Here is a 72,089-nt window from a genome sequence, read left to right as displayed (position 1 = left end):
ATCGTTTGATAGTTAGAGCTAGAAACACCGATTAATGTATGTGCCCACCACTAAGTACAAGGACGTCAATTCGACATCTTAATTGAAATATAAATATAAACAATTAATGCATTTGAATCACTTTTACAAGAGATTTCTAACTTTTTTTCTTTTTTTAAAGTTCATTGCAACAACAAAAATTTGAGTAAATATAATTTTCCATAAAAATACACTTTACACTTCACCAGAAGGTCTTGCAGGAGTTAATGAAAAACACCTCATACAAATTGTTACCCGCAACTGCTATGGTGGCATTTTAGTGAGTCCACATTTGGGTTTGGAGTTTTGTCTGTTTCCCACACTGTTGTCCCCCACACAGCTAAGCCCAGCAGGTCAAATATGCGAGGAAGGGCCCACATCTCTTTACCTTTTGAGCATCCTGGCCTTCACGAGCTCCTTCAAAAGGTGGCATGGGATCCTCGAGAATAAAAATAATCCCAGGTAGTCCTTCTTGGCCCTCTTGATGGTCCTAGCAGATACGAAGAAGTCGTTGGCGAGGCTATTCATAGATTTGATGGTGCCCTCTTGATCTTCTTCTCCAAGGTGGACAGGAACTCTGGATTCCTCTTTAAATTAAGTTTTACACTTCCTACTTTCTTGGAGAGGTCTTTTCCATCATTCTTCATCTTGGCCACATTGAAAAAGAGGCTCCTAGAGCACTTCACAAGATCCAAAATCTTCAACATCTCAACTTCAGCATCTTGGAGATTTAAGATGCGCTGCCTCCTAGCTTTTTGTTCAGACATGATGACAAAATATTTATTAAACTTTGTTTATGGACAAAGAATAGCTTAATCAGAATGAGAAAAAATAATCACTTAACCTCCTATATTAATGAGAAAATTAACTTCAATTAAGAGTCCACGTTTTGCTGCCCAACCTTGTATATTATTTTTATCATTTTGATAAAATAGTATCGTTACATCACTTGCTAATTTGTAAAGTAATTTAGGTAGTACAAATCAATGTGTTACTACACAATATTATTTATATCATATATAACTAAGATCAATTTGCCTTTAAAATACCAGAACATTGACTGTTTGTATAATACGGCCTGGGTCTATAGACCCATATTTACTCTTTGGTATGTTTATATGTCTTCATCGGAAAATACGAACTTTGTTGAGAGATATTTTCCTTGGCATAGCATAATCCATAATAAGACCGATTAATTCTATATGGATTAACCTATTCATATACAAAACAAGAAAAAAATTGCGTTAAATTTGAATTTATTTTTCTTTTGTTAGAAGCTTATTTGGGGAGAAGCAACATTGAAATTAACTTCAGTAGCTTAATTTGACAAAAGTTTAAATTATTTTATTTTTAGTCATTATAGTCCATAATATGGGAATTATTATTAATTTACTTATTCTATAATATAATATATTTTAAGTTTGGTATATAATTACATAAGCATTGAATTGGCCAATTGGACCCATACAATGTTTTTGTATTCGTAAGTACACTGGCAAGAAAGAGTTTAGAAAAAAAAATACTTATTCCTCATTTTCATGAATGTTTATGACTTTATTAATATTTTTTACTTTAACTCGATAAAAATTATTATGAAAAAAATAGATCCATAAAATATTTTTGAACTATTTTTCTGTAAAAATCCAGCTGCTTTGTCCAGGCTTAATTTCATGTGCAATATTTTTCTCTGGCAAGTATGAGAGATTGGTAGTTCATTCCTACAGAAAAGTTATCATTCTATCATGAAGATGCAAGCCATTCCTTCCGAACAGAGACTAATTGAACGGAAGTTTGTTTTTCAACAAGACATCGGCCCAAAGTATACATCCAAGATCTGCAAAAACCTCTTAGAAAGGAAAGAAACCTCTCACATCTTATTTATTATGTAATGGCCAGCTCAATCTCCTTATTTGAACCCAATAGAGCTATTGTGGGACCACATAGACAGAAAAGTTTCAGAAAAGTACTGCACAAGTAAGTAGAACACTTTGAAGGATACTTAGAATGATATGCGATGATTTTTTATTAAGCTTAAATTTAAACAACAATACATTGATTTTTTACAATAAATGTTTATACCCATTTATATTTGTCTATTTATCCATGCAATCTTTCCCGTATTCAATTGAACTTGATATTTCCAATTATCCGTCATAGCAATCATTCGTCTGTCATCCAAACATTGATTTTAATTCTTAAAATTTTGCTTTTCACCTTTATTTCTATCTTCTCCCTTTGTTCATCCACTCTCATCAAGCAGTTTTTTCTCTGAAAGATGGAACTCTTTTGAATTCCTCGACGTAAGGATATCCAATAAGTCGATCTACTTTTACCAAGTAATGATTTACACTATACTCAAACAGATTTACTGTAGTGTTTTCAAATGGATTAATTGGGATCATCGTTTCTTCTAGTACATTAGGGAATATTTCTATGCATTTTCTACATATACTAATCATCTCTTCAATATATGAATTTGTTGCAGGCAATACATTATAAAGCGGGCCTTTTTTTTTTGTCTTCTCTGTACCTTGATATAAACTGTCCCAATCCCTGAAGAACATGAGCTTGTTTGCTTTTTAGAATTACCAATCTATTATCATATAATACGAGACCATTTTCTTTTTTAATCCAATTAGTATAGTGTTATCTAAATTATTGGTATAATTATTGAGAATAAGAAGAAGAGGTATATGATCTGTAATTACACATAATGTATGTAAGCTTGTTAAATATTTATCACATGTCTTATAGTCCACACTACACCCAACCATTTTAATTATAGCATGGAGTATCTTGTTTCAGAACTTCATAAAAAATTGGGACCCACATTGAATTAATTTCCATTCTCCTTCATGCGTTTGACGTAAAACTTCTCATGGATTTGCCAACTACTGCATTATCAGCAGATTTGCAGAACAAGCTATTATAAAAGAGAGGTTAAAAGAAGGTACGGGCTTTCGCAGTTGTTACCTGAATCAGGGAGAGTGCTCCCTGCCTTAATATATGTTTTTATTTATTAAAGCTGTCATCATTATTCTTTTATTCCTTTTTATCCTCACTGCACCATCACATAGTGAATGGAGTCCCAAAGTAAATTAGCGTTGTAAAATTGAGGAATAACTTGTGGTTAAAGATATCTTACCTTATACGTAAAGTTGAACATCCTGTAGAGAAAAACACGTGCAAGGAGAAGGGGGGAGAGAAAATCTTATGGTGTCATTGTTTAAAATGCTGATGTGACTATCAGCTGCTTAGCTTATTATGATTTTTGAGGGTATAACGAAAATGTTTAATGAAGATATACTATGTATAATTGGCTTATAGGTTTTTATCCGTTACAGTAGATTTGAAAACGTCACACTCCACTTATTGTGAACCATATTCTCAGAATAATAACAAATGAAACGACAAAGTAGAGTATTTCGAAATATATTTGAAATTCCAAGTTTAAAAAAGAAGGCTTAAATTAAATATATTCTACATACTAAAAATTTAAACCATTATAAATTTATGCTAAATATACAAAATTTAATCATTAGAATCATATAACTAATTATAACAATAAATTATAAATACAGAATATTGAAATAATCCAAATAATATTTTCTTGTTCTACATCGGAATCCAGTTAAATATGTCATAACTTTAGGTTGCAAAACACAAGCCAGACGTGGAGTTTAATCAAAAACAGCATCACCCCTTTTTCTTCATGTGGAAGTTGCTATATACAATTATGCACAGGATAGATATATCTCTACCGATGAGATCTAAATAATTATTAATGATAAAGCAAATGTCAAAATCATAAAATTAGACAATAAATATACTAATAAAAAAAATGTTACATTCAAATCCATCGTAAAAATTTAGTGTAAAACCTAATTATGTAGTAATGTCCGGCGATATTACTCCTTATCAAGGGCATCAAAAAAGATCCCCCCCCCCCGTTATTTATGCTTGTATAACAGCATACTATTATTATGAAGGATACGCTCAATTGCTAATTATAATGCTTAATGCTACACCCAATGCTACTACCCCCGTTATTGTTACCATTTAAGCACTTGCTTTTGCCTTTTATGAGTTTTCACCATTTCTTGGATCTTATGAACCATAGCTAATCCTTAAGTGATATTTATTGACTATATAATATTGGAAAACCTAATGATCATACCCAAGTCTTTAAGTAAAGAAACTAGTGTCAGACAAACTAGTTGACAACCATCCGAAGCTACTACCCCCGTTGTTGTGACCATTTAAGCACTTGTTTTTGCCATTTAATGAGTTAAGTATCATAATTCTTGATAATTTTAGCTAAAATAGAATCATATTTTATGATTACATTAAAAAAAATGAATACTTACTGTAGATGGTACAAAATTCAGCGTTCCATTTCGTAATTTGGTTTGGATGACTCTAATATGCTGAAAATTATCTTAACTTCACAATTTACAATGGGGGTACTTCTATAAATGACATCATTACCAACATCCTCCATTAGATTAATGATGGTTCCACAGTAAGGGACGGATTTACCCGTGTATTTCTCTATAAATTTTTGAACGTAGGATGATTAGCAATGGATAAGGGTACATTACATGCAATAAGCATATTTGTTAGATCAACGTTAAAGTCTGACTTGATGCATTCATCATTAACTTGATCTCTTGATATGAGATGAGGATAATGAGTGTTGTTTAATTCTAGACAGGGGATTAAAGGCACATTTATATCGACAAATTCGACAAACTATCTCTTTCTCGTCCGGTAAGTATTTTCCAAATTTCTGGGCCTCCATTTCCAGATATCCACACAGTATACGACGTTATTTTAGGCATTTTGTCATTTCCCTATCGACTATCAGTATCTAAAATTTTATTAATATTGAATAATAAAGGCTGGAATTGATAACGTTCTTGATAGAGGAAGATGTATATTATTTAATCAATGATGTCATAAGTATTTCTTCCCTTCTCCTCGCACGCTTTTGTATCCTTACCAAAAATTATCAATCTTACTTATACGATACTACAGACCTTTCTTATTTTTTCATGGACCCGGAGTATGGTGACTTGTACTCGTGATTTGTAATGGTGTACACATTAAAGTAGTTAAGATTCCATTTGCTCTATGATGGGGTAGCAAGAAGGAATGGCTTTGATATTATAAGGTTCCATGACTTTTAGAAGATTGGTATGACTATTATTATGGAGTGGGGCATTGGAGGATCCATGCATCTTGTCCATATCCGATATAAAATTAATATTTATATATATGACAATTATAAAAAGAAATATAATTGTTACACTTCTTTATGTTTATTACATGTATTATATTTTATTTAAAACAGGTTAGAATTATTCCTAAGAAAAATTAGCAATAATGAAATTGAATAAACACATTTTAAAAAAACAAGAACTACGTACCTATAATATACGCATTATATTTTAAACAAAATAAAAATATTTTATTATTTCAATAAGGAAAACTATAAGCAATAAAATTAGTTAAGTTTTTATTTTTAAATTGGACATCATTTTTATTTAATTTTTAAACATACTTCTGTATTATTTATTCGATATTTAGAGTACAGGGTAGTTTAATATTGTATTATCAATATTTTCTACTCTTCCCATGTCTTTATAGAGAGCTTTACCATTTTAAGACACAAACGATCCAAGACGATTTCATAGTTTTTTCCTTTTTTATGAATAAAATAAGTAATCAGTTGATCTATCCTTATGCTTTGTTTCTAAAAGTACAGGAATAAAATTTTTATTTTGATCTCTTATTGTATTAATATATAAATATATCGTTCATCTTATTATTTCTATAAAGAAAATTTCGCTAATATATACAAATAAAAATGTATTGCTATGATTTTAATATAATATAATTATACTAGTAATACAGTATGGAATAAAATACATACTATGAAGGATTTTAATATTTTAAATATTTATATATAATTCATTTTAAAAATTATGAATAAATAATAACAGTGATAGTCTGAAAGTACTTAAGAGATAAATAGTAGTTGGTATGATTGACTTTTTTTAGCTAACTACAAGAAGATTCAGGGATTTCCCCCTTTTTTTTTTAAATGAAAGGATGCGTATATAAAATATAAGTAACGACGTTGAGTGTTGGCTGTGCACTTTTCATTTTTATTCCGCAATTTATCATTTTTAAAAGATACCAAAATTTTTATCATTAGATTAAAAAATGTATCCCCCATTTCGGGAATAAAGGAAGAGTGGTAAAGAATATTTCACATGAACTACGACAAAACATTACAATTTCTACTACACATATATTAAAACTTTTTGAGAGAATGGATTTGATGAAAAAAAGATATCAAAACGGTATCGTTTCAAAATATCATTTTGAAGCTTTAAGTTGCTCAAGCAGACAAAATTTACAAATCGGAAAGGGAAGGTGAGTCCTCCTATGGTTACAAAATCAAAACTTATCTCAATTTTTTTTTATCTTTTAGCTCTTTAAAAATTCATTCTGGACTAATTTTGATCGAATTAACACAGTCATTACGTTTTTTGATAGAGATCGTGAAATAAATCAGGCAATACAGAAAATGACTCTTTGCAGGCATTGCATATCATGAAGGGATTATTCAATATTTGGGAAGAGTTTAACTATAATATCTGTAAAAACAAAATTTTTGGGAATAAAAAGTTCCATTACATTTCTTCAATACACATTATCTCATAGAAAGATCTGAACTGGCAAACTAATCAAGCTCCAACATCAATTCTAATTTAAGATAAGTTAATCATGTTCCAATTTCTTATTGCTTTTTAGAAGTCCATGAAGAGTCTAAGAAGCCCTTGGAAGGAATTAATTGTACCCTTATATAACTACTAACCCCATTCAATTAATTTGACGAAATATCATTTATACAATATTTTATTGAATAAAATGTTTTAGATCTAAAAGATCAAAAGTTTAATCTTATATATTGGTTATATTTATAATTCAATAATGAATGAATTCATTTTACTAATGGATTTTGCAGGTAGATTATCTTTGTGGGAAATTATTTATCAATATTTTCAAAAATAATAATTGATAATTATCTTTAACACTCTTTAGTAATTTTTTTTTTACAGAAAGGTTAAGGGTTGACTTGCAACTGCAAAATATACATAGTGTATATTTATGACTCTTTAAATTTTAAATATTTAACTGAGAGTGTCTTGCCAGTGTTTTGTCATTGTTTTAATTGACTTGTGATACGGTGTATTATCCTGGTGAAGCAACACTTTCTTCTTCTTTAAATGAGACCATTTTCACAAAACTTTGTACTTCAAAAGCTCTTATAAGGCTAATTAATATTCGCTGTTGGTAGTATTTCACTTCTCAAGGTAGTCTATGAATATTATGCCAGACCAATCCAAAATATTGAGCCCACTTAGAATCTTTCCAGTTGATTGTTGTGCTTTCGGGCGCTTTGGATGAGGTTCATCGGTTGCTGTCCATTAAGCTGATCATTGTTTGATTCCGGAGTGAAGTTGTGGATATATGTTTATCTATTGTCACATACCGACAGAATTCCGTTTTGTTACGCTTAAACTTGGCCAAATACTCCTCAGAATCATCAGCACGCTTTTATTTTTGGTCAACAGATAGCAAACACGTCACTCACTTTTCAAAAGTAGCAATAAATTCTTTTGATATTTTTAAGATGCCAGCTAGCATACACAACTTCACCTTCCGATCATTCAAAACTATTTTATGGATTTTCTGATTTTTTCTACTGTTACCACTTCATTTGGACGTCCACTGTGTTCTGCAACATTGATGTTTCTACGACCACGCTTGAAGTCAGCAAACCTAAGTTTAATTGGTGTTAAGTGGAGTCCTCCCCCCATCAAGAAGCAGTATAAAATTAAAACACGAAATTTTTTTGATCTATGGTTTTGGAAATAACAAAAGTAGCATCACAATTAGCTCAATAACTCACGAACTCAAGAGTTTTGAAAGTTGGTAAGGAAATAGTGGCATCTATGTGGAAAGCCCGTAACTTTTCAGCACATGTTAGATGGAGAGTAGAGTTTGTGTTTATTTCCTTAAGGTCATACTTGATCGCAGCTAATTTTATGAAAAATCACGATAGCTATATTGTTCTTCTCCCAAAAATTTTCAAATTGCCAAGGTGAGAGCATTAATTTTCGGGTACTTTTTTTTACAGACTGGCAGATTATATTATTTTCAATTAGGGTGATCGATATAAAAACGATTGTGTTTGTTGGTCGCTAATACGTTTGAACTGCAAAATTGCCTCGTTATAATCAAAATTGAAAATAGATATTTCTATTACTTATACATCAGGTTTCTCAGAGTTTGAAGGGTTACACGGCTTATAAAATAAAAATAGAGTGTGCTACATAAATTCCCAATCACTATGATTCTTGCTATAATGTTTAATGAAATGGCTTCCATTAATATTATGAAAAATTATAACCTTACGGATGTTTAATGTTGATACGTAGTCTCATGAATATTTTACATTTGTTATTTTAGTGTTTATAAGGATTGTAAATATCAGATGAAATGACTGCCCCTTTGATATAACTTATACATGTATGTTATATTTACATATTTACCAACAATATTGTTCATGGCTGTTGATAGGTTATTTAAAAATAAAACTCGTGACTTCATTTGAAATATTTCAATTTCAATAATTATTTTTGTGTATGAGGATAGGAATATAAATTTATTCTTTGTAAAGTTCTTGTAATTTAGATCAAAACGTTTTACTTCATACAGAATCAAGATAAATTAATGTTGTTTCTTCTTTTGCATGTAAATATTTTTAATTAAATAAATTCTTCATTACTCCAACTTGAAGAAGAAATTGTAATATAATAAGAAAGTATATTTCCTAGCGAGAGTACAATACTATTTTTAGAATAAGTACCTATTTACATGCCATAAGTCCATTCTACTAAATTGAGACATTTTCCTTGTCAAAGAAATAATTAGAGGAGAGTGAGGATACTTGTTACAGAGGAGACATGTTAAACTGACAATACCTTTTAAGTGCAAATATATCTAACCACTTTTTCTATACAATTGAATGTCTTCCTTTTTTCATCAAATCAACATAAAATACGTGTTGCATAATGTTTACAGTTATAGAGAAATTCGACATTGAAATTTTTGATACAAAAAGTAATTATTTTAGATAAGTGATAATTGAGATATATATCTATTATAAAATATGAGATTTTAATTTTATTTTATAAAATGTCATAGTCTGGCAAGTTGTTCATTTAATATATTATTTATTGTAATATATTTTTTAGTTTCAATTTCAGTTCACATCATTTACACTGTGGAGTAGACTTTTTATTTTATATATATAATATTATGTTTAGTTTTTATGTATAATTTCATATTGAATTTTAATTATCAATCATATTCACTAGTAAAAAAAGTATTTTTTTAATTTTATTATTGACTATTAATGATCTATTTCTGTAAATGTTTTATTTGTTTATCTTATAGTATATGTAATTTACTTTATGCTGACAAACAATAAAAAGAAAAATAAATGCTTCAAATGACAGTTTTTAAGTGTTTTCTTGTCTAATTCTACCCTGTACCATGTCCTCTCCTACGCTATATCATGTCTCCTCCTAGTGTGTCAAGTGCCCTACTTTGGGTTAGTTTCGAAAACACGAACGAATGGCTATTTATTATTGCACTACATCCAAAATACTTTGGAATTATTTGTCTTAGGTAATTACCTATATCATGGTGGCCAGGTGCCATCAAAATAACTAATATCTTACTTCCAGCGTTCCAGACAACAGGCGGTATTTGAACCATTTTTCTGAAGATGGGAGCATTCAGTTTTTTATTTTGGACACTTCATGATGCATCTTTTGTGGTGATTCCTCTTCATAGCAGGTAAATACTAAAGGGGTCTAGCGATTAGTCTGGAACGCCCTCATAATTTGCAACGTAGAGGTCATCTATGCTCTCATTCTGAACGGAACTATTCTTCTTTCGGCCAAAGAAAGACTCCCAAGTATGTTCTTAAAGGAAATTTGAGCCATTTGGTTTATCAGTGAGTTTGACCAATGAGCCTCTGCAGCGATATCGGAGAAACTGTATTTTTACAAATTTTTAAATTTTTTCTGTAAGTACTAGATCAGACTATGAATTTAGAGTTGTAATAATAAAAAAAGTATTTCATTTTATCACTCATGCTTATGTAACCACAAAGTTATATATAATACTAAACAATCTTAATTTAATGTTGGGATGGCTTATCACCCCATAGAGTACTCGTTTCAAATATATAGAAAATAAGCGAGCGTTCAAGACATAGACAAAACATCTACTACATATATTTGTATGTGTTAGTAAATCTTGACAATTCTACTACGAGTACTAAAACAAAAATGAAAAGGTATTCTAATAATCCACAATCACTGCAATACACAAAAAAGAACCATAGTGTTTTATATAACCAATAGATAAACATTCATTAGTATATAAATATATGTTAGCCTCCAGATGCATTTTATTTTATTAGAAAAACTAAAGCAAAAAAAAAAACAAAAAAAAAACCTGATATGAATAGTAATTATCCACTTTGAATAATGGTTTACAACCACGAATAGAAATGGATCTTTGTTACGCAATGCTTTCATCGAATTAGTTTATAGCTTGATATTTAATATTATCCATCCATCCACTAATCAAGACTTCCAAAAAATATATATTAAGTGATGTCATTTATAATTATTATGGCTGTTGGTGAGTCATTTTAAAAAAAATCTGAGTTAAGTTTTTAAGATGCTAGATTTTAAGTTGAGTCGAATTTTTTTCACTTACAGGTTAATCATGCCTCTTAAGTGTAACAAAGAGTTCAAGGTATTTGGAGTAATTTTAGCGTAATTGGCCGATTTAGTTTCCTCATGTTTCAAATGGGAGCCACATAACGCAGTCATGAAAGCCTAAAAATATCACAAAATGCTTTATATTATATATAAAGTTAATTAAAAATTTTGATTACACGTATTATTATAAAATTTGTCAAAATTTATTGAATGACTAGAAATCCCATTTAAAAAGCGTCATTTTAATGATAACGTCACATAAAAATATCACGCCGAATTTATTTTAAAACTTGAGAGATCTGTCGACACCTATTAAACTTATAAATTTTATAGTTTCTAGTTTGAATCATTCAACATAGAGACTGAAATTGTACGTCAATGAATCCATGTCATGTGTACATTTAAGTAGCCCAGGTTTGCTAATAAGACAGAAAGAAACTAATAAAACACTACTTCTACCTTGAAATGCTATTATTGCCCAAAAAATATTAGAAAAAATAAAAAACGCTGATATTTTTCCTCTTTTTTAAAATAATGTTCACTCTTTTTGGTTGTGGTGATAACATCTCCCTTTATAAAAAGAATGAAAAGATTTCCTCCTAACGTCGTTAATTTTTTTAAATGATAGTAGAATTGTAATAGATATTTATGTATATTGTATATATTTAAATATATAATTATGACAATATTTTACACTACACTCATCTTATTATAAATGTTCGAAATTCTCCTCTTTGGAAGAGTCATACATTTTTCTTCATGCTAATCATATCACAGGCAGCTGATGTGATCAGTAAATCAATGTCCCAAAAAGTATGGGACATTGATATAATCCTGAAAGTATCCTGCTCCTTTAGTTCAATGTAGTATAGTCACGATACCAATATTTTCTTACTGGATACAGTACCATAATAAGTAAATGTATTTCGGTACTTTTCGATACTTTTGACTAAAAATATCGGTAATGACAATTGGCTTGCACATTTTTTTGTTTGCGATGGAGCCAAGCTCAGAAATATGAGAGCATTTAAAAAAATAAAGTTATCATTTTTGTTTCGGGGAGCAATTTCGTTCGTAGGGGGATGGTGTTCAAAATTTGAGAGATTGAGCCGTCGGGAGGGTTAAAAGGTCAGCGTAAACTGTACCTATATTTATTGGAAGAGTCGTGTGTTACTAAATAGCATTTGAAAGGTATTCTTGAGTTAATCAAAAAAATTAATTGGCGTTCGGGTCCTCCAACTCAAGCATATATTGCACAAGAAACGGTTTCTAGAAAATTAATAAGAGAAGCCTTTTGCAACAGCATTGCTGTGAAACACCCTTCCACTATAGTTCAGAAATGAATGAAAGAAAGAGACAAAATGAAAAGAGTGTATTCATTTTTTTGTTTTTTAAACCTTTATTTAGACAACAAATAATGTATAAATTAAGATTATCTAAAACTTTCTGGTGAAGATGAATTTATAAAAATATAATTCAATATTATGTTTTAAAATTTCTTCACCAGATTAAGGTCTATAAACATAAAATATTCATATATCTAAACTGAAAACATTAGCATCTAAAATCTATAAAATACAAAAATAATATTAATAGCAAATTTGCATCGAAACCAACAACTAGCTCGTTTTTTTTGTTTTTTGGCTCTTTCTAAAAAGTTTGAGTATTTTCTTCAAAGTCCGAAAATATCTTAAATGCATTTGATGTATGATATCAGAGGCCCAGTCCAAGCACCTGCGATCGCCCTAGGGATTTTCAAGTCGACCCCTCTGTATCTTGCCACCACACGAATCAAAATAGCACGAATTTCCTCTACAACCACGGATTCTCCTACAGTTAGATTCTTAACTAGGTAGCTCTTTACATTTAATAAAGCAATCCCTATCAACCTAGCTTTAGGAGTACTTTCTTTCTTTTTGATGACACGCGGAATAGAATTATCGCCGATATTATATTAATGTTATTGTCCTCCAGACCCCTCAGGCTTAAACTAATAAATGATCTCAGAATATATAATTGTGGATATTCCAAAAAAAAGTATAATTGTATTGAATATCTTACCAAAATCTTTACATGGTGTTCTGAAAAACAAAATTCCTGTGGATATTTGAAATTGTGCTGTGAATTTTCTTACATCATCTTTTCGGTAAGTCGATGACATAATCCTATGCCTCCAATTACTAGATAGATTTAATTTCATAATCTATGCATCACACCTTAACGACGCAGAGTTCTCTTTTGAATTAGAAAAATTCATTTTCAAATGCCAAGGGACGGGCACATTATGTAGCTTGGCATGCCTAATGAGAGGAAAAGTAAATTTTCCGCTAAAAAAAAATGTGAATACCAATATCATATATTGTTAGCTAATTTTTTGTAAGTGCCTCCCATTCCAAAGATACAGGGTTACATAAATTCATAAAAAAAGGTTTCTTTCCAAGAATCTTATGAATAATATCCACAGTCGTTCCACAGTTGTACTTGGGAGTCGCTTTCCAAAGAATCCTTTGTGTTACAGCAAGCAAAGTCGTTGACATATCCATTTATAAGATCAGGTCCAAGTATAACATATTCATAATATGGACTTGATGTTATCACATATCTCCACTCCATGTTGAGATTCTTCGTTATATGAACCAAAACTGTAGTTTAAATTTTTGTGATGATGTCCACAAAAGATTTGAGCCCATCGCCCAATAGATTTCTTAATTTATTTAAAGAGGAAATGTAATTCTGATGAAAAATATTCTCCAACCAAAAAATTTCCTCTAACATGCCAATATTGGTAAAGACATAGTGTTATAAAAAAAAGTGTTACAATGATATTTTCTTTTCTGAAGGTTAAAATTACACCAGGCTTTGATAAAATTATTGACTCTCGTTTTTAGTTCCAGCGAATTTAATTCTGAGGGACTAGAGTCCACCCCATTTAATGCCTAAAACAATTTGAAATTTTCAAATCTTTTTCCAGATGCCATAAGCCAATCAGGAGAATTGCAGTTGCAGAATTTGATATATTGATTTTCTATCCCAACTTTTTTTCGAACGTTGTAAAATAAGATAAGATAACTTCTATTCCTCTTTGCACTTGAGCTTACGAGTTCACTTCTATCATCAGGGGCACATCATCGGCATAAAGATTTATAAGATATTTAATATTTCCAAAATTGACACGGAATCCTTAATATTTTTTTGTCATGGATGTTCTTAGCTCTTCTATTGCAGCTACAAAGAGCAGGGGACCGAAGGACAACCCTGTCAACATCTTTTACTCAAGTATATCGGTCTGCTCTCTTTACTTCCGAAAGTTACGGCCGATGATCCCATAGCTAGTAATGCCTTGACAGGGATAAAAAAACCGGCTTGAAAGTAGTTTTTCCACCGATCTCAAAATGTGAGAATGAGAAAGGGAATCGAAGTCTTTTTAAAGATCTATCGCAATAATAGCTCCAAAATGCTTGTTCCTATCCACTGCTTCAATCGCTGTCTGAATATTCCGGGAAATGTCAAATATTGTTCTTCCTTTTAAAAACCCTTTTTGCTCTGCCCCTATCTTTTTATTTAAAATAGATTCAATCTGACTTGATATAACTCCTGAAAGTATTATGAATGTTTCGTTTAGTACAGTGACTGGCCTCCAATTGTGAAGGGTTATGCCATCTCCCTTTTTGGGGATTTGAACAATTCGTCCTTTAGTTAAAGCTTCTGGCAAATATCCCTTCTTTTCCATAAAGTTTCCCATTTTATATAAATATGGAACCATCTCTTCATTATGAAGTTTGAACAAAAAAAGGGCAATTTTCTCCCGGGCAATTTTCCTCACTGGCAATTTTCTCCAGGGCAATCTTCCACGAGTAATCTTCCCCAGGGAAGTTTTCCTCGTACTAAAAAAAATTTATGTTATTACTTTTTATTATGCATTTCTATTGGAAAACACATATTCAATGACTATAAATTATGTGTGCTTTTTTTCATAATTTTTTATCTCTTTTATTTCTTTGTAAAATATTGAAGTGCATATGTTTCTGTTATTCAGACAAAAAGGAATCTTGTCCTGAGGTTAATTCACAATAAAGTAATTCGTATAAAAAAAAATGATACGTCGTAAATATGACATCAAATTTATTTATTTGTTTAATCCAAATACAATTTAATAAAGATTATAAATACCTTTGTATTAATTCGTTGTATTATGTAGATATAATCAAAAAAGTTCTTGGGCTTAAGGCTCCTATTACATCTTTATTGTGGTAAATACCTAATATAAAATGTAATTAATTTTCCTTGTGACAGGTATTAGTTTCAGAAAATTTACACAAATGATATTATAAAGGATAACATACATATTAAGTGCAGTTTTTTTTAAAGTGCGAGCACAATGCTTGAGGTTGACAGTTTTTAATCTCACTTTTAGGTGACGGCTAATCAAAAATATAATGTTTTTTTAGTTAACTGGGTTTATCCAAAATTATGTGAAATTCAATTTAAATTTTATTTTTTAGAGAGGAGATTTTAGTAGGCTCTTGAAACATCCAGTAAATGTAATTTTGCTGTTGTTGTGATAATAATTTTTCTAGAGATGATTCATATATGTTTTGTAATTCTTAGTCTATGTAGGATTGGTGTATTTAATCCATGTCATCGCTTACAACTTGTTCTCTTGTCATTTTTTTCAAGTTACTAAACTAATATTTCATAAATATATCAAACACAACTACATCAACAATGATGAGGTTAAACTCGATACCCAAAATTTATTGGTAGTGATGAGTTCCAATAGAAGTTCAAATATTTTAACTTTATAACAAACTTTATTTGCTTGAAATCCCAAATTAATATTGTTTACAAAATAATAAATTTTTTTACATATACTTTGATCTCTTACAAGCACTTTTAGTATTTGATCGATATATACGGGTGCAAAGTTAATAAAATATTTAAGAAAATGTCAAAATTGATTATAATGTTAGTAAAAGTATTTTTTGGTTGTGTATCATGAGTTAAAATTAGTTTAATTTTACAGGTAAAAAACACTCGTAAATCGTTAAAAAAAAGATGTTCACTAGGGGGCAATAAAATTTGTGGTACTTATCGATATTTTAAAATTGAGAGTACTTTATTAACTTAGAAATAAAAAAACAAATCTGCAAGCTATAATCTCACACAGAAATTTGTTGATGTGACACAATAAGTTTAACTTACAAATCTCACAAAAAGTTAATTTCAAAACTTTGTAGCCCTACATATTACCCTCCATATTTGGCTCCCGGCGACTTTCCCCTCTTTGCAAATCTACAAAAATGCTTACTGATAAGAAATTTTACTAAAATGGAGAGGTTATCGCTGAAACTAAGGACTATTTTGAGACAAAATATAAACCGTTTTATAAAAGTGCTATGGAAATGTCAGAGCAGCCTCTAAAGATTGTGTTGCTCTTGATGGAAATTATATTGATAATAAAGCCGATTTTGAACGAAAAAAACATGTTTTCATTGTTAAGCCCGAAACTTTTCAGTCATATGCTACGATAAAACAGCAAATTTGATTAGCTTAAATGAAATACAAATACACGGGCTACTGTATATACAATAGAATATTTCGTCAAAAGTATAAGCATAAAGTTTAATTAGCTTTAACAAGCAGATATAAATAAATAGGATCTATCTTTTTAAAAACTTTTCCGGAGGCCTCTAAGAAAATAAAAATCTGTTTTGACTTCCCATAGATAAAGGCAAATAAGGAAAAAATTGTTGTTTATTTTGTGAATTTTCTAAATTATTTATCATCAGTAACGAGTATTTGCATGGATCACTGATTTTTAAACTAATGAATAAGATTAATTTAAATAAATATTAGAAGATATGTTTATTTTTTTTTATTTTATATATCTACAAATATGTGTGTTCAAATATTTTATCTACATATGACAAATTGTAAGGGAATTTTAATATTATAGGATGATCAGTGATATAAAAAATTAAGCATATTTCTATGAGAGATGACGCATTTGCAATGACCCCTTGGAAAGTGAGCTCATTCGATGATAACAAGGTATCAGTTAAATTAATGAAGTACAATTTTAGTAGTAGGCTCTTTACATTAATTTATCTTCCAAAAACGCAGGATAAAGACAAAGGCATTGATACAAACACCAATCTTGTAACTATTTAGACATTGGTTATTTATGATATAGAAGGAATCTTTTAGTCATTACTTTACGAACAAAATTTTGTTATACTCTTAATACAAGGTTTACTGTGACTACATACATACATTGAAAAAAGATTACTCAATAATCATCATTGAAAATATAAATATTTTAATATCAAAGTTGAAATGAGACATGTCGCAATTTTTGTTAGGATTTGTTACGTTTTGATAGAAAATGCTACAACATAATATTGAATATATACTTACGTCATAGGCTAAACAAATCCTAAGGACTTCCAATATTTATTTAATTCAATACAAAGATTTAGTTATTCCTTATATAATTATTTGTAATTTTTTTATCTCTTTAGTTGCTCGATATTCATGTACCTGTATAAGTACATATAATATATACAATTATATATACAAATATAAACTTTTGAATCTTCCTCCTCCGCCTGCTGCTGTGCAATTTTTTGGGTAGTAACATTTTTGTACAACACTCTACTATTAAAAATTAGAAGTGAAGGGAGGATTGCATTAACCAATTCATTCGTCTGAGATAGGAAAGGTGGTAGAATGCAAGATACTATTTCATTTGGAGGTAAAGTAATTTTATTGGTGGTGACAAATACTTCCAGTTGTACAAATAGGCACAAGAGAAGATGTAGTAAGTTCATGTATTAAGCGGACTTCACTTTGGTCTAAGTTTGTGACAAGACAAGTTAGGAGTAGGTTAGTTTAGTGACATTGGATTAAACAAGGTTTAATTTACATAATATTAGTGAACAAAAGGTTATAATAATACACTGTAATATAATAAACTTTTTATTTATAATTTAAAAAAAAAGAAACATCAACAAAAAAAACAAAAAATTGTTAATCATTAATTTGGTTTGGCAACATACTGAGAGGATAGTTACGTAGCAATCTGTTGATTGTTTATTGTTACTGACTATTTGATTTACCGAACTTTAGCAATTTGTATCTAGGCATTTTCAATATAAAGTGGTTCACGTGTTGGTTCAAATTTTTCGTTCTTTTTCAAATCAGGCGTAACTGTGAGAGTATCGTCGTACACATTACCCGTTTAGGTAATTCTGACAAACTTAAACTTTATTTTTCTAACAAACACAGAAGGCCACCACGCAAAAAAAAAAACAACAACTTGGGTCTTTTTTATTTTCTTTGTTTTTTTAAAAACACCGACAGGAACTGATCAACCTTATAGGCTAATCGATGGGCGCACAATTTCAACCAATTTCAAAATTATGGGTATGGTCCTGTATTTAATGCTCTAAGGACCGTTTACACATACTAAATTTAAATTAAATACTGTGACATCATAGGTTTTTTGTTAAACTGTTAGTTGAGGTTGAGTTGGTTTAGAATTTAATATCCAGCTTTAAATTTAAGGTAGTAAAAACTGTTTAAAATGGAGATTTTTCAACAAGTGAAAGATAATGACGAGGAGATATTTTTAGAAAAAAAAAAATGAAACTGATTTTTATGAGTGTTATTGGTACGGTACTTGAAAAATGCCTAGTAATGTTTGTAAATGTGTCTTGCTTCATAGTAGAGCTCATGTAGGGATTGAAGAAATAACTATCTTGGACTTCTTTAATTCTTCAAAATGGCCATGATGACCAACACCTCCCATGAAGCAACAGAGAAAAATTATTTCATTTTGATTGATGACATTCGTCAAATAGGTTGTGGCACGATGAAGCAGTATTTTCTTGATGGCTTGAGGGGACTCTCAAGTTGGAGCCACTAGTCTTGGCAGACTTGATGGGTTATCTTATTATGTGGCGTTGTGACCCATCTTTGTATATTAACTATCCTAAACTCGGGAGTACCGAGTACTTGAGAAGTCATAACCTTTTATTTTAATATTTTATGTCAAAAATTGTGCTATGACTAGCAGAGAGTATGAAGAGAAAGAGAATGAATGAGTTGAGAATATTAAGAAGAAAATAATTTATATGAAGATGTGAAGTGAAGAGAAAAAGTAAAGAATTGGATTTACGATGTGAAATAAAAAAAAACATGTTGAAGGACCTACAAAGAGAAGATAAAAAGGGTTGCAGTTAAGCATTCCTGCGTTAGATGGCGCTCAAATAGACCAGATGTCACAAATATTATATGAATAATATTTGCATTAACTATATCCTTGATCATTCTTATTTATACTCTTTTAATATTTTCATAAACATATTTGTAGTCCGTTTTTTAGTAGTTGGGTGTTCGTGATTTCAATTAATCAAGTATTATAGTGAACAATTATCTTTGAGATTTCTAACGGAATATGTCGTTCATTTTATGTACATATAGGTTGATATGTGTCAACACATATAATGATAACTACTATTTTTAAAATTTCGGATAATTCAAATTCTGTTCAAGTTGTTGTACTGTAATGTTGAATCTTAAAATATATGTTACTGACGTATTTAAACTCCTAGCAAATATCAGTGACTAACTTTACTATGTTTCATAAAAAACATATTAAAATCGGAACTAAACCTAATCTGTTAAACTATTCTAACGACGAAAGATTTTATTTAGAATTATTTAAGATGAATTCAAATTTATGTATTCAAGATTTTTCAAATATCTTACCTCTATAGCAAAGGTAATTAATTTATAATGTTGTTTAAGAATTTTACAAACACAAAAGAAACAAATAAAAGCTAAACTGAAATTGTCTGTGTGTGTGTCTGCATAATGAGAGTTGAATGTGTCGTATGTATCTTCATTTTAATCGTACTAGTACATTTTAGAACGTACATACTCATAGACACTATAATGCACTTTAGCAACTTTATGCCTGTTTTTTATTACTTATTCCATTATCTATTAATCAGCTACTACTTATTCAGTCAGGGATACAACTTGGAAATCTTCTACGTATAAAATATTGAAATGAACATTCGTGTATATAGCTTAATACATTCAGAGAGTATTATTTAGGTACATTGTACTTGGTCCTTTAGAAAAAAGGAAGAATATTTGAAAATGGGGACATCTCTGCTTAATAAAATGCTTTATGAGCTTTTACTATCATAGGCCAGCGGTTTCAAACATGGAGGTGCACCACCCTTGGAATAGGGAGTAAGAGTTCTCGAAGGGCGACACACCGATGATTGTAAATGTAAACACCGTTAACCAACAGAAGAAGAACAAACATTGAAATGACCTTAGTGTATCTGATAAGGGGATTCATGTATGCAGGAACCAATTCAAAAGTAAGGGTGACAGTAATAATAGCGTCATAGATTGATGAAAATACAATGAGTAATCATGCAACTTTTCATCGTTATGTTAGCAAAGTTAGAAAACAATTACGACCTGTTTCGGTAACAATAGAGATGGGGAGGAAACACATCTTTTCAAAAAATTATCTACTCTCCCAAAACTTTGAAAACTCCTGCAAAATGGTCCTATATAAGGAGTGATTCAAATAATATTATCAGCCGGAATGAAAAGAAAAAAAAGACTAAAGTTAACCTGGTAGCCTTAATAATTTAAAGAATGTTAGGAAGGCGAGCAGCTTAGCTGTAATGAAGTTTCATTAAATTAACTGCAATCAGCTATTAAATTAGGGAAATAAACACAAATCAAAATTTGCATTTTGCAATGATATACCGAGCCAACTGTTATTATTTACCCATCTCTATTATGCAAATTTGAGAATGTTAGAGCCCTTTTTTTTACGATATCCCAATGAGCAATGCTGTAGAACACATTCTGGCGATTTACCAGTCGAAACCAAACAAATATAAAGGAAGGGTTCATTGGTCCCAAGAAAAATGGCGGCGGTAAAGCTTTAACTTTATTTCGGCCCTGCACTTAACCTGTCCAACCTGAGAGCCGGGATGTATTTTGGGATATTAGGTGTATTCCTTGATGTTCAAAGAAGGGCGGAGGAGATATTTAACTTCACTTGGGCGGAGCAGCTAATCTGTACAACCCATGGACTGGGGTGTACTATAGAATATTAGAAAGGGTTCTGTGGTTCAGTTTAAACAACCTTGAAGTCCAGGACATTTTTTTTTCGTGATCATATGACATTTTATATTTCATTAATTTTGATGCCAAAAACATAACATTTCATTTTAAAATATACTCTAGGATCAACATAACGAGCATATAAAGCAAAATAATAAACAGATTAAAAGCAAAATAATCAACGACATTTAAATAAGAATTTAAAACATTTATTTAATTGATTTAAGAACTTTGATCACCAATTTTATCTTAGGAATTACGCCTTGAAGATTTGTATCTTTTGTCGTCCTTTTAGCATAATCTTTTGGGTTTTTGTTATAATGGTGTTTACGTTATCTTCTTCCTTGCCTTTAAAATGTGATAAAAAGTCTTCCCGATTAGTCTTGACCTTAAAGTTCTCTAAAACAAGCTGCGAGACCCGTATATACAAGTCATTTAATATGTCACAGCCCCATCAGAGGTGGTCCGTTTTTTTCCTTATCTGTGTTGCAAAATGAGCACACACGTCTTTGGTCTTTAAAAAATTTGACTCCAACTTCTAAAGTTCCTGATAAAAGGCGGCATTTAAACCATTTCCCATGTGTCCCTAGGTATTAGTTTCGCACGGCATTCAGTCATTGAGGCTTTGAGTCATTTGGATTTTTTTTATGTTTCTCCTCTCCAAATAACTTTAAAACAGTTTCATTGTTGGCCTCTTTCCACATTTTCTCATATTTGTGGTTGATAGTAGACAAGCCCTAATTTGAAATCGAAGCAAAAGCCTCTGAACTAATTTAGAGATTCTGAATCTGGCTTTGAAGGTTTGCCCGGACATTCTTTTTCTTTAAGTTAGCTAAGAATATAACTTCTGCTACAATATCAGAATTGAGCAGGTTTTTTTTAATTTAAGATAGACTTATGGTTTCTATTACAGGATGTTTCCAACAGCGAGATAACTCTAGATTTTCAATGGCTCCTCTTGCGCCTTCACAAACCCTGCATACGCTCAGAATACATTGCTAGTTTTTCAGGAACTTTTTGGTAACATCAGGAGGGTTGTCCATGAAAAGAGTGTTATTTTTCTGTAAAAAATCTATTAGCGTTTCGCTCCAAAACTCATCGCTACTCCATATTTTCCTGACGAGTAGAAATTATTCATCTTCCACATCTCCGAGACAAACATAACCGAGAGACTGTCCCACTTCAGTCTGCCTTGAATCCTCTGATAGGAAATAATTTTCTTTTTTTCTAGTTTAAAGAAGGATTGTTGTATTATAAATAATGAATCACTTATTTCGTTTTGATATGGTGTGATTCTTAATAGATGCATCATTGTTGAGATTACATATACATTCCACGCTTTGATTCTGCCCCATATATTCAAGTTGAATCTGAGGAAACAAGAGCTCGCACGTTTGATTTTTTTGTGATAATTTCATTGTTATTCAGACGAATACTACCAACTCCTATCCAGTATCCAAGAAGTTTAATGTTATTTGATATTCAGAAATTTGGGCCAACCTTTCCGGTAAGGACTAATTATCTCTGTTTTATGAAAGTTGATCTTCTATCCCCATATATACGAAAGAGTTAGGCCATCAGCGTAACATCGGTACTTTGGATGACCCATAATAGATGAGAAAACCATTATTTGACTATACTTCTAAATACTCTGTAGATCTCGATCGACACCAATGATGAATGAGATTGCGGGCACTGGGTCTCATTGTCTAGCCCCTTTTTTTTGTGAAAGAATGCTTCATACTTTCCATACTTTATTTGTGTCAAGAACCAGACATTGTTACCCCGACCATTCGTATTATGAAATACCCAATGCCTTTCCTAAAGAATGTACGGATTATGTATACATGGAATAATGTATCAAAAGCTTTGGAAAAATATAACGTCATCATTGATATAACCTGCCGTGATTCCAGGAAAGTCTGTGATCTGAAGGTTATGTTATCCCTTTGTTAGTTTTTTATGAAGACATACAGAGAGGAAAGGATAAAATAGGCTCTTTATACACTTTATTCTGTTACATAAGACATACGAGAAAATATTATAAATACAATTTTGCATCGTTAACGGACGATAGTTGTTCAGATATACAGGGGTTTCATTTAATTTTAAAATAAGGAGTATATACCCATCTGATGCAAATTCTGTAAAAAATCTAACTTCCATTATCTTCCATAAAAAGAGAATAATATGAGTGCTAAAAGGTCAACGTACTTTGTAGAATTCAAATATAAAACTACTGGATCCAAGGGCTTTGTTGAGTTTAACATTTTTATTTAAATCTTTCATAACTTCTTCGCACATCAAGTGTTTCTATACTCAATTCTTGTCTTCTTTAGATATTCTGTAATCATCGTCTACCACACATCTTAACTCTTCCCAAAACGAGGCCAAATTCGACTCACATCTTCTACATTTTCCTTGACTACTTGATTACATCTAAACATGTATATAGTTCAGAATAATACATTTCAATCTCGCTACAAATGTCTTTGGGTCGTCAGCAGTAGTTCCATCCTTCTTTTTTCAACTAATATTTTTAGATTTGCATTTTATTTTATCCTGGGATGTACACTGTAACCTTGAGTGTGATAGATCAGCTATGTCGTCCATTTTTAGTTTTATCCTGAACTTAATATCCACTGCTCTATATATTTGGTCCAGTTCCAAATTTTTTTCCTCTTCAGTAATATCGTTTTTGGAAATTGATTCGATTATTATTAGAACCTTGTTGTTTTCTTTTAGCAGATATAGTTCCTGCTCTCCTAGACATAACCTTGATCAGCATTGATTTGACTAGAAGGAAGATGTTTTCGCCATGCCATATTCCGGTAGAATCATCTTCAATAATACTTCTGATTCTGTCGTTGACCTCTAGAATATTCGTAATATTGGAGTTAAGAACCCAACTTATCTTGTTTTGAACTTTTTTAGACTGAGGATCCATCACCATTTGAACGGCTTTATGGACTGATAGTTTAGCGTTTATTAGATTTTATGCTTTGATTGCATCTCTTGGGAAACCTTTGAGCATAAGAAGATCAATTTCGGATGAGACAGATTTATTATTTTTATCAGTTGTGAAAAATGTGTGTTCAAGATTATTCATTTCACATACTACATCCATGAAGCCGAAAGACTCCACTATTGAAGACAGTAGTTTAACTGAGCAAAGGCTTGTATTTGGTGCTTTGCTACTTGTGTTTCTCTTCATATTCAACTTTACATTAAAATATCTTCCTATCATGGTTGGTCTGTGATAAATAATTTGCTGAAGGTTTCTACTAAAGAATTCCGGATTGTCATTGTTGGGACCGTAAAGTCCTATTAAATCAACGTTTACACCTAAATAACTAGATTGTGTTTTATTGAGATTTCCCTCAGAATATCGATGAGTAACTTTGGGAATTAATTTGGATTTGATAAGCAGGGTGACACTTCTCTTAGAGTGAATGTTGGAGTCGTTGAAGCGGATAAAGTATCAAAGCAAAGTGGGATGAAATAGTTATTATCTATGGTACATCTATTGTCACATAGAATCACAATATCTGGTAATTTAATGCATTTGAGAAATTTGGCTAGGTCATATTTTATGTTAATGTTTTGTAGCTAGTTAACGTTTAATGTAAAAATAAATATAGTCATTCTTTTCGGTGTTGTTTATGAGGCTGAGACAATGTATTTGGGGAAGACTTGAGAGTTAGAGCTCTTTTTGAGTCAGATCCAAATCTGGATCTAAATGGGAGGATGTTACTTCTTGCTATAGTAGTAGGAGTGTTTGTAGGAGTTTCAATGTTCGAGGAACTTATAAGACGTTCATATTTTTAAGTAACAGGGATGAGCTGACGATGTTCTCTGCTAACAGATTGGTTGCCGTCATTCTCGGTTTCCAAAGTTTTTTATGAAGCTGGAATACAGATTTCTTTGTCAGGATTTAGGAAATTTGAGTTTCCAGTATACATTTCTTCACGATTCATTATATCAAGCTTCTTCGACGCATATGAAATCTTCTGCAATATTAGCGTCACTAGGCTGGGGTGTACTATAGAATAATAGAAAGGGTTCTTGGTGTTTAGAAATGCATCTGTGGTTAAATTTAAACACGATTGAGGTCTAGTAATTCATCTTTACAACCTAAGAGGCGGGTTGTGTATTGGGATATTAGAAGATTCCCTGGTATTCAGAGAATGGGTGATGGAGAAATTTAACTTCACTCGGGCACAACAGTTCATCTAAACAACTCATGGGTTGGGGTGAACTATAGAATATTAGAAGGGGTTCTTGGTGTTTAGAAATGCGTCTTCGGTTCAGTTTAAACAGCCTTGAGGTCCAATACTTCATCTGTACAACCTAAGTATATTGGGATATTATGAGGGTTTCTTGATACACAAGGAAGCAGCTGCAAGACTGAAAGTTCGGTGCATGACCCAAAATAAACCAACTACTTTTTCATCGCATGAAAGAAAAGTGCCTTTATAATGCCTATATAGCAGTATATTCATAGTAATAAAACTAGCCTGAGAATAATTCTTAATTTTTGACGGTCTTAACGTTTATTTTGTTATTATACAGAATAGTTCTTAATTCATTTAAATTTCTTAAAGCCTCGGGCAACGCCGGGCAAACCTACTCTAGTAAAAGTGAAATTTAATTTCGAATCAAATTTTTTTTATAATATAAAATTTCATAACTTTTTTTTCTTTCACCATTTTTTATGGTCATTGAAATTTTCCATTCTTCTTAATGTGGCAATTCTTTAGAATAAATTTTAAATTATTTTTCAATCATGCTGAGGGTATTATGAAATTTTTTGCTCAACTACAGCTGCAAAGTTTGCGTGAAGTTAGGAACGGCACTCTCTGTTTCATTATATAAGATAAATACTTATTATTTTCTATAAATGATACTAATGATACTGAAGTACTCGTAACAACTGTTATTTTTCTTTCTTTTCTTAAACTTCACTTTATCTCAACATTTCCTGCAAGCCTAGATAAAAAATGTAAAAACTATATTAAAAAAGTTTATCTATAAAATAGGATTTTATATATATCTTTAAGCTTATAAAAAAAAATTATTTTTGAAATATAATTTTTTTTACATATATCATTTATTATTCAAAAAAATATTTTCCAATCTATCTATATTATTAGCTATTAATAAATTACATATGCATGGATATTACATATATGTTTTAAATGAATATACAAGAAGTTGATAACTATTCTAAGAAATGTTATGTAAACAAAAATATTGATTGAAAAATACCATATTGAATAGAAACTACTTGGAAACTTATTTTTTTCTTGATTCAATAAAGAATCAAAATTTTGTTTCCAATCCTTTTCTCATGTAGTATCATCAGAAAATGTCTGATTATTTAAGTATTTCTTTATTGAGTTTTCTGTGATACAAATTATTACTGTTCCAGGTAAAGCTTTGCAGTGTTATGAAGGTACTCAATTAATTCTAATTTACGCTTAACAAAATATAAATTACTAATTATCGATAATTTATAAGGAATTATAACAAAAATTCTAAGAATTGATCGGGAAATGAAACAAAAATCTTAGGAATTTGACTTAATTAGGGGACTTTTAGAAAATATTAAAGATATCAAACATACATATTATAAATAGTATACAGAGTGGGGACCAAAACCTTCAGTAGCATTTAACGGTTCTATCTCCCTTACTTTTAATTACTAGTTTTTTTACCGCAACCAAACGATAGCTAATACCAAAGTAAAGTAGTTTTGTTGTTATCTCATGTCTCTAAATTATAAATGTCGGAGCAACAATAAAAAAGGAAATGTGTGTGCAATCTCCTCTACGATGGCCAAGAAGGCTGCAGGGACTGTTGGCATAACCATTTATCTGGACTGCCTACATGATCAATAATCAATAATATTGTAGAGAAAAACGTGTGCAAGGAGAAGGGGGGAAAAATACATATGGTATCATTGTTTAAAATACTGATGTGATTATCATCTGCCTGCTTTATTATGATTTTTGAGAGTATAACGAAAGTATTTATTAGCAAAATGTTTACTGAAGATATACTACGTATAGTTGACTTAGACGTTTTCTATCCGTTACAGTAGATTTGAAAACGTCACACTCCATGAAATTGTAATTCATTATGAACCTTATTCTCAGAATAATAGCTAATGAAACGACAATGTAGAGTATTTCGAAATATATTTGTTTTTCTAAGTTTAAAAAAGAAGGCTTTAATTAAATATAATCTACATAATAAAAAACTTATCATCATACATTTATGTTAAACATACAAAATTAAACAATTGGAATCATATAACTAATAACAATAAATTATATATACAGAATATTGAAATAATAGATTGATCCAAATAATATTTTCTTGTTCTGACACCGGAATCCAGTTAAATATGCCATAACTTTAGTTTGCAAAACACAAGCGAAACATTGAGATTAATCAAAAAGATAACCACCCTTTTCTTCACTTGGAAGTTCCTCTATACAATTATGCACAGGATAGATATATCTCTACCGATGAGATCTAACTAATTATTAATAATAAAGTAAATGTCGAAATCATAAAATTAGACAATAAATATACTAAAAAAAAAAATATTAGAAATAAATACATCTTAAAGATTTAGAGCAAAAGCAAAATTAGACAATAAATATACTAATAAAAAAAATATTAGAAATAAATCCATCTTAAAGATTTAGAGCAAAAGCTAATTATGTAGTAATGTCCGGCGATATTTCTCCTTATTAAGAGCATCAAAAAAAGATATTTTCCCCGTTATTTATGCTTATATAACAACATACTATTATCATGAAGGATATACACAATTGCTAATTATAATGCTACACCCAATGTAACTACACCCGTTGTTGTGACCATTTAAGCAGTTGTTTTTGCCTTTTATTAGTTTTCTGAACACCATTTCTTGGAGCCAATCAACCATAAGTAAGCCTTAAGTGATAAAAAAAGTAATATTTATTGACTATATAATATTGGAAAACCTAATTATCATACCCAAGTCTTTAAGTCAAGAAACTAGTGTCAGACAAACTAGTTGGGAACCATCCAAAGCTACTACTCCCGTTGTTGTGACCATTTAAACACTTTTTTTGCCATTGAATGAGTTGTGTATCATAATTCTTGATATATTTAGCTAAAATAGAATCATATTTTATTGTTAGATTTAAAAAAATTGAATACTTATTGTTAGATAGTACAAAATTCAGAGTTCCATTTCGAAATTAGTAAATATTTTATACTTTTTACAGATAACTTGATCGTCATTTGGTGTGGATGACTCAAAACATTTTTATATGTATTTCTATAAATGACATCAGTACCAACATCCTCCATTAATTTAATGATGGTTCCTCGGGAAGGGATAGGTTTACCAGTGTATTTTTCCATAAATTTTTTGAACATAGATGATTAGCAATGAATAAGGTTATATTACATGCAATAAGCATCCTTGTGAGATCAGAGTTAAAGTCTGACTTGATGTATTCATCGTTAACTTGATTTTATAGATGAATATCCATGCTCTTGATATGAGATGAGGATAATGAGTGGTGTGTAATTCTAGACAGGGGACTAGAGGCACATTTATATAGACAAATCCGACAAACCATCTGTTTCTCATGCGGTAAGTATTTTCCAAATTCCTGGGCCTCAATTTTCAGAAATCCAGGCAGAAGGCGAAGTTATTTTAGGCATTTTATTCAGTTCTCTATCGACTATCACCATCTAATATTATATTAATGTTGAATAATAAAGGTGGGAATGATAATGTTCTTGATTGATAGAAGAAGATGTATATTATTTAATCAATGATTCCATAAGTATTTCTTCTCTTCTCCTCGCACGCTTTTCTATTCTTACCAAAATTATCACCCTTATCAATAACTTGAATACAGCCCCATACAGCTAAGAAGAGCCAAAACTTATGTAGCAGCAATATGGCTGACTTTTGGCCTGCATCTATTTGGCTCTTCTCCAGCCCTGACCTCAACCCCCTGTACTTAGCAGTTGGGAGAGTCTTGGAAAATAATGTCTATTACCCCTTTCATCCAAAGTTTGATTCGTTCCGAGCTGCCATCATGACAGCGTGTTACACCATAGACACGACTTTCATCGTCCAGAGCTCCCAATCTGTTCGCCAGCGTGTCAAGGTTGTTATTGCTTGTGAAGGAGAACAAATAAAATATAAAAATATAGCTAAACATAGTATTTAAACATATCACAAATTAATACCTCTTATTATACCATATCTCTTAATACCTAGTTGGTATAATAATCCATATGTTCAATGTAACTAAAATAAAACTACTAACCAATTCATTACAGGAACTTTTTTCGAAAACGATATCAAAGGTATCATTTTCTTAGAGTCCTTCATAATATATCTATAAGTTACAGTCAAATCTAACCAGAAAAGGTGTTTAGTAGGTATATGTAAATTTATTAAATATTCTGAGCTAACTTTGCCCATTAAATTACCTGAAAAAAAAAAATAAAGACGAGTCAGAAATATCAAATTTGACTTTTCAAATATTAAAAATGAGTACTCAGTTTGTTCTCAACAGCTTACATAATATTAACTTCACGATATAATAATTATAATTGTTGAATAGACGGGAGAAGAGTGAAGAGTCGGATTCAAATGTTATAATAACTCACTGAGGAAGAATAAAAATAAGCATATTTACTTTTACTTTTATAAATGTGAGCTATTAAGCATGCTGAAGCTTATAAATTGGTTTTTATTGTGTATTCATTTATTAATTTCCCAGAAATTAAAGAGGGAGTAATTTCCTAATTATATGTTGTTTCATCAATTTAGTAAGAAATTTAATACTAATTACATTTTCAAGAAAATTTATTTGTTTTCTGTTAAAGGTTATTATAATGAGAGGTAAAATCCTTATATTTCCTAACATTTGTTTCTAAAGCACTATATGACGTTATGTATGATCTATATTTTAGGTTGGATCAAGGAATTGAAGTATATCCAATTACCCAATTAAAAGTTTAAAATAAAGTGTATCCAAATGATGCCATAATTCTGGACGTTGGTCATCTTGTTAATATGCATTAACCCAATTTTTTTAATAATACAAACAGATAAATTTATGGAAAACTACTTTGTGTATTTCAACAACGTCTGTTAAATTCTCCATACTTGAGTTTACTCTGAAATGAAATGAATGGTCCCGTACCTCAACATTTGGGTGGAATATTAGGACTTTAAGATGTTCTTTTTGATTCAAAAATATCATTTGCAAATTTTGAGGCGTTTAAAAAAGTATTTAGAGTTTTTCCAATTGTGGAACTATTCTTCAATAATAGTAAGAAATCTTTTTTGTCTAACGTCAGATCATATTAACTTAGCCATTAAAAGTGTCTAGGTAACTATTGTTCTGGTCAAGGGCAACTAACTCGAGGCCAAGACTTGGAGGGATTGAGATAAAGTCGAGACCCAAGAGAAAAATAAATTTCCTATTGCCATGGTTTTCATGATGAGACAAAAACTATTGTAGTCGAGATCCAGACTAGAGCAGTACCTATACAAATTGGCCTTGGGACTAAGAAAGATCTGAAGACAAATATCACATATATTTTTGGACATTTGTGGCAATGCTCTACATAAAAATCCATTGAAAATACATTCTGAAATATTTTTAATATTAAGCTTTCCTCATTAATTATAAAAAATGATACTCTGACAGGCTGAATACATTCTTATAATGAATAAATCAATTATATACATCATGAGGATTGGAAGAAGTAATTGAATAATCTAATGAAATGGTAATTAAATTGATTAATTATTGTGTAAATTACACCGTTCAAATGCTGAAGGAAAGTATCTATATAATATAAAGAGATTTTTCATTGATATCGCTTCAACTTTTTTTATTAATAAAACAAAAACAATTTAATTTTTTGCCAAGTTTATTCTTTCAGTACAAATTATGAAAATGTACATTTTTTGTATGAATTTCAATTTCTCTAGCGTGACCACCACGAGTACGTTTACTAAAGTCCAATTGTTGAACCCAATTTTCCACTACTTTTGTCAATAAATAGACCAATATTGCAGCAACATTGCATTCGATATTTTCTCTGAGCTCTTCTAACGTCGTCGGTTTATTGGTGTAGACCAATGACTTCACATGAATCCAAAAAAAATATCAAAAGGCGTTAAATCGCACAATCGAGGCAGCTCATCAATTGATCCATTTCTCAAAATAGCGCACTCACCAAATTTGCTTTGCAATAAATCGATTATAACGTTTTATATGTGATAAGTCCTGTTGAAACAACGTGTTTCTAAGTCCATACATTGTAATTGGGGCCAAAAACAATCAGTTATCATGGTGCGATAGCGATTTCCATATACAGTAATGTGGCGATTATCATCATCAACGAGAAAATATGGGCCAATTGGCCCTCCAGCTTGAAGTCCACACCAAATAGTAATTTTTTCGAGAGCTATGATGTATTATAAAGTACTTGCAGATTGCATACCAATAACGCATATTTTTCTGATTAACAAGGCCATTGAGCCAAAAATGAGCTCCACCACTGAAGATGATTGCTAATGAAGTTTCTAAATGTCAAAGGAAGAAAATAAATGTTTCCCTAACGAAAAAAAAAAAAAAATGAAAAACCCTTTACGTAATCTATTTAAAAAAAGTATTAAGAATCCAAAAAATTGTATATAGTCTCACATAGTTTATCTTTAAGTATATTCAAACCATATACTAAATTTATAAACGGACGAAAACTCCTTTCAAATTCATTACAGTATGTATAATAAACTTGCATTAATGTGCAACAATGAAGATAGATAGAAACATAACTATTAATTCTATGCATTTACATAGATTAGGTAGAGTTAATCAAGTTTTTACATAGGGCATTGTGTCAAATTACCGATATATCTACTACCTATATACTACATACATGATATTTGAGACTAGAATTATTCATTCATTTCTTATCAATTGGACGTGAATAAGAGTTTTATTATGTATTGAAATATTATAGATACATAGGTATGTATATAGATATTACAGTTAAAGACATCGTCAATTGTACTTATATAAGTACTATGTATACATATTTGATAGGACCAGTTCCCTAAGTTTCTTTTTTTTAAATATGCAAACACATTGACAGGATTCATATTCTTTAAAAAAGTAGCTATTAACAAAAGCCTATTTTAGAAATAAATTTACGGTTAGTTTTCGAAAAATATGTTAGTACCTTGAATCTCAGAGGCTAAACTATTAATCTATGTTAAGTACACGTTGGCATTTATGGACAAGTTGTTACTTGTATCGAGTGCAGGGAAATTAATTTTACACTTTATACTACTACATTTAACAAGATCTATTTCCTTAGAATAACTTATATGTGACTAAAATTTTAATTCTTGATTCATATATAATTAAATTACTCAAGATAGCCACCATTGGCATAGATAATGGCCGCCAGACGGTTTTAGACATGAATATACACCTTCTTCACATAATCCTTGTCCATTGCATTCTACATTACATTCCACAATATGATAAATCAACATAATACCTCAGCATATAAGCAAAACTAAGTGTAAAATTAAGTGTAATTAATTTCCTTGCAACCGGTATAAGCAAATTGTTTAATTTACAATTCCACGTCCCATGACGCATTATTCAAATACAACAGATTTATTTTAATTATCAACAATCAAGTGATGATATCATTTCCTTTTGATTTATTAAAATAATATATTATGAATTTAAGAATAATATATATGTGAACATTTGAACTTATGCCACAGAAAACTTAATAATCAGTATTTTTTATTTAATACGTCAAAAAATATATTACTAATATATGAACCATTCATTGAATATTTAGTTTCTTCATTATTTTCAACAAAATGACTGTAAACTATTTATTTAAAATGGTAAAATTTGGTCATACAAGTTCTACACTACATTCATAGCATAGGTAAAATAACTTTATTATAATTTCCAGGGTTTTAGATGTATATAAATTTTAAGCAATAACACCATCAATTATGTGTTGTGCAAGCAATTTAGCTTCAAAAATATTTAAAAAAAAAAGATTATGAATCACAGAACAATGATTAACCTTAATTGTTTTTAAATTAAAAACCTATAAATTTATATGTATTGACGTTAAATTTTATTAAATTAATTATATACTAATCATATAATTACTTTGAATCGCTAATCTTAATGTTATTAATATAAAATAAAAATTATAAGCAATGACTGGAAAGATAGATATGATAGACTAAGAAACCACTCATATATATATATTAAGAGTGCGTTTAACTTTCATAGATGAAATCACTTTCATCATGAAATGAATCAACATCAATGTGAAGTGTGTACAAATCCTTTCAAATCATGGCAAATAGCTAAATCTTCCATCTTTTAACATTGAAGCAACATTAATAATAACTAGAAATAGTAATGTTCTATAAATCAAATCCATTCATTATTTTTCCGGTAACTTATCCCATAACCAACTTCTTTATATTGATCATCCTGTCTTTTAAAGGAAAATCAAAAAATTAAAATTTTAATTCTGTCCACAGATTTCTTTTGAGCTCATTTTCAGTCCATTGTTTTAATGTTTTTCTTGAGTTCAGTATAACATAGCATTCGAGTCCAATTCTAGTCACAAGTCTTTGATTGTGAGATATTTCCGAGTTGTAAGTCTTCAGAAAAAGAACCCAAGTCCATGTCAAGTTGCAAGTCTCGAGTCAAAATTTCTATCTCTGACATTTACCGAAATATACGTATATTACATTATTAAGGAACTGTGAATGAACTTGAATACATAAAATAAAAGGCTTAAAAATATAAATAGTATTCATTCGTATGTGATACATAAACCCTGTACATATTTTCAATTTGAATGGAGATTAAACAAATACACGTCTATTTATATCATACATGCTCAAATATACATATAAATATATATGTATATTTGAGCAAATTTGCAGTAAATCCAAGTCAGAAATCATGCTTAAATACTTACTTTTTAAGTAAGTTTTTCTGTATGTCATGAAATCAGTGAACTTATTTCATTTCTCTATTAATATTAATGTTCTAACATCCATAATTTACCTACGTGCATATATGCGTACATTACAATACAATATTTTTACTTTACTCTTTACCATTGTGTAATTTGAACTCTTTGCTCCATATTAAAGAAAATAATTGTTCCTTCATTTCCCATTAAAAGATTAGTAATATGAGTTCATATCTGCAATTGAAATGAGGATTCAACTCACTCACTCTACCTCTACGGTGTTGATAGGGTATCGATTATTTAAAACTAATTTCACTTACCATTTAACAAAGACTCATTTTTGAAACTAATTTGACTTACTGTTATACGTAACTTAGCACCAAAGTGTAGTATCAAAAATTGAAATAAGAAAAATCAGTGAAATCATATTAATCAAAAATAACTAATCTTGAATGATAAAGAGTTCAATTAATTACTAATGAAGTGTATCAATTAATCAATTCATTCTACCAAATTATTGCTTAAGTAAAGTGACAAAAAGTCAATTTTGATGTCATTTTGAGACCCTCACATATTTGCTTTATTGGTTTTTTTAGCGTTTCAAGAAGACTATCTAATTATGGAAAGTAACAGACCGGGGGAAGAGTTTGTAAATGAAACTATGGTATTGGGGGTACAATCATACACTGAATAATATATTTGTTAGTGATTACTATGTAGTAGATGTAAATAATAATAAAATATGTATATAAGTAGACGCTAAAGGTAAAAGGTACATTGTTTGCTAAAACTAATCTCTACATCATAAATAAAATAATGATGATACATAACACTTTTTAACCAAATTAAGAATTTTGCTAACTCACACAAAAATATATCTATATTAATTAATCAAAATTTCTTTGTATGGATGCATACCTGGAAATTTGCTTGGAATCCTTCGAATAATTTTTGATTGTATTTTAGAAATGTGTAGATACTTGACCAAAGAAATAACAATGCAATCGATCCTGCACGTCATATTAAAAAAGAAAAGGGAGTATACATGATTAGATTTGTATAAAAACGATATGTAAAAATGAATGAAATCTTGCAGGCGTTTAGGTCAACTCAGATTTGATACAATTCTATCCAGTGTAGAGTTTTATGACATATGAATTGACTAAATCATATAATATATATAATAATTAATGTGAACTTAGATGAGGTTTAGTAACGAACTTGTGAATGCTTAGCGCCTCATATTAAATTATAAAAAAAGGCAGACCACATACAACTATGTATATTAGTAATGTATAAATTCAACAATGAAGTGATAAAAAGACATAGGATTGGCAAAGCATTAACAAAAAAAAATATAATTGTACCTATTAGATAGAAGTTGCTGATTTCACCTTCATTCTACAAATGAACACCCTCATGAACTTTTATCTTAATGGAAAAAATATCCAACAAAACCTTGGCAGAAAAGTTTTGGCTTACAACCTAGGATAGTCAAATATAGTCCTGTAGTATCATCATTGAGATTATGGATTTGGGATACAGCTGTATCAGTCCTTGACTAGTTTTATATTGACTGCTGAAGTCAAAGTAATTCAACATGGATAATAATAAAGAGTAAGTTTTTCAGAAACGGGGGAAAAACATAAGTAAATATAGCCAACTCATTATACTAAGGTATTTTGCCTAGGTAAAGGAGCCACTACTTGACATATAATGTAGATCCTATTTAACAAATTGGTCACAGCAGTGGTTAAGCTAGTTCTACTTATCAGTGACTGCAATTACTAGTAGTATTTACTAGATTGAAGGGTTTAATGCCCAATAATATATATACTCTAAACGGAAGAATTATTTTATTAATTTAAATATCTCTATATTTTTTTTAATAATTACAAAATCTACGTACAATGCAATTTTTTTATAATTTGCTCCAAAAAGAGCAAATTATCAATTACAACAGGTTTTTTTACCGGTTTTGCAATGAAACTCAAATTTCCTCATGGTCATAAAACCGCAGTTTACTTTTATTGTCTTTTAATCCTAGCTTAAAAATTTCAATTATTTTTCTGGATAACGATATCTTCAAATTTATACCAATGTTAACGTTTGTTGTATTATAAAACATATATTGTTTTAATAAAAAAAATATGAAAAGGGATTATTTTCTGTAAAAGGAACTGTTTTTTATCTTTTCATAAGGAAAAGTACTTTGAGGGCAAAACGATTGATTTAAAAAATATTTTATATTAATATATAATAATATTAATTACTGTGATATGAGGTATTTTTAATATTTTAATTTTTTCACTTCGTTTTTAATTTATCTCAAATAAAATATGAACTAAGAAATTATATTATAATTAGAGTGTGATTACATAAATAAATACCATCATAGGTTCAATTACAAACCTACAGACACAATTTCGTTTAAAATAATATATTTCCCTATAGAATAGACATTGTTATCTAGGTCTTTACATACATAAATACATTTTGTACCATTGAGAATCATTACCATTTTTATTATCTATCTAACGATGGAGGTCTAAAACTCACAAGAGAAAAAGTTTAGTGAAATAATAAAGGAAATATGCATACGTGTAGGCTCTTACAGAATGCATTTACGACTTTAAAGCTCAAGAGAAGAGCTGAAATGTTTGAAAATATGTTACCATTCTCTAAGGAGCTTACGTGATTGTTTGGCATACATCTTACTTAGTTAGTTTAAACAATTGCAAGAAAACATTATGAAAATTAGTATCGAAATAAAATGGTTATTATTTTTAATGAGTTATTTTTGTCTTGCTTGATGAATTAGGATCTATTTTAATATACTTCTATTTGTCCCTTCTATGACGTAGTGTTAAACACTGGAGGCATTTGATAAAAAGAAGTTTTTAAAAATAATAAGGACTAAAAGGAGGGACAAAATCATAAGAAGCAACATTTTATGGTAAATCCTCATTAGTTAATCTACCTCAAAAGCAATAGTTAACTATTTCCCTTATCGTATATCAATTTTGTTTTAGAGCGGTTGGTCAAATTTTGTTGTAATTTGTCCTTTGATTTACTTTTTGTTTGACATACTCGTCATGAAACCTTATTTAAAAAAAGAAAAAAACCAAGTTTCTATTAAGGGTAGTTCTTTTTAACGTTCGCAATTTTTCTTTGGTCTCATCCCATCTCCTACAAATCCGTTTTAAGCACTCACTAATGGAGAGTTAGTCCGATACAAATGCTACACTCACACATCAGTTGCTCATTATACTTCCTTACGACAACAAACCCCCCTCTTCTCTTAATCAGGAACAAAAACGTGATACACTTTTGTGTATTTTGTCAATTTAAATGGTGAAATAGACCACGTAATTTTGGCTAATGCGGTCGGTTACATCCCTCGATTCGTCCAAAAATTCAGGAAATTTGTAGATCAGAATGGCGAGGACTATAATTTTCCTGAAACCTTGTGATCTGGAAACGTCCAAAATCGTCCGAACTCTTACCTTGTTGAGAAAAATAAACAAACAAAAAAAAAATGAGAAGAATCCCGGCCAATCAATGTTGCAATCGCTATCAACATCGACTTAGCCTCTTTTTCAACTGTCCATCGTGTCATCAATGAATAATTACGGTACCACAGCTATGCACATCGCAAAGAACAGCTTCTAATCCGTCCAACAGAAAGAAAAGGTTCACCAGAACCAAAGCCTTGATCAAGCTAAAACAAAGCCTTCCTTCAAATATACTGTCTTGCTCTTCTCAGAAATGTAAAATTTACGTCAAACCCAGAAGCATAACTCGAGAAACATAGAGGGTTGGCAAAAAACCCTTATAACGTCCCAAGGATCATGAAAGCCAGTACCCATAGCATAGTAAGCTATGGTCATTAGTGTTGTTAGAAGTGAGGGTCACGTTATTTAAATCACTATCATTCTTATATATCATTGACAAGGGTCTGAAGGTCAATGCCAAGGTCTACATCAACGTTATGCGAATCAACGTCTTTCCCTGGATCTGCAGCATCATGAAATAACAACTTTGGAATCTGGCAGCAAGTCGAAACACACGGTCATACCAGCAAAAGAAAAATCGATTTTCTTGATTTTGAGAATGTGACGTCTTGTCGAGTTCTTGGCCTCCTAATTCGCTGTAATTGAGACTAGACTATTTTGTCTCGAGCAATGTTGAACAGGTTTCTAATTAATGTCCCCACAGCACGGCAAGATCCCTAATAGCTGGGTTAAAAAAACACATTCCGAACTTATCTACAAGGGCGGTCCAGAAGGCAGTGAGACATTTCCGGCGACGTTGTGAACGTGTGTTCTGAACTAATCATTTTAAGAATTAAAGTCATAATACTGCATCACTTTTTTTCTAGTTTTGCGAACGTTTAGATGAACCCTGCGTTATATGTATATGTCAGGGGAGGCCAAAAATTTTACTTATTTTTTATACATAAATGATATATGTACAATGCTTAATTTTTAGGACATACACCTTAGAATGCCCGTGGCCAATGTAGATTCTACAATTTATCTTGACCACGTCATAATGTGTCCATTTTTACAGCTTATTATAATTGAATTCTAGGGACACAATAGTAGTTAATAAGTTTACGAACCTTTTATAGGTATCGCAGTCACAAATTAATTAGCCTATTACATATGTAGATAGGTGGTTTGCAACTCCCGACCTACAAAAGGTTCTTTATCTTGTCCTTCAACAATAGACAATCATTTGTTAATTCCTTAATTTGACCCTCTCAATCTGAAATATTACTGGGATACAATTACTTCAGAGTTCAAGTCACAATAGAACATTACGTACGATCTAATATGAACTACGTCAAAGAATATATCCAAAATAATAAAAAACGGCTTCAAAATATGAGTAAAGGTCGGTAAACAAAGTCTCGGTGGTAACAAGATTTATAAGATGAATATTTTAAATAGAAATATACCGATTGTAAAAATTACAATTGATTTATGTATAAATGTTGCCCAGGGAGAATTTTGAATTCGATATATCTGTATTACGTAACGATCCATTATCAACGAGAAACAAAGGGAATTGTAATGTCTTTAGTGATAAATGAAATATTAAAAATCATGAACTAAGGTGCCTGCATGACTTGTTGATATCATAATATAATTTGGGTGTGTTATATAAGGTGTTAATATGAACTAATCAGTGAGCGGAAAAAAAAAAGGAACTTGGCTCTTTACAAACTAATTCACATACTTTAGGACAAATGAATGTAAAAAATAATTATAGCTACAAATATCCCTAAAAGGAACACCGTATAATAAAAGAAGTTGGGTTTCATCGATAAATAAAGTTCCTTTGTGTCTGAACAGGTTTGAATTGGGTAATTCCATGAAAAAATTTACTCTTTTGTATTTCTTTTTTGACCTACGATTGGAATAAAATTTGGGGTGGAAAAAAACTTTTTTTTAACTCAAAAAGGAAATTTCAAATCTGTAACTCAATTCAGCTCTGAGTTCTGAGCTCCTTTTCATTATAAAATTGGTCAAAATCCTTTTGAAAATCCTGTATTTCATACATAATTTGATAGCTATTGAGTTATGCAACAAATTACTTAACACCGTTTTTTATCTATGAAAAAGTATGGTAAAACCTTGTACATATTTTTTTACCTTAAATATATTAAACATCATGTTACAAGTTCAAAAGGAGCTCCCTTAAAAAAAAATTGAATGAAGCATGTATTTTAGACATTCATTTATTCACCATAAATAATAGAAAGGTCGTGGAAAAAACATTGAATGTCCCACTCATAACGACGTAACTAAATATTTTATGCTTTTGTTACGAACCCTTAAAACCTAAATTTATCTCTACATATCCTTCTAAAAAGACATGGTTACTACTTTGGATATGATTTAGTGGGATACAAGAGATGAAGATAAGGATTCTGTCATATTTTGCATAGTCATGATTTACATCTTATGTGTAAGAAGGACTTGCGTAGTAATAGTTTTTATGAGATCATTTGAAACGTAATATGTAGGATTCTATGTACATTGCACAATGTACATATCAACCCACAATAAATCCGTATCATATCACAATCATGATTAAATATATTATACTCTTGGACAGGTATTTATTTTTATCAACATCTGAGGCATCAAAAAGTGGCTTATCCTACATTGAAAAGATGACTGGAAAGGAATGGCGATGATTAACATCTACAAAAAGGTATCCAAATATGTAACATCCACTCATTACTTTTATTAATTAATGTAAAGGATAGGTTTAATCATATATCAATGATGTACTTCTATGAATTTTGATATTTCAAAAATGTAAGCATATAACATTTGGGATTATAACCTTTTAATTCTGAATATGTACAATAATAGGAAATAAAAAGATTTAGTAGCATGGCTATATAGTAATCCATGATTTGAGATGACAATTATATTCTATATGCATAAACTAAATGTATTGCATTTGGTAAAGGTATTTCTTAAGGACATGAAAAAGTAGAGTTGCGACAATAACAATATTTTTGGACTAATTGGACTTTTAAACTATACTACAATTTATATCTCTATCGTATAAAGGGGACTCCTCCCCATCTTTTAACAACTTTTAAATCTTTGATCAGTTTTTCAATAACTAGAGAGAACTCTATTCTTTATAATTTATTTTTTTGTAATTTTAATCAACTGAAAATTTTACGTGTTTGGCCGATTATATAATAATAATAAAAAGTATGTACGATTTTCTTGCTCAGAAATTTGGAGGCTAAATAAACGGCAATCCACTTTGACTCCGTTTTGGGCCGGTAACCGAAAGAGATTGGTGATCTATTTAAACTAAAAAGATCTTTTTGAATCCGAATAAAAGAAGGACAAGATCGTTGTAAAAACGCTGCATAATAAACTGGACCATTATTTATGACGTACTGCACCTCAGTACCTGTATACTAAACAACACTAGGAGTTAGGTTTAATAGCAGAGGGACCCCCATTGAGATTTTTGTGTCTTTACTATCAAAATTTTTGTTTGAACTTATTAGTTTAAATTTTTTCAAAAAATTATTTTGTCTCTTGTATAAAAATTAAGCCCCCCACAAGTTAAATCCTGTGGACGTCCCAGGATGGAATTATCAAGTTAGTATGGAAAAGCAATTTCATATTTGATATTTAAGTCAAAAAATCTGTTATTCTAAGAAAAAATGGTAACTTTAATGAACATTTAAACCATATAGAAATAGGATGTTGATTCAAAAGAAGGATTTTAAAATATGAAAATCAAACTCTGAAGCAACCCCAAAATATTGTGTACTAAATAACAGAACTGAATTTAAAAAATAATTTGAGCTCAAATCCAGAATTGACTTGGAATCGTATTTGAAATGGACTCCAGACCTAATAGGCTTGGAATCAGAACCATATGTCAGATTTGTATTTGAGTATTTAAGTCCATATTGGCTCGAGACTAGGGCTTTATTAAAAATGACTCGTTTCCAGACTCAAGTTGGTACAGTTTTAATATAAAGGGGCCATAACATGAGGACTTTGACTCGGGAAAAGTGTAAATTGACTCAATAGCAAATTTTCTATATTAATATATTACAAAACAGTATTTCATTGAATATGATCTATATACATTTATGAGTTAACAGAACTATTTTCAAAAGATTGATTTTTTAATAAAATAATAATAATAAAAGTAGATTTTTTACAACCATCAATTGAATTTAAAAAGAATAAAAAATTCAATATAAGAAAGTATTTTTACATAGCATCTCATTTCACGCATTCTTTCACCAACTGCAGTATAGTTTTGTTTTAGAAATTGAATATGGATCATTTACTTAGCTATAGTGACGTCTAAAGATCTAAAACATTTTATTGAGCTTTTCTCATATTGATGTGACCTATATTTATATTATATAGATATATATTTCTAAGAATAATACAACAATTTATCACTATATAAATCGAATTAATACATTGAAAGAATATAATGAATGAATGAAAGAAGATGATAAAAATAGGTTGACTAATATAACAACTCATTTGAGGAGTATATTTACATTTAATGCGTCTTTGTGTAATGAACTTCTCTTCTCCCTTCATGAAAGAGGATGATTGGATTTATACATTATCGCTATACGATTAAATCAAAATCGTTTGAAAAACGTTTTAATTTCCATGAGTTGATGACGATACAAAAAGTTAATGATTTCTTTTTTCATGAACTATATAATTTTACAATGCAATTAAAGAGTATAACTATGTTTCAGAGGGGGGATGTTGACTATTGTATTGAAAAAGTTTTTTTCTGAGTTACTATTATTTAATAAACAACTCAATACAAACTAACATTGAATAAGTTATTAATCTAAACTTATAAAACCCAGTACTGCATATTACCCATTTTCGTTATTTTTTTCCAAATTGTATTATTATCTTGATTAAATAATTAGGTTAAAAATGTATTTTGAAATGAATTTCTGATTAAGAATTAGGCTTACACGATAAGGAAATGATCACATTTTTCTTATTGATGATATTATACAATACAACCTCATTGATAGAGACTAGAATTTCACATTTCCCAGGAAATTGTCTTTGACCGATATCCAAGGAAATAACAGGATCCCGTTAGTACCTAACAAATACTGTAAAATTAGAGTATTTCTTTTTAAATTTTAAGCTATAAAATGTATTTTAAGTTAGTCTTAACATTTGAATGTTCAAATCAAGTATACATTTTGTTTATTTATCATGTATTACATTGACTTTATATATCAATATATTGATACAATAACAAAATTAACAATGATGGTTATGATTAGTATTGTCACTGAATATTATTATGATAAATTGTATTTACGCAGAATAGTCTTACGTTGAATAGTGGGACATAATATTTTTTTCACAGAATAGTCCGTCGTCCATTGACATAAAAATGAAATAAACATGACATGCCGCCCACAAATAGAAAAATTAATAGTTCATTAAATGGACAAATTAATGATTGGCTAGGAAAATACTAAGTAAAAATGAACTTATTTTGGACATACATACAACAAGAATAATAAGACTAATAGTGTTCAACCTTCTTTTTTTTACCCGATATATATTATAAATTATAAAAACAAGTCCGATTTCACTAAAAATAACTTTCGAGAATCGTGCACTTCAGAATGGATAACATATTTTTAGGAATATATATATTGAAGACAATTAATTGTTTATTGATAGCAATTGAATTTTATTCAATACAAAATTTAAGGATAATTTGCTTCAGTAATACTAGTTAAGTAGCAAATATAAGGAAATACTTTGGCATTCATAAAATGTACTCCACTTTAAAAAATCTTGAGTTTTTTATTTGTTTCTGGTATACTTACCAGTATTAATAGATATAAATACGAATCATCACAAAAAAATAGTATTGCCCATCATTTAAAATAAGACAAAGGATAGTTAAAAATCAAGACGATTTATGCGATTCTGAAGCGCTAAATATTCTTGCACTTCTTGCTAAATTTTTATAAATATTTAAAACGAATAAATGAAAAGGAAACAAATGATGATAATATACATATGTGTGTGTGCATACTTTTTGTAGAAAAAGTTAGTAACGAAAGGCAAACGTTAATGGTATACATATTTATTCTACAAATACTTACACAATAGGCTTAAATTCGGTCAAATGAACAATATATATTTATATAAAGAAGAAGCAGTAAATTAATGGTTCTGTTTGTTTCTTCATATAAAAGGATAAGATAAATAAATTTTGGATACCACTCGATAACTAGATATAAATACATTTTTTTATCATCTTTGATAATGTCAATAGAGTATCATACCAATAAATTAAGAGAATATAAATATTTGTGCTATTTATTTATTTGTACTTTATAAAGAACGAATAATGAAATGTTTGTGCGGTTGTTGGAAGAATAACTTTCCTTCCATTTAGATATCAGATCATTGTCAATTGCTGATTGCTAGATTTAGCATGAAAGCCGCCAATGGAATAGTCCAAACATATACCATTATAAAAAAACATAATAATTATGAAATGAGAGGGAATTTACGTATTATTCACATTATAATATGTAAATTTTCTTCAATCGGGATCCTGGTAAGAATTTTTTTAATACTTTGGGATCCCAGAAGTAAACCATAAATACCGTGAAGCTTAAGATATTTTTTTATATTTTAAAATAAAATAATAGGTTTTAAAATAATTTTACTCATATTTATGTATTTTCTTAATTTTCATTACAGCTTGCGGATCCCACTTTTTGGAATTAAAGTTATAAAATTCGAAACATTTTGGTGCCTTGTAAGGCAATATTTATTATTCATGCATATTTTGGATCAATTGCAAAGTATAAATGGTTAAAAAAAAAGCGGATTAAATGTTTCAAGCTTGATTAAATTAATTTTATTATTACATGAAGCTTATATTATAAAATAATTAATATTTCATGTACTGAGAAAATAAATATTACACGGATTTCCAGTAGATGTAAAACTCCGAGACATTTTGGGAAAACAGCATCGCGAGAGAGAACCCTTCGTACGTACGAGGAGTGTTCAAACTTCGTATTTTTAGGAATTTTTTTAAAATTTTTTCATCAATATTTATGTTGTCCACTTAAAAGTAATCCCCCTTTGATATAATACACCTGTGTCAACTGACACTCATTTCACGGGCAAATCTTTCAAAAAAAAAAAATTCTAGTATGAGCCAACCGATAAATCAATATACTCAGCATCTTCTCTGAGAGTGATAAGGTTCTTATGGGTTATTAATAATAATCAAACCCCTACTGTAAAATCAAGAAGTTATTCTTGTAAAATCAAAATCACTTAAAATTCTATTCATAGCTCCGTATTATGCAATCATGATGTAAATCTGCTAATTTTAGTTATTCAACGGTTTTCAAAACAATTTTCTTCCAGCTTCAACGTTTTCATCTGTTGTTGACGTGTTGGGCCTCCAGACCGATGTTCTTCATTGGAATCTTCCCGTCCATCTTAGAAGAATTTGTACCACTTGTAAAAATTTTTAGTCAAAACATATGCCAATGTTAAACATTTCCAGTGTATTGGAGCACTTAATTTCATTTTTTTACACAAAATTTTATGCAAATTCTTTGATTAATCTTTTCAATAGCAAAAAAAATGAACAAATACTTATAACTGTTATTCCTCTTGCAAACAAACTAATCATATTATATAAACAAAACAGCAAATATGTATATGTTCGTGGCGAGTGTACTAAAATAAAAAAATTGAGCATACCAAATGAACTTTGCCTGCAAAATTTGAAAAATCACAAATATATTTGAACAAACCTCGTATATGTCTAAGCAGTGTAGTATTGCTTCGTGAATATAACATTATTTGCCCCTAAATCGACCTCCCTCCCAGATTTACTACATATATGAAACTATAATAACAACTATCTCTTAAGTGGAAGACGTTTGATTTATTTCTAATCGTTGAATAATTGAAGTTTTTCTTTCGCTTGTGTTTCAAGGTTAGTATATTTCAACTTTCATGACCGTCATCCTACTGTATTAATCAAATAACACCTTTCCTGGTATCTGATGATCATATACCTAGACACTTTAACCCACCATTTATATAATTCTACAGAATTCCGTTTACCAAAAAAACCCAAACTTTAATTAAGATATCCTTCCATCAACTCTCACAATATTTCTCTAATGACTCTTTCGGAACCAATAGCAATCCTGTTATACCAATCATCAACTTTTGCTTTTTTGATTCTCCCATTACCGCACAATGATAACCAGATAAAACCTATAAATATTAAACTTTTCTATGTGATTTATGATCTTTATGTTATATTGAATGCAAAAATTAGTCGATTGTACATATTTAATTATTTTTATTAACATTAATTGATGGTGGACCGTGGTAAAGTCAGTGTGTCTTTAGATAAATGCCTTTATTGCTTTCTAATACTATACTTTCCACTTTTTATCATCATTTATTTTATTTATCCAGGAAAATTATATAGTGTTCGACTACTAATTAATTTATCAATTAAGTAAGTACAGCATTTAATTATATTATGTGTTCTATAAATGGGTCGTTGGCCTGCATCAGTTTTTATATTATTAATGTGTTTAGGATGAAATTCACATTATATCATTTCGTGCAAGGAAAGTTATTTTGTATAGAGTAACAAAATAAAAGAAATAAGATGACTAATGTGAATAGTTACTGTATTCCATAGCATAACATTTATTATTCAAAAATAGGAAGATGGTTCTGATCAATTTGTGCTACGCAATTTATTACAACTTTAGCACATATTCCTTTTTTGTAAGTTGTAGCCAATCAATATAAAACCTGCATTGATTTGCAAAAAGTACATAATTGATCATTATAAACTTCTAATTATGATCTTTGACATAAAATATTGATTTAAAATAACGTGTAGTCATTTGCATAAATATCGGACTACTGTTTAAAAAATCTGTTTTTTTTTCAGAAACCATCACTTTTTTTAATAACAACAGATTTATAAGATTTTAATCCTAATACTGACAGAAGTGTCATTGCTAAGAAAATTGCTTCTTGTGGTTCCCATAGGTACATCCTTATTAAATTTTGATATGGCTCATTGAATGTTATCTGACCCTAAGATGCTTAGAAATACCACGCGGAGACAATCCACTTTTATGCAGAGCAACAATATGAGCACATTCCGTATCAGTGGTAATACCAAAACAAGTTTGAAATCCTTTTATATCAATAAAACTGTAACTTAAACAAGATAATAAGATTGGAATCTGCATTAGACGTAATAATAAGTAAAGAATTATGGTCCAATACTTTTGTAAATGACTGTAACAGCTATCGAACCAAGTCTTATTAATTGATTTATAAGTTTTCCCTAAAATTGATGCACTACATAAACAATACAAACAGTATCAAAAATAAGTTTCCATACCTTTTCTCAACGTAGAACTAAGGTTTTTATGGGTTATTAATAATAATCAAACCCCTACTGTAAAATCAAGGAGTTATTCTTGTAAACTCAAACTCACTTAAAATTCTATTCATAGCTCCATATTATGCAATCATGATGTAAATGTGCTTATTTTTAGATATTCATATATTTGATGCATTTATTCCACTCAAAACCATAAATTTATCATACCATTATCATTATTATCGATATGCATGCATTGCATATTTATGTCACAAATTCAGGAGACAGGCATGAATGTTTTCAAAAACTTGTTTTGTTCTTTGCACACCCAGATTAAATTTATTACGAACTACTCCTAGAATATAATTGGGGGCGTCAGCCGCGGGTTGGCTGTAGCCCCCCCCCCCAAATTATTGAATTTTTGAAAAATTTGAAGTTTAATTTCGGATTTTTTTTCCAAAAAAATTAATTCTATGCCAACAGCTTTGAATTTTGTAAATAGATTTGATTTTTGAAGTTTTTTTCGAAACAAAACAAAATATTTGAAATTTTTCTTTTAAATTTAATATATGAAATTATTTAAAAAAAATTTAATATATGAAATTTAATTTTTTTAAATTTGATATATGAAATCTAATTTTTTCAATTTTTTGTCAGAACTTTATTCAGTGAATTTAAAAAAAAAATCCAGAATTTAATTTTGTGTGAATAGTTGTAAATTTTTGATTTTTTTTCCATAAATTTATAAGAAATAAAATATTTGAAATTTACCTACTAATGGTCTAATTTTTACTATTTAAATCGAAATTAAAACTATATAAGCATTATGTGGAACATTGTAAAGTTGAAATGCTCACCATTATTTTACTCATAAATAAATAACAACCATGTTATCTTAAAATTAAATGATATTGTCAATGAATAGTTGGTAATTAGAATTACAAAAATGTAACTCAAAAAAGCATTTTAAGACGAATAAATTGTAACTGGTACAATTTGTAGTTTGTACTTACATCACAACTTTTACACAACATCACATCGATAACGTTATCTAAAAAAAAATTGTATCAGATTCTGTCATGAGTAGTCAAATTTTTATATAGTAGTGGTACATCAAGATTTGGATGCAAATGAAAAAGTTTGAGAACAGACTCCCTTAAACTTTCATGCTATAAACAGCTGAATTGCCTTGCTTTTTTCACAAATTTGAAAATTACTTTGAATTTAGCATGTTTTTAGATATTTCTCAGGACTATTGCATAGAAATATTATTCTTAGTTCCAATAATACCAAGTAACTTTTTGATAAAATCTTGGCTTTTTACTAGTATTTTAGTTCAACAAGAATCAAGAATGTCTCGCTCCAATTCTTAAAATAATTACAATATCTTTTTGTAAGATATATACATTTAAAATCTTACATTTTTATGAACTAAAATATTTCAATTTGTAATTTCATATCGTGTTGATAAATTGAGGCTAAAAATAACTTTTTAGTAATTTCTAAAGGAATAAATTGAGACCCCAAACAGAAAAATAAAAATAGTATTGTACAGGAATATTCAAACCCTTCTGTTAACGTGTTTACAATCAATGAAAAGTTTTTCGGGAAAAATTTGTTTACTTTTTTTTAACACTTTTTCTTTTATTATCAGTCAAGAAATAACTAATTATCTATGTACATACATATAGTAGACATTAAGACATTGTTTGTTTGTTTTCCATTCTTTGGTGAAAACATTCAAAATAATAGAAGCATAGTTTTATGAGCGTGTATAAATTACTTCTCACGGAGCACAATGCATTTGAACTAAATTATGTAATTAAGGGTATATAATGTTTTTAACTTCCTTATTTATTTTTCACGTATAAAATTCTGAGAAATCCCGGGAAATAGGATCTATTGAGAGAAACCTGAGTGTGCAGAATGGTAAACCATTAACTTTACCTGTCACAAGTGATGTCTATGGATGAAATTGCATTTGTTTAAGAATAATATTTAGTTATTTTTTTAAAATATGAATACAGGAATATCTATAAGTTAAAAAAAATTGCGAGTGAAAGATTGTGCTATTTTTGGTAATTGAAATAAGAAAAGTGTTCTTTATTTTCTCAAGCTGCTATATTGTCTCGAAGATATGGATATAAAGTAATCATTATTGCGTGAAAGACAAAAGATTTGTTGTAGAGTAATAACTGCTGTCCCAATCGGACTCGGAGTAGATTTGAGGATGGACATCGGAGTCCTTCTTACAAATGACATTACTATATACGGAATGGGATTTATGTTTATTTTAATCATCTTATAGCTGATTGTAGACAATAAAATTAAATGTCAAGTCAGTTATGCTGATCTTCTCACAAACATTTTTCAAATTGTTAGCGTAACTCCGTTCATTTTCGTTTTTTTATTAAAACAAAACTGGCAGGTTTTATGATTTTTTATTTAAATCTATAGCAATACTCCGAAAGAGTCTGGGTAATTGATTCCGTGGATATACCAGATATTTATCAAGATGATTTTTAAAATAAAAAATCGTACTTTATTTGAATCCGAACTAAACATGGCCTTTGTCCACCTGTACAACAATATTTATTACGACTTTCTTAATCTGATTTTGTGGTACAAACATATGATTTTAGATCTATTTTTATACCAATTGTGTCAGTTCAGCTAAAAACATAATAAATTCCATGGAACAAATATATTTTCAATTAATTTTATTAACTAAAATATTTTTTTGGAGTCCAAAATATGACAGTTGTCATACCTTATCATATTTCATTGACACGATTGGGAAATCCCTTTTACCTCTCAAAAGAATTTGTTCATAGTTCAGAGTACTAATAAGGAATAATGAATTTTTCGGCAACTAGAGGAACTGAATCGCGAAAATTATTGCTATGTACCTGAAATTAGAGGTGAAGGCTCAAACATGTTTTAAAAAAAAGTTTTCAGACTTCATTATACCACTTGCTCCTCTTTGAATTAGTGGCAGTAACATTTGACTGCCATATTTCATTAAGTAAATGCATATAAGTCGTTTTACATTGTTTTGAGTGAATGATTGCATGCAGAAGGTGATCAAATTAAATATAGTTCTAAATTCAAACATTAATTATTATGTTTTTACACAATTTTCTCCATATATTATTTTAAATACGTGTTTAAAGTTGCTAAATTATAAATGTTTTTATAGTACGTAGCATTCTTCTTTTAATTCAATGAATAAATGCATATTTCATTTTGAACATTTTGATTAAAATAAGTGTTTCTTTATTAATACATATATTTGCATGTATTGAATTCAATATAAAATCCATCAATACATTTGCGAGACAGATAAAATGCATTTATTTTCTTATTAAGAAAAACATATAGTATTTTAAAAGGAATGACAACATATAGATATTTAATTTAGCATTAACTAGAATAAAATGACAAATACATATGCTACTATAATCGATATTATCTCTATAACATATTAATGTTTGATGGTATAAAGATAAACCTAAACCCTTATATATCTCCATTAAAAATTGTTGGTATTATATTTTGTTCAATTAATTGTTCTTTAATAGGATGAATTTTACTAAATAATTTATGATCTTTCAAACTTATGTGTACATAATAATACAGCAGCAAAACTGAACCTGGACATAAATATTTCAAGTACCTCATTTTATGTATCTGTAAATATATTTCTGCAATATATTTAGTCATAGGATAAGATAGATATTTATAGTTGGTCATAGGTATGACAAATGTGAGTCAAAATGTCTCCTGGTCAAGTTTGATTGTGCAAGGTTACAAGTCCTATTCCAGTTTAATTCCATAAATATGGTTCTGAGTGTACTAAAAATTTACTTAAGTCCCGAACCGATCACTATCACTCTGTTTTTGATTTTACAAAACCTAATCAAAATATTTTTTTTACATACTATGTGGTCCATAAAGGACAAAGGATAGATATAATGATTTGTATCAAGATTGAGTGTGGAGTGGATTGCACTCTTCCATTAATTATTGTCAATTTATATACACAAATTATTTTTATTAATCTTATGGAGGCGCTGCAAATCCTGCTTGAAGTAGCCAAAATCGATTTTTAAATAAAAAAGCATGATGAATTGACAGATATTATTTGAAAGGTCATTTATGGTCAATTATAAGTATATTAAATCGAATGAAAGTAATAAAACACAGCTAAAACTCTGGGATGTCTTAAATCATCTAACAAATTTGAATAAAGACCCTAAAATGGACCGAAATATGTCTATGAAATATTGTCCTTTATGACCTCTTTCATAAGGTGACGTAGGATCCTCGTGTATAAGGACAATTACAAGTTCTTTCATGGCCCTTCACTTGCCACGGAGAAGTCGTTGGCGAGGCGATTCATCCTTTTGGTGAGGTATTTCTTGATCTTCTTATCCAAGGAATTCCAAATTCCTCTTTAAATTGGTCCTCATCTTCTTCCTTTGCTGGAGAGGTTTTTCTAAATCTCTTCATCTTGACAGGCTTGAAAATCGGGCTCTTAAAGGATTTCACAATATCCATAATCCTCATCACCTTAACTTCAACATCTACGATATTTGAGATGCGCTGCCTTATGGCTTTTTGCTCCCTCATGAGGACAAGATGACGAAATTTTTATAAAAGCTTGATTATACAAAAAAGATGTCTGAACAGGAATGTCAAAGAATAATCACTAAACCTTTCTATTAAAAGCTGAACATTAACATTAACATAAAGTCTACTTTTAGCTGCCCAACCTTGTATATGAAGTAAAAATAATAATTGGGATTTTTCTTTACTTCATTTTTATTCAAGATTTTTGTTGATGCATGACATATGCAGACAGTTAAAGGAAAGAGTCAAAATATAAACTTTTGTCTGTAAACATTTCCTTGATATATTGGTAACTTTTAAAATGCAAATATTTTATCCTTTATACATATTTTCTCTTGCCTTTAAAAAGACGAAAATAGTAGGCATGATTCATCTGTTATAATGAACCTATCATAAAATTATGAAAATATATAGTAATAATGATATGACTTATTTTCGAGGTTTTTATCAAAAACATTGTCTCAACTTTAAATCTTGAGTAAGACGAATATAGGTACAAACAACATAATTAGGATTTGAGAAAGAAAATACAAAACAGTGAATAAAACCATCATAGCGAAAACTAATTAAAGTAAAAAAATGAATTTAATTTTGATGAAAAGCTTTACAGTACTAAAGAATATTTTTTCACTTTTGTTTTCAATATTGTATATACAAAAAGGGAGTTATGATTATTCTCATAAGATAATTGATTGTTTTTTCAACAGGTCATGGTTATATTAAAGTACTGTATTTTTACTAGTATCGAGTTTCTAATTTTTGTTGTACCAAACTAATTTGGTCCTTTGAAAAAACTTGGTATATACCGGTATTATTTAAAATTCTATTTATATAGATTATACAGATAAAATATTGATGACATCATGTGTGACTTAATTGACGTGTTGAATGTCTATTTATTAGATTTTAAATATGTTCCATATGTTTTTCTAGACTCTTTATTGTTTAAAATCAAATAAAATATCAACAAATTCGGCCCTCGAATGAAATCCAAAAAAATTAGTTTAAATAGTGACATTTAAAAGATTGGTTAAGTATTTAAAAACAATAAATTTTTCGACCATGATCTGAGGCTGTGGCCTCGGCGAATATATCATCATTGTGACATCAATCTCTTAGTCACAGTTCACATCCTATAAAGAAAGTCGAAGTGAACACAGACGATTGTTGTAGGATTCATTCCAGAGCTGAACTTGAAGCAGGGAGAGTAAGTGATCCTAGAGAAGGGAGTTAGGGGCCCGAATAATTTGCTAATTGTTTACATGGTTTTGAATTGTTATAAAAGAGGAAGGGAAGATGATTAAATTGATGATGGTCGATGAATGAGAAGGAGTGAGTAGTGATAGACGATGAACAAGAAGAAGAGTTATGATGGGATTTACTTGTATTTGCAAACATCCACGGATCGGGGATTCCACCCCTACTCACTATTAAAGATTTATCATGATGTCATTTCTAATCGATAAACACCATAACTTATAGATATCTGTATCCCATCTATACTAGTCATCACTCCTATCCAATGCTGACTACCCACAGCCCTACACAAAACTAATAACTAGTGTAGAAACATTAATTGTATGACGTCACTAACTATCCCGCTTAAAAAGTGGGAATGAAATCTCCAGGAATGAATTTTACAAGGAATGAAATTACTAGGAAAGAAAAGACAAGGAATTAATTTACTTGGAGTGAAATTGCCTGTGACGATATTATATATCAATTTTTAAGAGATTCCATCAGCTTTGCACTCGTAAATATTAATTAAAATGCTAAAAATACTGGTATAATTATTAGACATCGACTAGAATAAATTCTTATTTTAAAATATACTGACCAACATGAATTTGGGAATTTTAACGTCTCAAATAAAAGGTACAATAACTGTTCATAACTACGTATGCCGGCATTACAACTCATTTTCAGTTCAAAAGCTGTGGTGGGAATATTATGGTCCGAGTCATGTTTTATGATTTGGGGGTCAGATCAGAGGCTATGGGTAGATTAAAGGCTGAATCATCAATCTAAAAGGTTGCTGTTGAAATAGATATACCATACATAATTGTTCAGAAGTGGTGGATGATATCCATGAAAGGTGAAGGTCTTGCCTGAGAGACAAGACTGGAAAGAAGGGAAGAAAATTCTTAGCACCAAAGCAAAAATTATTATTTATAAATCTTTGGCAAAAAGGCGTCAATGCTGTAGAAAATGGACTCCTAGTTTATTACAGATTGGTGAAACGTGCTCCAAGGACACGATTAACAGATATCTATGCAAAACTCTTAGTTGCAAGTCTTTCAAAAGGCAAAAAAAAATCCCACATTGACTCAAAAAACATTGGTGATAGGTATGAGTTCTTGCAAATGGCCAGGAAACTGTCTCCTGAAGACTGAAAAAATGTTATCTTTAGTGATGAGTCACCCTTTCCCCTGTTTTGTATACGAAACAAACAGGTAGATCGAATTTGAACCAATTTTGACCAGAATAAAATCTACTGGTCCAATTTCATCAACAAACTGGTTCATAGAAGTTCTGATGTGATTTTTAACACAATGGTGGTCCTGCCCACACTGTTGCCATGACTGAGTCATGGCTCAAAAGCTGAAATCCTCAGTTTTTGGGTAAGGGGTGCCATGCAGCACCCCATATATCAACCCAATTGATTTTTTTTTTGGTCAATTTTGAAAGACAGGCTTGACAGTTTGCCTTCTTCTCCTCAAAATTTGAAAGAGTTGGAGAAAATTTCTATCGAGAGATTGGAACAACATTCCTCTGGAGAATATTATTAATTGTATGTCTGCTTGTGTAGTTGCTATAATTTGTTCAAAGGTAAGCTAAATACAAATTTATACTTTTTCTACTGAATCATTTGAGTTTATTCATTTTCTTATTTCTTTTGAGACATATAGTAATTTGTTATTATTTAGAGAAAACATTAAATTGCAAAAGAAAAAAAAAAAAAAAGAATCCAAGAAAAACAAAGGATTAACTTTTAAGGGAAATAATTAATTAAATTCACAATGTATACGAATAAATCTTGAATAGTATTGGCGATACTAATAGATTCAAAGGAATAAAAAACAGTGTTATAAATCTCGGGGTGTAAAATATTATTATTTTACAAAAAGTTACCTATTTTGATATAACTACCACATTAGATAATGACAAAAAACGGATTTAACTACTTGTTTTAGTGAAAGTGAGATGTTTATCTTTTGGATTCAGTTCTTTTATCTTATTCACTCAATCAATTTAAAAAAATCTTTTATTTATGGAATCAGTTGCAAACTTCCGTTGAAAATGAAAGATAACATATGTCATTTACAAATCCGGAGAGAACTTTATTGCATAATTCGAAACCAATAATAAAAAATTCATACAAAAATAACATTGTAGAAAAGATTTGTTATTCATATATTTACTTTTTTCATGACTGTTTATACAATATATTTAAGGAATACTTTTATTTTGTGTACAGTATGGTTCAGAATTAGAGTGGCATTAACTTTGACGTAATTAAATTAGAATATTGGCTATAATATTTCGTTACTCAAATCAGAAATATCACAATTGCGTTTTTTCAGAAAACACCAATGACAAATACATCTTGTAGTTATAGGGCCAGAGACAACTTTGGGACATAACTTGAGCAGATACATAGGAGCTCCAACAGATTCGATACAAACGATTTATTCATTTGCATTTTCAATTGAATCTCAACCATTAATTGATTTATTGACCTATTCTATTCTGTATACTTTATTACTCTATCTAAAATATTTGTTTAATTAATTATTGAACGACTTGAGCCAAGTGTTTGTAGCAGAGAGGAAAAGGACAATAAAGAAACTCTTTTCTCCTCTGTTAAAGGACACTGGAATATTTATAATTTATAATCCAAAGAAAATAAGTCCTTTGATAACCTTCATATACGTTTACTTTTTTGATTTTAATGAAGAGACACACTACGCCTTGTAGTGAAACTAGTAGGCTGTGTTACCTCATTTAATACATCCTACATGTTGAAGCATCTTTATAACGAAATGAAACAACTATTAATTAATCAATACTAAATCCTTACATTCGTGGCCAATAATTAAATAATTTATTTAGTATAATTTTTGAAACATAATGGAAATCATAACTAAATAAAATTGCAGTGTGAATCATCATTACATAAATTTATCTTCTTCTTTTTTTACACAGTGTCTGCTCGGTAATATGGTATTCGGCAAAGTGTTCCTACACATATTAAACCTGTAAAAAGTATTAATACAAATTCTATTACAAACCATAATATGTGATTAATTTAATTATTTTGATGGGACACTAATAGTTGGCCACCCCGTATACTTATAATGCAATATTCAATATGAACATCTTGATATACATTAGAAAAAATACATAATAAATTAAAAAAATTAAATTCAATAACAGACTCAAATAGATCAAAGGAAACAGTGTACGATCAAGAACATTGAATATATTATATTTATTTATCAATAAAGATATATATACATATTATCGGGAGTATTTTGTATGGCTTATCTAATATGTCTGAACATGAATTAACTTTATAGAATATAGAAATTGAGTTAAATGTAAAATGATAAATTGTATCTACAATTACAAAGGTCATCACAATATTAGTAAAAACCTGTGTATGTATATATCACAGTTTTTTTCTTCGGGATAAAGAAGAAAAAAACTGGACCGATCAGTCTAAAATTTAAAATTTAGCAAGGAAATACTTAATTGCATCCTTAGATAGTTAGAAAGTGATGTTTTAGAGCTGGGTATGATATTTTTGTAGATAAAAACACAATTTTATGGTTAGAAAAGAAAAAAAAGTTTGAACTTATGTTTTTTTAAACTATGTTGATCAATATAAACTTACAATATAAAATTTAATTTCGATTATAGCTTATCGAGTACTTCAAATGATCTACAAATTAATTGGGGAAAAGGAACTGAACAAAATTAAAATATTTCAGGACTTGTACTTGAAAATCAACTTGAATTTGTATGATAAAGACTTTTCTACCCCCACCCTTTACTCAACTAATCCATCATAAAATTATCCCCAAAACATATAAAACTTCCATTTTACTTTTTTGTCATTTTGTATCTCTTAACATCAATTTGGGGATCATACGTAGAATATGATTTTTTAGTGAAGCAACTTCAACATAAGAGACCGAATATAGCAAAGTAATTTCCGTGCATATTACTAGGTATACTCGCAACTACAGGGGGAGGAGGGCAATTGTGCCTCTCTCCCCCTGTCTCCAATGTCTATGAACAACCAAATCGTATAAGAATTAAAACCATGTTCATTTTTGTTTATAAAAAGTACTGATGGGGTTGACCAACTTCAGGAATGAAACCATCAAAAATACAATATCTTACTTTGCTGAATAAAAAATATGATGTTACAACATTACTGTATGTTTATTACGTAACGATTAATTGAATTGTTACTTTTGCACAAACAAAAATTACACGAAATGGACTGTACGTTGTACTTTGACTTATAATATATGTTAGTTAGAGAATAGAGGAAATATAATCATGAAAGTGAGAATTGACCTATATAATTCAGACATTCTTCATCTTATTTTATATCCTACATAGTCTTTTGCTGAGAAAGCAATTAAAGAGCAACATTCGTAGTTGAAGCTTCTTTTTCATTAAAAGTATCTTCCTTCACTGAAAAGACCAAGAAAACATTATGCGATGAATTAACAATACACTTACCTATTATCCCTAGGATATACATAATATTTTTAGCCTTCTGGAACTGGAATTAACATGTCGGATACAATCATTACATGTTGCTTATAATAAGTTACTACATATTTTAGGAACGATTAAGATGATCTCTGTTTGAAAAGAAATCTCTCATCGCATTTTATGGTCTGACAACCTAAGTTTGAGTCTAACACAACCATAATTATTGTTAATCAAAACATAGTTACATGGCCCAGGCTATGGGGAAAGGAGACCATCGCCCTTCAACTTTTCAAACATAGTAATATTTAAAAAAAATATAGTTATGAAATAGACATAATCAATTTTCTAAAAATTATAGCTTCATTTCTACAACATATCGATTGAGAAATTCATCAGAATTTACAACTGGAATTTGTGATAACCTTCATACCCCTAACATCCCCCCCCCCTAAAAATTTTGATTTTCCCAAATGAATATTTGTTTCTAGATTAAGATTTTGTCAAATCAAAGATTTGAAAAGCTTCTATTACAAAAAAAACATTTTGAAAATTAACTGAACATAATATGTAATAATTTGGCAAATATATTTGATAAATTTCCCCATAAATTCTCATTTTATTTGAAATATAATGTTTTATTTTATGGTATGGACTGAGTATTAAATTTTCTTTAGCTTCATACGCACTCAAATTTTTCAAACGACTGAACCGCCTACAACATTTTAAATTTTTTTTAGCAAGAAAGCTTTTTTCTTCATGGAGAATTGATTAATTTAACTAAATCCATATTTTTATCTTAGCAATATATGTTTGTTTGTTTTTTAAACCTAGGTTCACTGCAATTTTTCAAATATTCACATCTCTAATAACTGGCGCGGGTGTTCATGAATGATGGAAAGTTACACTCATGTTTTCTTGGAGATTATAGGTGTAAGTCCTTGTTGGCTTCAGTGTAGAATTGAGGATCGAGATCAGAGTAATTGAAGTCCATACCCTTGGTATAACGGAGTGGAATTTGTATATATATCTTTTCTCTCGTAGTTACTCGGAGATAATCTGATAAAATGTCATAACGCCCAAAAAACATTCTTCAAAACCTCATGGTTACCATATTAATATTCAGTGTTTGTTTTATACATACCGACAATATTTTATACGACTCTACTTATCAATTTCGGTTGGCAGTTATATAATCTTGACTAAAATACAGATGAAAATCTTCTTCATATAGATTATCATTGTCATATAATTATAAATATGTATTTTTATCATTATTTGCGACAAAGGTATAATTCTTTAATTCTTTTTTTAAGGAGATGTTTTCACAACGACGATTGATCAACATAGCTTAAAAAAACATAAGTACAAACTTTTTTTTCTTTTCTAATCATGAAATTGTGTTTTTATCTACAAAAATATCATACCCAGCTCTAAAACATCACTTTCTAACTATCTAAGGACGCAATTAAGTATTTCCTTGCTAAATTTTAAATTTTAGACTAATCGGTCCAGTTGTTTGCTTCTTTATCCCGAAGAAAAAAACTGTGATATATACATACACAGGTTTTTACTAATATTGTGATGACCTTTGTAATTGTAGATACAATTTATCATTTTACATTTAACTCAATTTCCATATTCTATAAAGTTAATTAAATACTCCATAAGCTATAATCGAAATTAAATTTTATATTGTAAGTTATTTTGTTTTTTATAAAAGATTTTAGAAGTAGACCCCGCACGCCGTTCTTGAAAGAGGGAAGTAAATAGCAAAACAGTTTTGGTTTTTTATCAATATATGATAATTGGAAACTCTCTTAAAAGTGGGCCCGCTGATCTTATGAGAAAAAAAAGTCTTAGTAAATATGATCTCTATCTGTGTAATAGTATAAATTTAAATTCTTATTATGATCTCCTGTCAAAAACATTCAAATGATCAAAGAGTCAACCCTAACTATCAATAACAACGTCATTACTATTTTTCATGAATTTATATGTATTATATTCTTTGTAAATGTCTTGAAGGCGTACGTATGAACTCCTGTTTTCCCATACAAGCAGCCTCACTCTGCACATAATTAATTACCCGTCTTTTTCAATAGGAGTTTAAATATAAAATTAATGGATATTAATATAATTTTTTTTAAAACACAATGCCTTTACTATTTTTAAGTTTTTTCTATTTGCAATATGTATGTAGATAAATGATCTTACTACACAGTATAAATACAGTCAAACCTTGTTTAAGCATGCAACCGTACTAACCGGCCTGATCCAGTTATCAAAATTCGAATTGTAACAAAATAGGAGACCTGGTTTATGTAGCAATCTGTACATGTGGGTGGTTCATTGGAATCTGAGTACTTACGAATTCAATAAAAAGAAGGTTGATTAATTAAAATTCGTTCATATTTCGATATATTAAAACAAAATAAACCTAAGCTCTTTAGCTTACGTATACGTAAAAAAATACTTGAAAGCGATCAACGTGTTAGAAAAGTCGGAGAAGACTCTGTTAAAAAGACCAAATTGTACCCGGAGGAGTTAAAGAAAACAACCCAAGCCAATCTCCTCATGTCCATGAGGGCCCATGCAGATCTCGGGGTTTCACACCAGAATGTCCTGAGAGCTATAAAAAAGTGGGTGGAATGAGCTTTGTGAGGGTAAAAAGGCTACTTTTGACACTAGCAATGAAAAAAACATATATTCTCCGTTGCAAGATTCTTTTTAATGAATCTTTTGAGTTCTTTTGAACTTCTTTTTTCACTTTTGGCCTCCCTACAGCCCTGATGCTAACCCCTCGACTATATCTTGTGGGTCATTCGAAGGGAAGGCCTACAGTGTCTGTCATCCAAAAACCGAGACCCTCAATGTCAGCCAACACTGGGACGCCATGACAGAGGACTATATTCGTAGCGGGTGTTAATCCTTTAACCGCCGTCTGGAACCCATCATTGCCGTTAAGGCTGGCTACATTAATTATTAAATGAACACATATCCATTTAAAGTATTAATTTTGTTGAAATTTTATTGTTAATGAATAAATTATATTTTGTTAAATTTTAAAATTCACAGTATGCAGGCTTTAATCGAGCGTTCGATATATATTCGGGTTTTTTTTCGTTCCCCTTGCCTTACTGATTAATAAAGGTTTGAAGGTAAGTAATATATTGTATTTGGTACTTGTCTAGGATATTTCCATAGTTAGGAATGCGTGTAAGAATATAATTATTGGAATTCAATTAATTGTAGATAAATTTTATATTCCGTGGCATAATTAATCAATGTAGGGGTGACAAGGGAAGTTTTGCAATGGCTCTTTTTTCTCCAAACTCAACAATCTTAAAATTTACATTAATTTTGTATAATTATTTAATGATAAATTTAGAGCCTGACAAATTTAATATAATAATGGGTCAGTTTTTCATATTAGCATTCAAATGCAATTTGTAAAAGTAAATAAATTACTGATGGTATATGAACGCAGTTAGTAGTTCCCTTCAGATTATTTGTAAGTCTGATACTTTCCTTCTACATACACCAATTTACAACATTTATGATATTATATACAGCATATATATTTATAGAATCCCACTTTAAAATTAAATTTGTTATAACTTACAAATTTATTCAGTTAATCACAAATACCTAAATTTCACTATAGTGCATTACATTTTGGTATATTCAAAGTAAAACCAGCTCCTAATAACTTAGTTAAAACTAAAAAGTGTTAGTAACGATTCTCAGTCTCCCCTATATACTATAAGTACATTTTGTAAGATATTAATTGTACAAAGTATACCTGACATAATAATTATATTTTGCTGATATTTAGTCATTTGTATATATTTCTTTTCAATATTATTTTTAGTTTAGTTTTTATACATTCTAAGGAGCATGTAATTGGGATATAAAATATGAATTCTCAATTGCAATCAAGAACAAATGTGATAACTTAATCTAATACATAGATAAATTGATTACTACATTAGTAAGAGAGGCTTGGGACCGTTTTAACACGGGTATTAGCCCTTTTTCTCGCATTTCAAAAAAGCTGTACCCACTAAATTTGTATTAAAATTGTGAAATAAAATAGAGCAATTGTAGGATTATAGCAAAGGAACATCAATAACTTTGAAAAAAAAAGTTACAACCGTCCCCAAAACACAGTTCCAAATGTCTTTGTAGTAGGGAATAGTAGTACCATTTGACTGGTTGCATTCATATGTTATTTGAGGAAAAAATATGACTTGTATATTTTTTTAATAAATTTAAATAAAGCAAACAGATGTGGATTTGTTGTATTAAAGTTATACGCGTCCAGGTCAAACCATCTTCGAGTAATTGAACCCAAGAAAAAAAGTACGGATCATACTCTCTCCTACATTTATTTTATAAGAGAAAACTTTGGATCCGTTATGGTTTATGAATAGTACACTTTCAAGATGCATGTTCCTTTCAAATCAAAGTAGTATTCGAATGGGCTATATTTTTGTGATAATGCCCTAACTTTTTTTTAAAAAACCCTACAACAAGGCATTATTTTCTTTAATATTAGCGGAAAGTTATTTGCTTTTCAAATTAATTTATTCTTTTAAGTGTTACCTTTTTATACACGTGAATGGTCTAGCATTATTTTTAGTTTAAGCTTAGTTGAAGTATTTAAAGTTATAATAATAAAACATTGAATACAATCAATAAATCTGAGAAAGATTGATGACAGCATCGCTGACAAATGTATACAATGAGGTTATTTATTATTGAATATTCTATTGGATGGTTTTTATGTCTGATACAGAACCATCCTTAAGACTGAACAAAATTATTGTGGAACTGAGACGTTCCTATAACTTGAGTAAATTATTATCCACATTTACTACGTCTCACAGTTTCTCAGCTAAGTTCCCCATGATAATTATTTTTTTTTAATTTTGGACCATTTTTCTTTATAAAGTTTCCTTACCTATGATAATACAAGATTAAAAGAAAATCTTTGCATCTTATAGTCTTGATAAATTACCACCTACGTATTAGTCAGAAAATGAATTATGACCACAAGGAAATAAAATACTTAAATTTTTATATGTAATCATTTTAAAATACCCAATAGAAATGTTGAAAATATTAATAAAAAACCTATAAATTTGAGTAATAAAGTGAACAAAACTATGATCATAATTTAAAAAATCATAGATCAATATAATAATATATTTTAAGAAATTTAATCTTAACTAGGCTTATAGTAATTTACTATAATATTATACAAAATGTAGTTCAATAAGATTTACTTTTTGTTAAACACATGATATCAGTTGTATTAGGAAACTCTATTTTTTTTTTTTTTTTTTTTTTTTTTTTTTTTGCATCGCCATATTTTAGATAGTTTTGGCCTGCAAATAATTCAGAATAATAATTTCCTTCAAGATTTCTTGGACAAATATGCATAAATGGGAGTTCAAATTTATGAAAATATTTCTCAAAAATAAATCCATCTCAACTTAAATTTTGTGTCTAAGATAGATTGTTTTATCAACTTTTCAAGGAAGAGAAGTTTACTTCTGATCAAGTTAATAAAATACTTCAACCACAATAGTTTTCTTTCTTTTTTAAATCTTCTCTTCCTATATATTTGATCTATGAATTAGGAAAAATAATTAATATAGCCTAAATATACAAAGATGCAATAAAAAATCACTTACTTTCTCTGAATTATTTTTCATAGACGAAAAAATATTTGGATATGTATAAGATAAATAATTATTTTTCTTTTACCTAATAGCCCAAGAGCCTGGCACGGAAGATTTCACCCCATCAGGTACAAAAGGATTGACCCCTGACATTACTTATGTCACCTAGACTATTGAATTTATTTTTTAATCAGCCTGACCGCCCCTGCTGGGTCTGCTCCAGCCTCACCTGAAAAAAGCTTATGGACGGATTTTTAACCATAAGGTAAATGGAAAAAAATTGCACCAATGTAAAGTAAAATGTTAGTACATCATAAAAATGCCAAGATTGACAAGAAAATTCCGTTGGGTAAGTAACGTCATTCCACACTATCCATGGCAAGTGCCTTTGTAATTTTTATTATAATATGCATCTATAAAGTTTATAACACAATGTGTAACTGAAGATTGGGATTTTTATAATGTCATGATAAGACATTATCAACATATTGTTTGAATTTATTAGGGGGGAGGGGCGGTACTTTTTGGGGTCTGACTTAATTTTCCCGGACTGAAATTGGTTAACAGGCTTGTTTTTTTTATAATGCCCTGAAATAGTACTATACAGTGATGCAAGTTTTGTCTATGTACTTTATGAGTTGAAATATACCGTAAAATTCAATGTCTTTTGGGGCGACTTTGGGGGGGCTGACCTCAAGTTTCCAATCAATTTTTTTGTCAATTTCAGTTTTTCATGATGCCTTGACATTGTACTATACATTGGTGCAAGTTTTGTCCATGTACCTTATCGTTAAAAAAAACCCTCTAGAGGCAATTTTCAAGGGGTTCTGTAGGCCAGAGACAGCAGGGGTGGTCAGGCTGATAAAAAAAATATATTTCTTAGGTGACAATAGTTATGTCAGGGGGTCAAACCTTCTGTACCTTATGGGGTGAAATCTTCCGTAGCAGTCTCCAAGACTATAAGGTTAATTTGTGGGCATAAAATAGTTGTACCCCGTAATTCTTTTTAAAGTATCATAGCTCTGTGTAGATAGTATATTAAGTATATTTCATGTTTATTTTTGTCTATAGTAGATTCACCCGGCTTTACTTGAACATTAAAGAAATTAACGTTTAATTTTGAGCTCTTTTGCTTCATATTAAAGAAAAAAATTAGTAATTATTCTCGCTGCATGTTGTTATTTATCTTTGCACACTTTTTTTAAAGGAGATTATAAGGTTTAAAGAAGAAAAATTGGTCAAGTTAAGCTGTCGTTCGCTCATCTTTGATATTATTGTCAAAAATTCTTGTTATACGCTATTCTTTTTTTTCCCTTTAAAAAAACTTATAATCACTTCTTTTAAAGTGTACAAAGATACATAACAATATGCAGCAAAAAAAGTTATTATAATTGTAAAGTTTTTATTTTTTGTATTATATAAAATAGTCGTTTATTAGTCAATTTTTTTTTTAGAAAAATATTATTTTAAGGCCGCCATGGCCTTGGAGTTCAATATTTTTTTTTTGCCGGAATCGTTTTTGGAACTTAGTTTTAAAAAACCACAAACATTTCATCGATAAGTCCCTGGTCGAACTGACAAGAAATGAAAAGGGAGTAGCTATTTAAAAACAACTTTAAATCTAATAGATAAATTACTGCAGTTTTGAGTTGATATGGTTTCAAATTCAAGTCAAATCCGAGTCCATAAAAAATGACTCGATTTCCGGTACAGTATATGTATTATAAGGAGTAGTATTTATATCAAATTCATTTTCAATCTAATTTTTTATTAAAAAACTAGTTTTTACCCTGGGTTATTTCTCTGGGGTATTCATCTACCCGAAACAGAGATATCCTTTTAATACTTTGTGTGTATCCTCTTTTTTATGCACCATCTATTTAAATTCTTTATTTATCATATACTTCCAGCATCCAATTTCTTTTTGTCATTATAATTAATTAGTTTCTGAGTTATTATCAAATATCGGAATTAATGAGTGAGGTTTTAAAGAAAGTATTTTGGTATGTTGTTATTATTTATCCAACTCAATGACAAGTATTACATATATTAAAAAAAATATCAATTTGAATGTTGGTGTGGCTTAACTGTCCAGAAAAGTACTTGTCTTAGGGCAAATAAAGAACAAAACCATGGGTAAGGTTATATATTTATATTTTAATAGTGTTTCTGATTTTGAAATTAAAATAAATTGCGTTTAATTGCTCCTATATTTTAATATATACTCATAAATATTTAAAGGGATTTATATTAGGGTAGAGACTTAAAGATTAATAGCTATAAAGCTTCAATTTTTTTTTTTATTGTTTGGCAAGAATATTGTGCCATACATATTTTTCTTTAAAAAAACATTTGACCTTTTGACGCGTATATATTTGAAAAAATGAGTAATAGTTTAAAATTAGAGATTTACATATTTGAAAAAATGTCCTTCAAATTACTAATCATAGTACAACGTTACATAATCGAAATACGTAATCAAATTCAATGGCCACACCAAGAATCATTTAAAAAAATGTTATTGTAGTTTCTCAGATGGCTGGGAGATTCCTGGGAGTCTATTTTGAATGGAGTTAGTTTTTGCTCTCTTCAAATTAAACCAACCTTAAGTGATAAATTTTATTATAAGCACAGGTTTCCCCTCCACCGGGAAACTACTACTCAGTGAGGAAACAATGCTAGATAATTTCATTTATCTATAAGGACAAGGAGGTTGTTATTTATTTCTGCTAACAGGTGAGTTGATATTGGTCCTCCTATACTATTCTTCATTGAACAGAAGCTATTTGGAATTACAAAATCAAAGCAGTGATGATTGATTGCTCCAAAGTTGAAAATCATCACTTATAGAGTAATTTTGAAAAACAATTTCACAGACTCCCTTCAAAAATGGTTTTGTTACAGAATAGCAATATCCTCTTTGTTCCAAGGTTGACTATCAAGATAGACTGTGTTCCTTCTGTCGAAGAGAGGCTGAGACTTTCTCCCATCTATTTTATGAATGTCACAGAGTTATTTCTATAATATAAATGTTAGAGAGTTTAATATGAAGAAGAAACTACTAAAATATTTTCACTCCGATTGGCTCATCACTACATCCTTACTATACATGGAGTCAGGAAAAAATGAAGGCTTCATATCATAAGTGCAGGGGATATTTTATGCAGAAAGGGTCAAAGTTAGTCCCATTCCGTATAGTTTGCAAAAGTATGCTACGAGTTCTATAAGAACATGTAATACTATAACTTAATTACTTTAAGTCCATGTTTACAAACAAACTTACAAATTTTAGACTCGTAAATAACTTGAAAAAAGAAAAAATGTTTATTGTATCTCTCAAAAGTATGCATTATCCCATTATTATTGATTTGGAGAAATATAGATTACATAATCTATATACTCAATGTAGCGTCCTATAATAAATCATTTAAAGTATTTGGCAAGGCAGTTTCACAAATCCATCGGAAACCCCTGTAAATTTCTTAACCTAGGGATGTACTAAAATCGTGATTAAACAAAAATATTTCCCTTGGTTCCTTTTAGAGAACCGCAACAAATATAGCTCCGGTGGACTATTTATACTAACTTTAATTTTGTCTGAATTCCAATTTTCTTTACCAATGCTGTAAGTTTGGATAATATTTATTTTTGATCATGCAAATAACTAAATTTACTTTTTATAAAATAAAGTAATTAAATTTTGGATGTTAATTTCAAAGTTTTCTGTGATAAATCAAATCTTTTTTTTTAAATATACATAAAGTTTATATATTGATATATCTAATAATATTTTGTTAAAGTTTTATTTGAAAAAACTTTTTTTATATTTTCTATCTTTTTAACCCAGTAGAGCATCCTAGTACATGAATGGATTTATTTAAGTAGTAAAAGTTGGTATTAGTTATACAGTATATATACAGGGGTGTCCAAAAGTCTTAAACCTCTTAGATTTTGCGGCAAAATTTTGACGGTAAAGTATACTACCTGCAATTTAATTGATTATTATACAATCTGAGTTCAATCCCTCTCTTCTGATATAAAAAGAGTACCATTAAAAATATTATTATTAGTCAAGATTCATCATCTAAGAAAAGTAATTGAGAGTCTTCATCGTGCTGGCTAATAATCCCTCTATATGATGAAAAGCCAAGAAATGGACGCCCAAGCTCCACTCGGAGCTCGAATAACGTCCGGAAAGTTAAATTAAAGATATACAAAAACCTTAACAGATCAATGCCAAAAATGGCTAATGAGATCAACGTGTCCAAGTTCTCAGGATTTAGCTGAAATACATAAATACATTTTCCATATCTTATTTTTTAAATTATTTTCTTGAGTCTAAAATATGTTATAAATATGTCATTTAAATTCAATAACTTGCAAAAGACATAAATTGGAACAAGTTAGTTTATAAAGTTAATCAATCCATGAATATAATTGTCAATTAGATCAAGTAACACCTAAATTTGATGGTGTGATTTTTTCATGCTAAGTGAGCACACTTATCTGAAAATGACAGGAGCTCGTACCAAAATATATTGCGAGGAAAATTGAACTTTACTTTAACAAAGATAGTCAAAACTCAAAACATTATAGTTCTTATGAGTCAAATTTCTTGTACCACTCAATACAGAGAAAAAAATACTGACACATATGCTTTATTAAAAGAAGAGTCATGTTGTATTATAAACGAAATTAAGCATTTGATATTTTCTAAAACAGAAAGCCATATATTTTTAAATATTTGTTCCAATTTGTTTCACTGATTACCTTTCTATGAAATAAGTTTTAATGAATAATTGAAGAAGAAAAGTATCCTAATTTGAACAAATTTAAGTTCTACATTTATCTGTATATGAATATAGTTTAGGATTGATTAAAACTTAATAGCTTTAAATTTGAAAAGTCTTCATTTGAACCCAAGAATCCCTTTTTTCATTGAATCTTTCAAAATCAAAAAATGGTTTATAAGCATAATAGTTTTTTTTTTATTGTTCCTAGCTAAAAAATATGTTATGCAATACTAAAAACGGAGATGATGCACAATTTACATACCATTGTTAGGTAATGTATGCCTCTAAATTTGAATTTTTAGTAAAAGATTTGGATTAAATTCACTGTTTGTATACACCACACGATTTATATCCATAAATCTTTTTTGCATCCACAACTTTCAAGAAAATAAAACGAACCAAATAATTTTGAAAACTGTACTGTAGTGATCTATCACTATCCACTTATATTGGGTATTGTATCAATAAAAAATCGTTACATATATCTTGAGTAAGTTTAATTGAATAATTGTAGATATATGTCTGTAGTAGGGGTAGAACGGTATGGGTTTGTACGGCGGTTTGATTTGGTACGCCCTTTACAGTTGGTACGTTTTACTCTCAGTGTGGTACGTCTATACTCGTGTATAATCATATATTAAATATTATGAAATTTTGGTTATAGATTTAAATAGTGAGGTAAAATTTTAATCCATAAGTATACTTTTTATAAAAAATTCTTTCATTATTTTTTATTAAACAAATCGATCAATCAAAACCTGGAAAAATCAATTCAATAGTAATCCATCATCCGAGTGAAATAGCCTACTAAGAAGAAAAAAATTATGGCATAAATATTCCGTAATACCTATAAATTTATGTCAAAAGAAATAAAACATTATCAAAAAGAAATTGGAAAAGAAAGAATGACTTACAAAATAATAAAATGCATCCCAGTTGATTAAAGCCCAGAGTTTGGTGAAGGGATAATTTATATAAATTTATCAATGTTTCCAAGCTTAATAAGTTTAAATAAAATATAGCAAACAGTTGAAAACTAAATTAATTCTGTAAAAACACATTTTACCATTATAAATTACCGAACTGCGTACCGTGAAGGGTGTACTGCGATTCGTACCGAATCGTGGGTTTAGCATACCTGCCAGAGTCCTAGTTTGTATGAGTATTTATATAAAGTTAGACAAAATCATACTTCTTCAGGCGAAGAAACGATAAATCAAAATTTACAATAATAATATCACTTAAGAGGATTAATTTATTTTTTATGTAAGCACAAAAAAAAAAAAAAAGATTTATGACAACAATTCTTGGCTTATCCTCATTCTCTGCATTCTTATTTTCCACTTTTCATAATCGTATGTACTTTTGAAGGAATAAGAAAATATCCTTGTTAAATCATTTTTTTTCAAACATTGTGAATGTTCCAATCAACCCATGGAGAAAAAATATAATTAAATCGTAGATATATTTATATCAATTAACCATAATTTTTGTTACTATTATATTTATTTAAAATTTACTAAATGAAACCTCTTAATTTAGAGGAACAATTATAGATGGTAATTGTTATAAATAAGTGATAAAACAATAACGATCCTGAAAACCCATGGGAAAGGTAAGAAATTAATTAATCATATTTCTTGATCAAATTACTAAAAATACTAATATTTTGAAACTTATAGAAGAGCTCCATGGAAGCTCAAAAACACAATTTTTAATTTTTATTTTGAAGTTTATAGGAAAAAATGAACTCGAATAGCATAATTTTTTCTGAATAATTATGTATTTTTTTAATTTTTCTATTAATATATGAATTTTTTTGGGAACGACTTGGAATTTTTTAATTTTTTTCCCAAAAATTTTATTTTTGCCGAACAGCTGTGGATTTTGGAAAAAGAAATTATGAAAAACAATATTTGATTTTTTTTCTGAATAATTACAAAAAAGCCCTTTCCCCCAAAATATAAATATTGGACCCCCCCCCCCTGGTAGCAAAAAGGTATTTTGTAACTATTATTTAAAATATTTAAGAATTGGTATCGGAATCGGCATTAGGATATTTTTGGAATCGTCCCATCACTACAAACTATATAGCTTAAAATAAACAATAAAAAACCATTTGATTTCCATCTTTGCTTTATGTCATAAATTATTTTGTTATTAACTTGATATTTATGTGTTTACAATATGTTAGACTATGATTCTTAGTCATAAGCTGCTCCTTAAGATGTAACCGAAAAAGCAGTTACAACAAATTAATACAAAGTTTATATTTATATTTATGCAAGATATTCCAACATACAAAATTAAATGAGTTTTTGCTAATTATTTGTTAATTGGACTATACTCAGTAAATGAAAGATATTATCTGTAGATTATTTATTACTATTATTAACAATATCATAAGGCCAATGTGCAAAATCTATCACTATAAACTAAATTTGGAACTTGTTATAGACAACAAGTTGTTTAATAAATCAAATATGAACATAATTTATACATATAAATGATTCTTTTACGAGATTCAAATAAATTTATTGAAGTTATAAGTCTTCTGTAGATATCAGGGCTTATAAGATAGTATATACACGTGTGACACATCCCTTATGTGAATTTGATGACTCAACATGCCCATTACACATTGAAAGACTTGAAATTCTTTTAAGATGTCTACATTTACAACTTGGAATTGAGACTGGACCACAGATGATCAAAACAGTTATTCTCTGAGCCCAATAATTTAGTGGAATTTAAAATGTAAGAAAGGAGAAAGACGTATGATTATGGATGTGAAAGTACCACGGGAAACAAAAATTAGCTACAAAGGCGTCTGCAGGAATTTTTTTTTCAATTTTTGGAAAAAAATCCAAAGATTTTTTTTTTTGAAAATAAGTTGAAACACTTTTCTTTTTCTTTTTTTTCAAAGATGCTTCAAAAATCTACAGTTGATACAAAAAATTTAATTCTTTTAAAAAAATTTCAAAAATTCGTAGCTATTCACACAAAATTAAATTTTATGAACAAAAAAGTTCAAAAATCCACACCAGTTTACCAAAAATTAAATTTTAAATATAGAATTTGTTTTGAAAAAAAATATTTCAATTACAAAATTTTCTTGTAAAATAAAAAATTCCTTCATTTGGGAGGTGTCCCTCCCCCAATCCCACCCTCTTTGGACGTCCCTGAGCTATTACGGATTATGGCATCTTGAGCAGTTGTCATTTGTAAATAGAAATCCTTACGTTGAAATAAATTTCTCCGGAAACCTCTTTTTCCGGGGAAAATTTATTTGTATAAAGTAATAAAATACCTTTTATTAAGTTTTTATTTTTTATTTTTCATTGTGCCTTAAGAACTTATTTCACGCATATAACATAAAATTTGAGTACTATACATGTCTTAGAAATGTCAATTCTTAATACTGCCCAAAACTAAGTCACCAATAAAGTTGCCAATTAAAAATAAATGTACAACTTTTCAAACGATGACAATGACTAGAAGAAGTTGAATAGTTACCTCAATATTGTTTTAGTTTCAGACTAGATGTTCTTTTTGAAAAGCTTTTAACAAGTTATGTTTTACATTTATGAGAAAAATTTTGAGTCCTTTAACTAGAGCCAAGTCAAGTTGCAAGTTTTTAAACTTCGAGTCCGATTTGAATTAGGCGCTGCAATTTAGTTAGACTTAAGTACAACTCGGAAGGTAGTTACTATTTTTAAATTTGTAACCATTATCAATATTAAAAATAAATTTCATAATTTTTTGCTTAAATAATGACCATAATTTGAAATTATCGGATGTTTATGTGTCTGCAGCCTCAAATTTTAGTCCTCGAGTCTGACTCTTTTAATTTCGAGTCTGATTTGAGTTAAATGTCTCATTTAAATTAAGCTTAAATACAACTCCAGTACGAGTTGTGATTACGATTGCCCAATTTAAGTTGTTTTGTCTTTATGGAAGAATATAGTCAAGAAAAAAACTGCATATGGATCATTATCAAAATTAAAAAGTGACTGTTGTTGTCCACTGCACAGATATTACTCACTAACCAAATATCCAGTAATCCGAAGATTGACAGTACTTTATTAATATTTAAAATATTATTATTCATTTTGTAAAGTGCATATAATATTATTTGA

The sequence above is a fragment of the Lepeophtheirus salmonis genome, chromosome 4 (genome assembly GCF_016086655.4).
Source record: "Lepeophtheirus salmonis chromosome 4, UVic_Lsal_1.4, whole genome shotgun sequence".
In the NCBI taxonomy this organism is placed as follows: Eukaryota; Metazoa; Arthropoda; class Copepoda; order Siphonostomatoida; family Caligidae; genus Lepeophtheirus; species Lepeophtheirus salmonis.
Note: the sequence above shows the minus strand (reverse complement) of the source record.